This window comes from Phyllobates terribilis, unplaced genomic scaffold, assembly GCF_046119375.1.
Source record: "Phyllobates terribilis strain yellow unplaced genomic scaffold, ASM4611937v1 Scaffold_2781__1_contigs__length_107266, whole genome shotgun sequence".
NCBI lineage: Eukaryota > Metazoa > Chordata > Amphibia > Anura > Dendrobatidae > Phyllobates > Phyllobates terribilis.
In genome coordinates, this window is record NW_027365536.1 from 1 (window position 1) to 57,500 (window position 57,500).

Genomic DNA, 57,500 nt, shown 5'->3' on the forward strand with positions numbered 1-57,500 from the left:
TAAGTGACGGTGGCACCACTGGGGGGCGCTCTGCTGCGGATTGGGTGTGGCGGTGCGCTCTAGTGTGTAGTTGCATATGGCCGACTTTTGTCTCTTCCCTCACAGAGCGCAGGCAGACCATGCTGTTCTCTGCCACCCAGACACGCAAGGTGGAGGACCTGGCCCGGATCTCCCTCAAGAAGGAGCCGCTGTATGTGGGTGTGGATGACAACAAGGACACCGCGACTGTGGAGGGGCTGGAGCAGGTGAGGAGCGGCGGCCATCAGGGTCATGGGGTCGCTGGATGTCGGGTCTGTTTTATTTCTGACGTATTGCAGCGGAAGAAGCTCCAGACAGAGAAGAGTTAATAGTGTAACCTATCGTCATACTCAAAGAGACTGAAAAGAGATGGAAATCCCGGTATCAGGTGATGGCCCCCAACTGGTGATTCCTCCCCCTATCCCCTCTGTTGCCGCCAACTGGTGATTTACCCCCCGACCGGTGATTCCTCCCCCCATCGCCTCTATTGCTGCCAACTGGTGATTTACCCTCCGACCAGTGATTCCCCCCCCCCCCCCCCCCATCGCCTCTGTTGCCCCCAACTGGTGATTTACCCTCCGACCAGTGATTCCTCCCCCCCCATCCCCTCTGTTGCCGCCAACTGGTGATTTACCCTCCGACCAGTGATTCCTCCCCCCATCGCCTCTGTTGCCCCCAACTGGTGATTTACCCTCCGACCAGTGATTCCTCCCCCCCATCCCCTCTGTTGCCGCCAACTGGTGATTTACCCTCCGACCAGTGATTCCTCCCCCCATCGCCTCTGTTCCCCCCAACTGGTGATTTACCCCCCCGATCGGTGGTTCTTCCCCCCCCATCGCCTCTGTTGCCCCCAACTGGTGATTTACCCCCCGATCGGTGGTCCCTCCCACCAACTGGTGATTTACCCCCCGACCGGTGATTCCTCCCCCCATCGCCTCTGTTGCCGCCAACTGGTGATTTACCCTCCGACCAGTGATTCCTCCCCCCATCCCCTCTGTTGCCGCCAACTGGTGATTTACCCTCCGACCAGTGATTCCCCCCCCCCCCCCCCCCCCTCCCATCGCCTCTGTTGCCCCCAACTGGTGATTTACCCTCTGACCAGTGATTCCTCCCCCCATCGCCTCTGTTGCCGCCAACTGGTGATTTACCCCCCGACCGGTGATTCCTCCCCCCAACTGGTGATTTACCCCCCGACCGGTGATTCCTCCCCCCATGTCCTCTGTTGCCCCCAACTGGTGATTTAGCCCCCCCCCCCAATCGCCTCTGTTGCCCCCGCTGGTGATTTCCCCCCCCCCTGTTCGTGACTGCTTGCCGCTGAATAATGATGAAAACAAAATCCAAAAAAACCAACACTGTGCCTGAGTTGCGGTTCCCATCTCCCCTCTCTCGTGTTCTCCACATTATGTGGTAAAATGATTGGTGTCATTTAAAAGTACAATTCATCCCAAAAGAAATACAGAAGTGTCCACAATACCCGCCGTCCAATATGACTGACCGGATCAATCACTGGTTGTGGTATAGAGTCTATCACCACATGTCAGACAATTCACCAGCCGGTGCCGTAGATTGTAAGAAGTCCCCCAGACTCAGCATTCATCATCTGCAGGTTTCTGACTCTGTGTATCTGAGTAATTAATTGTACGGGGAGTGTTCAATATAATCAGTGTGGAGGTCAATCATTCTGTGAGGAAACAGCTGTGAATCAGGGGGCCCTTATATAAGGGTGACCACATGTTGGACATGCATTTCTCCTTGAAAGCCTGAGAAATATGGGGAGTTCCAGACATTGTTCAGAAGAACAGCATACTTTGCTTAGAAAGTTGATTGGCGAGGGTAAAACTTATAAAGAAGTGCAGACAATGAACGGCTGTTTAGCTAAAATGATCTCCAATGGTTTATAATGGAAAACCAGAGAGACGTGGAAGAAAACGGAAGACTACCATCCGAATGGATGAAGAATAGCCAGAATGGCAAAGGCTCAGTCAAAGATCAGCTCCAGGATGATCACAGACAGTCTCCAGTTACCTGTGAGGACTGTGACAGTGAGAAGACGCCTGTGTGAAGCTAATCTCTTACCAAGAAGTCCCCGCAAAGTCCCACTGTTAATAGAAAGACATTTACTGAAGCGGATACAATTTGCCAAAGAACACATCAACTGGGCTGAAGAGGACCGGAGAAACATGTTGTGGACGGATGAAAGTAAAATTGATCATCTTGGGTCCAATTGCCACAGACAGTTTGTCAGACAACCCCCAAACTCTGCATTCAGCCACATTACACCCTGCAGACAGTGAAGCATGGTGGAAGCATCATGATATGGGCATGTTTCTCTTACTATGGTGCCGGACCTATTTACCGCATACCAGGGGTCATGGACCAGTTTGCAGATATTAAAATACTTGAAGAGGTCATGTTGCCTTACGCTGAAGAGGATATGCCCTTGAAATGGGTGTTTCACCAAGACAACGACCCTAAACACAACAGTAAACCAGCAAAATCTTGGCTCCACTCCAACAAAATTGAGGTTATGGAGCGGCCGGCCCAATCCCCGGACCTTAATCCGATAGGATACTTTTGGGGTGACATCGAAAATGCCGTTTCTGAGGCAAAGTCAACAAATGCCAAAAAAATTTGGGATGTAGTGAAAGCCTCCTGGGCTGGAATAACAGCTGATAGGGGCCGGAAGATGGTTGACTCTATGCAACGTAGATGTGACGCAGCTCTAAAAAACTGAGTATACAACTAAATATTAGGTTAGTGATTCACAGGAATGATAAATCCTCAAAAAGAGACATATTGTAAAGACGAATGCAGACACTGCTGTTTATTAGAACAGAACAATGGTCATTTATTGTTATTTTCTGTAAAGTAAACAGAAGGAAAAAATGGTCAATTGTGTGGGGTGAGGGGGTTTTATCTGCGGGGACACCAGGACTGAGCGGACCCCTGACATTACATTTTGTGTCCCTGGCTCAGGGTTACGTAGTTTGCCCCTCAGAGAAGCGTTTCTTGCTGCTTTTCACCTTCCTGAAGAAGAATCGGAAGAAGAAGATGATGGTTTTCTTCTCGTCCTGCATGTCGGTGAAGTTCCACTATGAGCTCCTGAACTACATTGACCTCCCGGTGATGGCCATTCATGTGAGTCGGGGGTGGTTTACATGGCTCATGTTGTGGAAACCCCACCCTATCCGTGTGCCTGGTGTATATACCTCCCCTCCCCCCTTCCTGTGCATGGTGTGTATATACCTCCCCTCCCCCCTTCCCGTGCATGGTGTGTATATACCTCCCCTCCCCCCTTCCCGTGCATGGTGTGTGTATATACCTCCCCTCCCCCCTTCCCGTGCATGGTGTGTGTATATACCTCCCCTCCCCCCTTCCCGTGCATGGTGTGTGTATATACCTCCCCTCCCCTCTTCCCGTGCATAGTGTGTATATACCTCCCCTCCCCCCTTCCTGTGCATGGTGTGTATATACCTCCCCTTCCCGTGCATGGTGTGTGTATATACCACCCCTCCCCCCTTCCCGTGCATGGTGTGTGTATATACCACCCCTCCCCCCTTCCCGTGTATGGTGTGTGTATATACCACCCCTCCCCCCTTCCCGTGCATGGTGTGTGTATATACCTCCCCTCCCCCCTTCCCGTGCATGGTGTGTGTGTATATACCTCCCCTCCCCCCTTCCCGTGCATGGTGTGTGTATATACCTCCCCTCCCCCCTTCCCGTGCATGGTGTGTGTATATACCTCCCCTCCCCCCTTCCCGTGCATGGTGTGTGTATATACCTCCCCTCCCCCCTTCCCGTGCATGGTGTGTGTATATACCTCCCCCCTTCCTGTGCATGGTGCGTGTATATACCTCCCCTCCCCCCTTCCTGTGCATGGTGTGTATATACCTCCCCTTCCTGTGCATGGTGTGTATATACCTCCCCTCCCCCCCTTCCCGTGCATGGTGTGTGTATATACCTCCCCTCCCCCCTTCCTGTGCATGGTGTGTATATACCTCCCCTTCCTGTGCATGGTGTGTATATACCTCCCCTCCCCCCTTCCCGTGCATGGTGTGTGTATATACCTCCCCTCCCCCCTTCCTGTGCATGGTGTGTGTATATACCTCCCCTCCCCCCTTCCCGTGCATGGTGTGTGTATATACCTCCCCTCCCCCCTTCCCGTGCATGGTGTGTGTATATACCTCCCCTCCCCTCTTCCCGTGCATGGTGTGTGTATATACCTCCCCTTCCCTCTTCCCGTGCATGGTGTGTGTATATACCTCCCCTCCCCCCTTCCCGTGCATGGTGTGTGTATATACCTCCCCTCCCCCCTTCCCGTGCATGGTGTGTGTATATACCTCCCCTCCCCCCTTCCCGTGCATGGTGTGTGTATATACCACCCCTCCCCCCTTCCCGTGCATGGTGTGTGTATATACCTCCCCTCCCCCCTTCCCGTGCATGGTGTGTATATACCTCCCCTCCCCTCTTCCCGTGCATGGTGCGTGTATATACCTCCCCTCCCCCCTTCCCGTGCATGGTGTGTGTATATATACCTCCCCTCCCCTCTTCCCGTGCATGGTGTGTGTATATACCTCCCCTCCCCTCTTCCCGTGCATGGTGCGTGTATATACCTCCCCTCCCCTCTTCCCGTGCATGGTGTGTATATACCTCCCCTCCCCTCTTCCCGTGCATGGTGTGTGTATATACCTCCCCTCCCCTCTTCCCGTGCATGGTGCGTGTATATACCTCCCCTCCCCTCTTCCCGTGCATGGTGTGTATATACCTCCCCTCCCCTCTTCCCGTGCATGGTGTGTGTATATACCTCCCCTCCCCTCTTCCCGTGCATGGTGTGTGTATATACCTCCCCTCCCCCCTTCCCGTGCATGGTGTGTGTATATACCTCCCCTCCCCCCTTCCCGTGCATGGTGTGTGTATATACCTCCCCTCCCCTCTTCCCGTGCATGGTGTGTGTATATACCTCCCCTCCCCCCTTCCCGTGCATGGTGTGTGTATATATACCTCCCCTCCCCTCTTCCCGTGCATGGTGTGTGTATATACCTCCCCTCCCCCCTTCCCGTGCATGGTGTGTGTATATACCTCCCCTCCCCTCTTCCCGTGCATGGTGTGTGTGTATATATACCTCCCCTCCCCCCTTCCCGTGCATGGTGTGTGTATATACCTCCCCTCCCCTCTTCCCGTGCATGGTGTGTGTGTATATATACCTCCCCTCCCCCCTTCCCGTGCATGGTGTGTGTATATACCTCCCCTCCCCTCTTCCCGTGCATGGTGTGTGTGTATATATACCTCCCCTCCCCCCTTCCCGTGCATGGTGTGTGTATATATACCTCCCCTCCCCTCTTCCCGTGCATGGTGTGTGTATATACCTCCCCTCCCCCCTTCCCGTGCATGGTGTGTGTATATACCTCCCCTCCCCCCTTCCCGTGCATGGTGTGTGTATATACCTCCCCTCCCCCCTTCCCGTGCATGGTGTGTGTATATACCTCCCCTCCCCTCTTCCCGTGCATGGTGTGTGTATATACCTCCCCTCCCCTCTTCCCGTGCATGGTGTGTGTATATACCTCCCCTCCCCCCTTCCCGTGCATGGTGTGTGTATATACCTCCCCCCCCCCCCCCCTTCCCGTGCATGGTGTGTATATACCTCCCCTCCCCCCTTTCCGTGCATGGTGTGTATATACCTCCCCTCCCCTCTTCCCGTGCATGGTGTGTGTATATACCTCCCCTCCCCCCTTCCCGTGCATGGTGTGTATATACCTCCCCTCCCCCCTTCCCGTGCATGGTGTGTGTATATATACCTCCCCTCCCCTCTTCCCGTGCATGGTGTGTATATACCTCCCCTCCCCTCTTCCCGTGCATGGTGTGTATATACCTCCCCTCCCCTCTTCCCGTGCATGGTGTGTATATACCTCCCCTCCCCCCTTCCCGTGCATGGTGTGTATATACCTCCCCTCCCCCCTTCCCGTGCATGGTGTGTATATACCTCCCCTCCCCTCTTCCCGTGCATGGTGTGTGTATATACCTCCCCTCCCCCCTTCCCGTGCATGGTGTGTGTATATACCTCCCCCCCCCCCCTTCCCGTGCATGGTGTGTATATACCTCCCCTCCCCCTTTCCGTGCATGGTGTGTATATACCTCCCCTCCCCTCTTCCCGTGCATGGTGTGTATATACCTCCCCTCCCCCCTTCCTGTGCATGGTGTGTGTATATACCTCCCCTCCCCTCTTCCCGTGCATGGTGCGTGTATATACCTCCCCTCCCCTCTTCCCGTGCATGGTGTGTATATACCTCCCCTCCCCTCTTCCCGTGCATGGTGCGTGTATATACCTCCCCTCCCCTCTTCCCGTGCATGGTGTGTGTATATACCTCCCCTCCCCTCTTCCCGTGCATGGTGTGTATATATACCTCCCCTCCCCCCTTCCCGTGCATGGTGTGTGTATATACCTCCCCTCCCCCCTTCCCGTGCATGGTGTGTGTATATACCTCCCCTCCCCCCTTCCTGTGCATGGTGTGTGTATATACCTCCCCTCCCCTCTTCCTGTGCATGGTGTGTGTATATACCTCCCCTCCCCCCTTCCCGTGCATGGTGTGTGTATATACCTCCCCTCCCCCCTTCCCGTGCATGGTGTGTGTATATACCTCCCCTCCCCCCTTCCTGTGCATGGTGTGTATATATACCTCCCCTCCCCCCTTCCCGTGCATGGTGTGTGTATATACCTCCCCTCCCCCCTTCCTGTGCATGGTGTGTGTATATACCTCCCCTCCCCTCTTCCCGTGCATGGTGTGTGTATATACCTCCCCTCCCCCCTTCCTGTGCATGGTGTGTATATACCTCCCCTCCCCCCTTCCTGTGCATGGTGTGTGTATATACCTCCCCTCCCCCCTTCCCGTGCATGGTGCGTGTATATACCTCCCCTCCCCTCTTCCCGTGCATGGTGTGTGTATATACCTCCCCTCCCCCCTTCCCGTGCATGGTGTGTATATATACCTCCCCTCCCCCCTTCCCGTGCATGGTGTGTGTATATACCGCCCCTCCCCTCTTCCCGTGCATGGTGCGTGTATATACCTCCCCTCCCCTCTTCCCGTGCATGGTGTGTGTATATACCGCCCCTCCCCTCTTCCCGTGCATGGTGTGTATATACCTCCCCTCCCCCCTTCCCGTGCATGGTGTGTATATACCTCCCCTCCCCTCTTCCCGTGCATGGTGCGTGTATATACCTCCCCTCCCCTCTTCCCGTGCATGGTGCGTGTATATACCTCCCCTCCCCTCTTCCCGTGCATGGTGCGTGTATATACCTCCCCTCCCCTCTTCCCGTGCATGGTGCGTGTATATACCTCCCCTCCCCTCTTCCCGTGCATGGTGTGTGTATATACCACCCCTCCCCCCTTCCCGTGCATGGTGTGTATATACCTCCCCTCCCCCCTTCCTGTGCATGGTGTGTGTATATACCTCCCCTCCCCCCTTCCTGTGCATGGTGTGTGTATATACCTCCCCTCCCCCCTCCCCGTGCATGGTGTGTGTATACACCTCCCCTCCCCCCTTCCTGTGCATGGTGTGTATATACCTCCCCTCCCCCCTTCCCGTGCATGGTGTGTATACACCTCCCCTCCCCCCTTCCCGTGCATGGTGTGTGTATATACCTCCCCTCCCCCCTTCCCGTGCATGGTGTGTGTATATACCTCCCCTCCCCCCTTCCCGTGCATGGTGTGTGTATATACCTCCCCTCCCCTCTTCCCGTGCATGGTGTGTGTATATACCTCCCCTCCCCCCTTCCCGTGCATGGTGTGTATATACCTCCCCTCCCCCCTTCCCGTGCATGGTGTGTGTATATACCTCCCCTCCCCTCTTCCCGTGCATGGTGTGTATATACCTCCCCTCCCCCCTTCCCGTGCATGGTGTGTGTATATACCTCCCATCCCCCCTTCCCGTGCATGGTGTGTGTATATACCTCCCCTCCCCCCTTCCTGTGCATGGTGTGTGTATATACCTCCCCTCCCCCCTTCCTGTGCATGGTGTGTATATACCTCCCCTCCCCCCTTCCCGTGCATGGTGTGTGTATATACCTCCCCTCCCCTCTTCCCATGCATGGTGTGTGTATATACCTCCCCTCCCCTCTTCCCGTGCATGGTGTGTATATATACCTCCCCTCCCCTCTTCCTGTGCATGGTGTGTGTATATACCTCCCCTTCCTGTGCATGGTGTGTGTATATACCTCCCCTCCCCCCTTCCCGTGCATGGTGTGTGTATATACCTCCCCTCCCCCCTTCCCGTGCATGGTGTGTGTATATACCTCCCCTCCCCTCTTCCCGTGCATGGTGTGTATATACCTCCCCTCCCCCCTTCCTGTGCATGGTGTGTGTATATATACCTCCCCTCCCCCCTTCCTGTGCATGGTGTGTATATACCTCCCCTCCCCTCTTCCCGTGCATGGTGTGTGTATATACCTCCCCTCCCCCCTTCCCGTGCATGGTGTGTGTATATACCTCCCCTCCCCCCTTCCCGTGCATGGTGTGTGTATATACCTCCCCTCCCCCCTTCCTGTGCATGGTGTGTATATACCTCCCCTCCCCCCTTCCCGTGCATGGTGTGTGTATATACCTCCCCTCCCCCCTTCCCGTGCATGGTGTGTGTATATACCTCCCCTCCCCCCTTCCTGTGCATGGTGTGTGTATATACCTCCCCTCCCCTCTTCCTGTGCATGGTGTGTGTATATACCTCCCCTCCCCCCTTCCTGTGCATGGTGTGTGTATATACCTCCCCTCCCCCCTTCCTGTGCATGGTGTGTGTATATATACCTCCCCTCCCCCCTTCCTGTGCATGGTGTGTATATACCTCCCCTCCCCCCTTCCCGTGCATGGTGTGTGTATATACCTCCCCTCCCCCCTTCCCGTGCATGGTGTGTGTATATACCTCCCCTCCCCCCTTCCCGTGCATGGTGTGTGTATATACCTCCCCTCCCCCCTTCCTGTGCATGGTGTGTGTATATATACCTCCCCTCCCCCCTTCCTGTGCATGGTGTGTGTATATACCTCCCCTCCCCCCTTCCTGTGCATGGTGTGTGTATATACCTCCCCTCCCCCCTTCCTGTGCATGGTGTGTGTATATATACCTCCCCTCCCCCCTTCCCGTGCATGGTGTGTGTATATACCTCCCCTCCCCCCTTCCCGTGCATGGTGTGTGTATATACCTCCCCTCCCCCCTTCCCGTGCATGGTGTGTGTATATACCTCCCCTCCCCCCTTCCCGTGCATGGTGTGTGTATATACCTCCCCTCCCCCCTTCCCGTGCATGGTGTGTGTATATACCTCCCCTCCCCCCTTCCCGTGCATGGTGTGTGTATATACCTCCCCTCCCCCCTTCCCGTGCATGGTGTGTGTATATACCTCCCCTCCCCCCTTCCTGTGCATGGTGTGTGTATATACCTCCCCTCCCCCCTTCCTGTGCATGGTGTGTGTATATATACCTCCCCTCCCCTCTTCCCGTGCATGGTGTGTGTATATACCTCCCCTCCCCCCTTCCCGTGCATGGTGTGTATATACCTCCCCTCCCCCCTTCCCGTGCATGGTGTGTGTATACCTCCCCTCCCCCCTTCCCGTGCATGGTGTGTATATACCTCCCCTCCCCCCTTCCCGTGCATGGTGTGTATATACCTCCCCTCCCCCCTTCCTGTGCATGGTGTGTATATACCTCCCCTCCCCCCTTCCTGTGCATGGTGTGTGTATATACCTCCCCTCCCCCCTTCCTGTGCATGGTGTGTGTATATACCTCCCCTCCCCCCTTCCTGTGCATGGTGTATAAGTCTTGGTCCTTCCACTTTTCCTCCAGGGAAAGCAGAAGCAGACGAGGCGGACCACCACCTTCTTCCAGTTCTGTAACGCAGACTCGGGGATCCTCCTGTGCACGGACGTTGCCGCTCGAGGACTGGACATCCCAGAGGTGGACTGGATTGTGCAGTACGACCCCCCTGATGACCCCAAGGTGAGTGTCCCACCATTGTGTGTTATTGTGGAGGGGACGCGGAGGATGAGTGGTGACTGGATGTACTCTACAGGAATATATCCACAGGGTGGGCCGCACGGCCCGGGGAATTGATGGCCGGGGTCACGCTTTACTGATACTACGTCCCGAGGAGCTGGGCTTCCTGCGATATCTAAAACAAGCCAAGGTGAGCCCCCACCTCCCTGGCCCCCACCTCCCGGGCCCCACCTCCCTGGCCCCACCTCCCGGGCCCCACCTCCCTGGCCCCCACCTCCCTGCCTCCCCCCAAAAGCTCCCGCCTCCCTGGCCCCCGCCTCCCTGCTCCCACCTCCTTGGCCCCTGCCTCCTGGGCCCCGCCTCCCTGCCCCGCCTCCCCCAGGCTCCCACCTCCTTGGCCCACCTCCCCAAGCCCCCTCCTCCCTGCCCCTCCTCCCCCCCAAGCCCCCGCCTCCACTGCTCACATCCCTCGTATGTTCCAGGTGCCGCTCAGTGAGTTCGAGTTCTCCTGGAGTAAGATCTCAGATATCCAGTCTCAGGTATGGAGCCTCCATAACTCGCCCATGTTCCCACGTGTCAGTCCCGCACCCCCCACTGGTCTGTTGAGAGGAGGAGGAGGAGGAGGAGGAGGAGGAGGATGATGGTGATTTCTTATTGCAGCTGGAGAAACTGATAGAGAAGAATTACTATCTGCACAAGTCAGCGCAGGAGGCGTACAAGGCTTATATCCGGGCGTACGACTCGCACTCCCACAAGCAGATATTCGACGTCAACACCTTGGATTTGCCAAAAGTCTGTCTGTCCTTTGGGTTCCGGATCCCGCCGTTCGTTGACCTCAGTATCCTTTAATCACTAAATGAAGGGGGGTCGTGTCAAGGCGACTCTGGGGGAAGGGGCAGCAGTTTATTAGTGTATGACCGAATCCCACCGCCGTCCTCGTCTCCTGATCCCACAAACTAGCCTCTATGTCCTGACGCCCCTGGATATGTCCAAAACCGTCTGTAAGTGCTCCAGCGAGGTCCGCAAACCTGGACGGTCCGATGAGCGCCATTGCAGCGGCGCCGGTCTCTCCTCCCGCTGCGATTGGTGTGGACGACGCGTCCTGCACATCACCAAACAAAATCTCGCACCGGCGCAGGAATGTCGCGGGCAGGTGCACTGTGCTCTGTCCTACTGCGCGCCTAAAACCTGCCTGTGCCGCCGCGCTCCCCGTGCCGCCGGTTGGTGTCTGCTGGTTTTCCCGCTTCCTTTTCCTTTACTCCATATTCTCAGATGTTAACAGCAGCGGAGGGAAGAAGCTCCAGAAACGCGGCGGAGGTGGCGGATTCGGATACCAAAAGTCTAAAAATCTGCAGAAAGCCAAGATCTACAAGCATGTGAATAAGGGCGGCCGGAGCGATGGGCGGCAGTTCACACGCTGATCACAGCCCCGTCACCTCCTGTGTCCGCTGGGACTTGTACTGCAGCTGTGGTCAGGACTCGTACATCTCTCGGCTGATCTCCTGCGGCCCCCGTCACACAGCCGCGTTTCCAGGGTCCGGCTTTACACCAACAGAGGAATGTCTCACTTGTGCTCGGCCATGGGGGGAGGTGGGAGGGGGTTAATTCACAGGATGAAGTCTCTGCTCATCTGTACGGCAGAGGATCCAGAATCCCGCAGTCATGTGACCGGTCAGTCGGACCTCGCAGTATGGGGGGTGTCGTGTGTAATAGTTGTGTTGTCACCTCAGGTGCAGGGGAGGTCGGGGATTTTTGTGTCGTTTTCAATCCTGACCAGTCGCTGATCTTTCTAAGGCCAGGCTTTCCCAGACCTACACCCAAGAAAGACATTCCTGTCGCACATAAAGGAGTTATCATATGTTTAAATTGCTTTAGTTACAAAAAGCAAGTAAATGGCAACTGTGGTTCTTTTCCTGCAGAGAGCTTTTATCTTGCATAGTCCACAGCTGGTTTCCATGGAACTCTGCCTCTAGTGCCAGCAGTTACATTCCAGGACGGGTTAACTCCTAACCTCCCAGCCCGCTCTCTCCAGTCACCAATTAATTTCTATATAGCCCTTATTTGCTCTCCCCCCTTTAGCTCCTGCCCAGCTGCTGTTATCAGTCCTGTAGAATCACAATGGCATGTGACCCTGCATCACCACCCGATCCTCATGCCCCTGCTCTGACTGTCCGAGCCCTGCGCTTGTTCAAATGCCGTTATTTTTATATTCAGATACAGTGATAGCAGTGTATGTGTAGAACAAACCACAGAGCTGAATGTTACAGCTAAGGAAAAGCAACTATTGAAAGGGAATATTGCAATTTTTATATTAGATAATCAATTATTCTTAATACAAAATTAAAAGTTTGTTGACATTAATTTATTAATATTGTGGGCACTGGGGACGGCCATTTTAATTTGCTGGAGGTTGTCCACTACTTTTACATCAATGTCTGATCGGCCGGGAACCTGTCCCACGCCGATTAGCTTTTATCGGTGGCTGCCGGCCGAAAGAATTTGCTTGCGGAGCTGGCCGTCTACTTGTAGTGGCTGCTGCAGGGTCCTACACATCCGCCTCCTATTGATTACCTGTAGTGGCCGAGGCTCAGCCCTGCGCATCCGCTTCCTATTGATTACCTGTAGTGGCCGAGGCTCAGCGCTGCGCATCCGCTTCCTATTGATTGCCTGTAGTGGCCGAGGCTCAGCCCTGCGCATCCGCCTCCTATTGATCACCTGTAGTGGCCAAGGCTCAGCCCTGCGCATCCGCTTCTTATTGATTACCTGTAGTGGCCGAGGCTCAGCGCTGCGCATCCGCTTCCTATTGATTACCTGTAGTGGCCGAGGCTCAGCCCTGCGCACCCGCTTCCTATTGATTGCCTGTAGTGGCCGAGGCTCAGCCCAGCGCACCCGCTTCCTATTGATTGCCTGTAGTGGCCAAGGCTCAGCCCTGCGCATCCGCTTCCTATTGATTACCTGTAGTGGCCGAGGCTCAGCGCTGCGCATCTGCTTCCTATTGATTACCTGTAGTGGCCAAGGCTCAGCCCTGCGCATCCGCCTCCTATTGATTACCTGTAGTGGCCGAGGCTCAGCCCTGTGCATCCGCTTCCTATTGATTAGCTGTAGTGGCCGAGGCTCAGCCTTGAGCATCCGCTTCCTATTGATTGCCTGTAGTGGCCAAGGCTCAGCCCTGCGCATCCGCTTCCTATTGATTACCTGTAGTGGCCGAGGCTCAGCCCTGCGCATCCGCCTCCTATTGATTACCTGTAGTGGCCGAGGCTCAGCCCTGCGCATCCGCTTCCTATTGATTAGCTGTAGTGGCCGAGGCTCAGCCTTGAGCATCCGCTTCCGATTGATTACCGGTAGTGGCCGAGGCTCAGCCCTGCGCATCCGTCTCCTATTGATTACCTGTAGTGGCCGAGGCTCAGCGCTGTGCATCCGCTTCCTATTGATTAGCTGTAGTGGCCGAGGCTCAGCCTTGAGCATCCGCTTCCTATTGATTGCCTGTAGTGGCCAAGGCTCAGCCCTGCGCATCCGCTTCCTATTGATTACCTGTAGTGGCCGAGGCTCAGCCCTGCGCATCCGCCTCCTATTGATTACCTGTAGTGGCCGAGGCTCAGCCCTGCGCATCCGCTTCCTATTGATTAGCTGTAGTGGCCGAGGCTCAGCCTTGAGCATCCGCTTCCGATTGATTACCGGTAGTGGCCGAGGCTCAGCCCTGCGCATCCGTCTCCTATTGATTACCTGTAGTGGCCGAGGCTCAGCGCTGCGCATCCGTCTCCTATTGATTACCTGTAGTGGCCGAGGCTCAGCCCTGAGCATCCGCTTCCTATTGATTACTGGTAGTGGCCGAGGCTCAGCGCTGCGCATCCGCTTCCTATTGATTACCTGTAGTGGCCGAGGCTCAACGCTGCGCATCCTCCTCCTATTGATTACCTGTAGTGGCCGAGGCTCAGCGCTGCGCATCCTCCTCCTATTGATTGCCTGTACTGGCCGAGGCTCAGCCCTGCGCATCCGCTTCCTATTGATTGCCTGTAGTGGCCGAGGCTCAGCCCTGCGCATCCGCTTCCTATTGATTAGCTGTAGTGGCCGAGGCTCAGCCCTGTGCATCCGCTTCCTATTGATTACCTGTAGTGGCCGAGGCTCAGCCCTGCGCATCCGCTTCCTATTGATTACCTGTAGTGGCCGAGGCTCAGCCCTGCGCATCCGCTTCCTATTGATTACCTGTAGTGGCCGAGGCTCAGCCCTGCGCATCCGCCTCCTATTGATTACCTGTAGTGGCCGAGGCTCAGCCCTGCGCATCCGCTTCCTATTGATTAGCTGTAGTGGCCGAGGCTCAGCCTTGAGCATCCGCTTCCGATTGATTACCGGTAGTGGCCGAGGCTCAGCCCTGCGCATCCGTCTCCTATTGATTACCTGTAGTGGCCGAGGCTCAGCGCTGTGCATCCGCTTCCTATTGATTAGCTGTAGTGGCCGAGGCTCAGCCTTGAGCATCCGCTTCCTATTGATTGCCTGTAGTGGCCAAGGCTCGGCCCTGCGCATCCGCTTCGTATTGATTACCTGTAGTGGCCGAGGCTCAGCCCTGCGCATCCGCCTCCTATTGATTACCTGTAGTGGCCGAGGCTCAGCCCTGCGCATCCGCTTCCTATTGATTAGCTGTAGTGGCCGAGGCTCAGCCTTGAGCATCCGCTTCCGATTGATTACCGGTAGTGGCCGAGGCTCAGCCCTGCGCATCCGTCTCCTATTGATTACCTGTAGTGGCCGAGGCTCAGCGCTGCGCATCCGCCTCCTATTGATTACCTGTAGTGGCCGAGGCTCAGCCCTGAGCATCCGCTTCCTATTGATTACTGGTAGTGGCCGAGGCTCAGCGCTGCGCATCCGCTTCCTATTGATTACCTGTAGTGGCCGAGGCTCAACGCTGCGCATCCTCCTCCTATTGATTACCTGTAGTGGCCGAGGCTCAACGCTGCGCATCCTCCTCCTATTGATTACCTGTAGTGGCCGAGGCTCAGCCCTGCGCATCCGCTTCCTATTGATTGCCTGTAGTGGCCGAGGCTCAGCCCTGCGCATCCGCTTCCTATTGATTACCTGTAGTGGCCGAGGCTCAGCCCTGTGCATCCGCCTCCTATTGATTACCTGTAGTGGCCGAGGCTTAGTGCTGCGCATCCGCTTCCTATTGATTGCCTGTAGTGTCCGGGGCTCAGCCCTGCGCATCTCCTTCCTATTGATTGCCTGTAGTGGCCGAGGCTCAGCGCTGCGCATCCGCCTCCTATTGATTACCTGTAGTGGCCGAGGCTCAGTGCTGCGCATCCGCTTCCTATTGATTACCTGTAGTGGCCGAGGCTCAGTGCTGCGCATCCTCCTCCTATTGATTACCTGTAGTGGCCGAGGCTCAGCGCTGCGCATCCTCCTCCTATTGATTGCCTGTACTGGCCGAGGCTCAGCCCTGCGCATCCGCCTACTATTGATTACCTGTAGTGGCCGAGGCTCAGCCCTGCGCATCCGCCTCCTATTGATTACCTGTAGTGACCGAGGCTCAGCGCTGTGCATCCGTCTCCTATTGATTACCTGTAGTGGCCGAGGCGCTGCACATCCGCTTCCTATTGATTAGAAGGGGCAGTTTAAGCCTCGGCCACTACAGGTAATCAGTAGGAGACGGATGCGCAGGGCTGAGCCTCGGCCACTACAGGTAATCAATAGGAGACTGATGCGCAGCGCTGAGCCTCGGCCACTACAGGTAATCAATAGGAGGCGGATGCGCAGGGCTGAGCCTCGGCCACTACAGGTAATCAATAGGAGACGGATGCACAGCGCTGAGCCTCGGCCACTAGAGGTAATCAATAGGAGACGGATGCGCAGGGCTGAGCCTCGGCCACTACAGGCAATCAGTAGGAAGCGGATGCGCAGGGCTGAGCCTCGGCCACTACAGGTAATCAATAGGAGACGGATGCGCAGGGCTGAGCCTCGGCCACTACAGGCAATCAGTAGGAAGCGGATGCGCAGGGCTGAGCCTCGGCCACTACAGGTAATCAATAGGAGACGGATGTGCAGGGCTGAGCCTCGGCCACTACAGGCAATCAGTAGGAAGCGGATGTGCAGCGCTGAGCCTCGGCCACTACAGGTAATCAATAGGAGACGGATGCGCAGCGCTGAGCCTCGGCCACTACAGGTAATCAATAGGAGGCGGATGCGCAGGGCTGAGCCTCGGCCACTACAGGTTGACGGCCAGTTCTGCAAGTAAGTGTTTCTGGCCGGGACCCGTCCGATCAGACTTGGATGCCCCACACTCAATGTAATAGTAATGTCTTTGTGTCTGAGTCCCACACTTATGGTGGATAGAGGGGACTGTGGTCGGTGTCTCCTGCATCTCCTACATTGCGGCTGCTTCCCGCAGTGACCAGATGTGCTCTCTGGGCTGTCCGGTCAGCGGTGGGAGAGCCAAGCACCATTTTGTTGTAGTCTAGAGCTGAGCTCCGACTTTCCATTTCCCCATCACCCACATTCAGTGTTTGGCAGGGGCGGCCGGTCCAGGGCAGGGGCCTGGTATTGTATTACTACTGTCACCACAGGGGTCAGAGCATTCACCACGCTGCTGTGCTCTGCACACTGACTCCGCTCTGCTACGGCATCTTGTGAAAGTATTCACCCCCTGGGCTTTTTCCCTATTTTGTTACATTACGACCTGTGTGTAAATATTCCTGTAATCTGATGTGTGTGATCCATCAGCTCTAAGTAATCTAAGCCGGTGCAGTGAGGAAATATCTGCAGAAATTACATTCATGGGATCAAAGAACTAAAAATTAGTATGTGCAGATGTATTCACCCCTTTTGTGATGAAGGGAATTGCTTGCACCAGAAATTTTTAGGTGCTTCATAAGTCCCATGCTTAGGGACAGGAAGTCCACCAGTGTACAATCTAATGTCACACGTCTGTCAGTATATACATTTTCTGAAAGGCCTCAGAGGCTGCAACACGGTTAACAAGAGGCACCACAAACCAAACACCATGAAGACCAAGGAGATCTCCACCCACCACCATGAAGACCAAGGAGATCTCCACCCACCACCATGAAGACCAAGGAGATCTCCACCCACCACCATGAAGACCAAGGAGATCTCCACCCACCACCATGAAGACCAAGGAGATCTCCACCCACCACCATGAAGACCAAGGAGATCTTCACCCACCACCATGAAGACCAAGGAGATCTCCAAACAAGTCAGGGCCAGTTGTTGAGAAGTACAAGTCAGGGTTGGGTTATATAAAAAAAAAATCTCCCACTCTCTGATGATTCCCCGGGAGCACCATCGAATCCATTATCATCAAATGGAAAGAACACGGTACCACAACAAACCTGCCAAGAGAGGGCGCCCACCAAAACTCTCAGCCCGGGCAAGGAGGGTATTAATCAGAGAGGCTGCACAGAAGACCAAAGGTAACCCTGAAGGAGCTGCAGAGTTCTCAAGCAGAGACTGGAGTATCTTTCCGTACGACCACAATTAGCCGTACACGCTATAGAGGTGGCCTTTATGGAAGAGTGGCCAGAAAAAAGCCTTTACTTACAAAAATGATAAGGCTCATTTTGAGTTTGCCAATAAACGTGGGAGATTCCACAAATGTCAGAGAACAAAATTTAACTTTCTGACCATCTCGGTCAGTGTTTCTCAACTCCAGTCCTCAGGATCCCACAACAGATCATGTTTTCAGGATCTCCTTAGTATTGCACAGGTGAGAGAACTTCCATCACCTGTGCAATACTAAGGAAATCCTGAAAACGGGGTCCTGAGGACTGGAGTTGAGAAACACTGATCTAGGTAAACGCTATGTCGGGTGCAAAACCAACACAGCTCATTATCCCAAAAACACCATCCCCACAGTGAAACGTGGTGGCAGCATCATGCTGTGGGGATGTTTTTCAGCAGCAGGGACAAAGGTCTTAAGTCGAGGGGAGTTTGGATAGTACGAAATACAGGACTGTCCATACACTAAGCAGGAATAGAGGTACAGAGAAATATACATAGTGTGCATGTACACTAATGCCAGAAGCCTCATGTGAAGAGACTGAGTCTTCTGTGGGCATAATACTACACAGACAACACAGGCTGAGGGTTAAACAGTGTGGCAATAATTTATTGAACCACCAGTCCCAGCAAATACCCAAGATGATGCAAAATTACAGTCTCACCCTTTCGCTGGTCCGCCGGGAATAGAGCAACAGTGACTTTGGGACTTCCAGGGCCACATACCTCAACCAGTGGCCCCCCCGCTGTTGGCAGGCACCCACAGAGAGGAGGTAGCGGCAAGCTTAGGAGGTTGACAGTCCGTTGAGGTATGTGGCCAGGAGCCACGAAGATTGCACCCTGGTTTTCTCTGAACATATCCATGGATCCAGGTGACCGGATGGTCCCAATCTTGCTAACCCAAACATATCCATGGGACCAGATGACCGGAGGATCACAATCCTGGCTTTCCCCAAATGTCTCCATGGAACCAGGCAACTGGATGGTCCCAACCTGGCATCTCAGATAATATCCATGGAACCAGGTGAACGGAGGGTCTCAATCCTGGTTTCCCCAAATGTCTCCATAGGGTCAGTGATTGTTAATGGAGCAGATCTGTATCCTTCCAGCCAAGGCAGTGTGCCCTTAGGCTGGCATCCTGTAGAATCCAAATCTGTGTCCCTCAAGTTGGAGCCATGCTACCAAGCTGCTTTCCTGAAGAGGCTCTCTGATACTCTTAGCAGCACAAAAGAAATCCCTGTTTATTAGTGTTGAGCGAGCATGCTCGACACTGCTCGGTACTCGCCTGAGCATCTCACTACGCGGGATGTTCGGCGAGCACCGAGCATTTCTGGGTTACTCGGGCGGGAGCTCGGGTCTCCGCCCTGCACGTTTGGCGCTCTTTACAGAGCCAATGAACATGCAGGGATTGCCAGCCAGTCACTGTAATGCTGCAGCCATGTTGGTTGTGGGCATTACAGTGATTGGCTGGCCGCACAGCGTCACCTCGAGTATTTAAAACCGGGCGCCGCCATCTTGGACACAGTCGCTCCGGATCAGACAGTGTAGAGACAGCGCTGCTGAGTTAGGGAGAGATATATCCTGCAAAATAGGTAGTGTAGGGTCTGTAAAGGCTGCCAGATCAAACAGTCCTTCTCAGGACTAATATCCATCCCAGATACCAGGCAGGCAGGCTGTATCGGAGACACAGTGGTTATACCAGCAAACGCTGCATTACAGTCCTGTGTGCTCCTGTTGGTCAAATTGCTGGACTTATCCCCCGGTCTCAGGGGCCAGGAAAAATCCTTTTTTTTCATCTAAATCCTCTTTTTTTCTCCTCAGTCAGACTGTACAAATACCCGTCTTATTAACCTTTTGGTATTCTCTCACCCCCCCCAAAAAAAAAAAAAAAAAATTGAGTGTGTCTGTGACTGTTCAGACACAAATATATCTGTTTAAAAGAGTCTGGTGTAGGCCAGAGAACTAGAACTGTGGTTTTCCTCTTCCACGGTTCTAATCTACTTCTTATTACCCTTTTGCCATTGATAGTGCGAGTGTAAGCTATTTTACTTCATTTACAATGGGCAAGGCGCGTGGCAAGGGACGTGGAACTAGACGTTCTGGTGATGGTGCGTGTAGAGGACGGGGCCGTGGCCGTGGCCAAGGTGAAAATGTGTCACAACCAACAGCCACATCTTCTCGCTCCCACTTCTTGACCGAATTACTAGGGAAGCACACTACAACACCAGTATTGAGAACTGATCAGTGTGAACAGGTTATTAATTGGATATAAGATAATACTTCCAGTCACCTGGGCACCACCATCTCCGGTCTGTCTTCCACACGGTCAAGTGTTAGTAGCCATGAGTCTCGACCGCATACTCCTCCTCACCCTGATGCTCCTTCCTCCCACCAGGCCAAGTGTCGTCAGACAGCAACTGATCCCACACCTGGACACTCTGAAGAGCTGTTCACTGGTCCATTTCCATATTTGTGCCCCTCGCCTGATACGCTTGAAGTGGTGGAAGAGGAGATCCCATGTAGCGATGGCCAAATATTTGAACAGCCACGGCCACAGGAAGTCGACGCTGGCAATTTGTCACAAGAGGTGGACGATGACGAGACACAATTGCCAGAAAGTGAGGAGGATCGTGGTGCGCAAGTGGAAGAGGAGGAGGTGGTGGATGATTTAGTATCTGACCCAACGTGGCAGGAAGACACGCAGAGCGAGGCCAGCAGCACACAGGGGGAGGGAGGCAGAGTACCCCAACAGGCAGGAAGAAGCAGTGTGGTGGCCACACACAGAAGGAGGGCAACCGTTCCCCGTAACACCAACACGAGGGACGTTGCCAGTACAAGCGGTAGGTCTTCCAGAGTCTGGAATTTTTTTAAAGACTCTGCTGATAACCCCAAAAAGGCCATATGTCCACCTGCCATGCCAGCATCAGCAGGGGTGGCAAAAGGACCAGTCTGACCACCATCAGCATGATCAGGCACATGGCAGCAAAGCACACGACTTTGTGGGCCGAACCCCAGAGTCCACGACCAGTGTCAGCGGGTGTCACCACTGCTTCTTCCACTGTTGTGCATGCAATAGAACCCCCTGTTGTGTGTGCAAGGCAATCCTCTGTCCATACTGCATGTTACGATGCCCCCTCCTCTCAGTCTTCACTTGTTATGGCAGTTTCTCAAGAAACAGGATCAACGTCCACGTCCCACTGCAGCGTTCAATTGTCCATATCCCAGACCTTTGAACGAAAGCGCAAATTCGCAGCCAACGCCCCACAGGCCACAGTCCTAAATTCGCACATTTCACGACTGCTTGCGTTGGAAATGCTGCCTTTTAGGCTGGTGGAGACGGAATCCTTCCGCAACCTTATGGCGGTGGCCGTCCCTCGGTACTCGGTCCCCAGCCGACACTATTTTGCCTGGTGTGCCATCCCCGCACTACACAAGCACGTGTCCCAAAACATCTGCCATGCCCTCAACAATGCAGTTACTGGGAGAGTCCACCTGACAACGGACACGTGGACAAGTGCTTGTGGCCAGGGACGGTACATCTCCCTGACGGCACACTGGGTAAACATAGTGGAAGCCGGGACCCAGTCGGACCTTGGGACGGAACACATCCTCCCCACACCGAGGATTGCGGGCCCTATGTCAGTCAGAGTTGCCCCCACAGTGTACAGCTCCTGCGCATCATCCTCCTCCTCCTCCTCATGTTCAGCCTCCATCTCAGATATCACCACATCAGTTACAAGCTGGAAGCATTGCAGTACTGCCTCAGCCAAGCGGCAACAGGCTGTGCTGAAACTCGTAAGCTTAGGTGATAAACCTCACACTGCTTGTGACTTGTGGACAGCTGTGAAAGAGCAGGCAGATCTGTGGCTGAGACCGCTGAACCAACATCCAGGCATGGTCGTGTGTGACAATGGCCGTAACCTGGTGGCGGCTCTGAGGCGAGATCTCACACGTACCATGCCTGGCTCATGTGCTTAACCTCGTGGTTCAGCGATTTCTTAAATCGTACCCCGAGTTGCCAGATCTGCTCGTCAAAGTACGCCGCCTGTCAGCTCATTTTCGCAAGTAGGCTATAGCTTCCTCCGCCCTTGCTGTGTTGCAGCAGCGTTTGCAGCTTCCGGCACACCGACTGGTGTGTGATGTCCCCACACGTTGGAACTCTACCCTCCACATGTTGCAAAGGATTTGTGAGCAGAAGAGAGCAGTTGTGTAGTACCAGCTGCAACAAGGCCGTCGATATGCAGGTCAGACTCCACACATAAGACCTCAGGAGTGGACCTGGATGTCTGACATATGTACCATCTTGACAAACTTTGAGTAGTCCATCAAGATGGTGAGTGGCAATGATGCCATCATTAGCGTCAGCATCCCACTTGTCTGTCTTTTGCAACGCTCTCTGCAGAGAATTAAAGAGGAGGCATTGCAGCCAGAGTATGAAGAGATGGATCAAGAAGCCGTAGCGGGCAATTACACACAGCCCAGCCTCATCTCATCCCAATGTGCATTGGGGGACAATGAGGAGGAGGAGGAAGAACAGGAGCTGGTATCATGCGCTGTAGACTGTAGTACCTGCACAAATGTCATACCGTCGGTTCAGCGTGGGTGGCCTGAGGACAGGGGGGAGGAGGAGGAGGAGAGCATGGTCAGTCGTCATCTTGGTGAGGGCACAGAAGTCTTGCCCGTTACCAGTCTGGCACGCATGGCTGACGTTATGTTACACTGCCTTAATGGTGACCCTCGCGTTGGGTGACAGTCATTACTGGTTGGTGACACTTTTAGACCCACGCTACAAGGAGAACTTTCACTCTCTTATTCCTGAGGTGGAGAGGTCTACAAAAATGGGCCAGTACCAGAAAGCCCTTGCTGCAGAACTGTTAAAAAAATTCCCATCTGAACACGCTAGCGGCAGAGGTCACAGTTCGTTGCCCAACCAAGGAGTACATGCGAGAGAGACACAACTCCAATCCAGCAGAGGCAGGGGAACACTGTCAACGTTCTGGGACAGTTTTCTGAGACCCGCCCAGCTTACAGGCCCTGAGGCGCGGGGTGCTCTCACAAGGAGTGGAAAGTTTCAAAAGATAGTGAGGAAGTACCTTGCCTACCGTACCAGCGTCCTCCGTGATTCCTCTGTGCCTTTTAATTATTGGGTATCCAAGCTTTAACGGGAGTCATAGAACTGGGATAGTAGCAGGAAAACATCCAGCAATCCTCTGAGGAGGTAGGATATGCGCCAAAGCGCTGACCACCTCAGGCCTAGCCGCTACTACATACATGCGCTTGCATTCCAAGGAACAGAAAGCTAAGGAGATGGATGGCCTCATGATCATGAATAATTTACTCGTTGTGTAGGAGGCCGACCACTGCTGCTGTCTACCTTCTGAACTTTGTGTTGAAGCCTGATTGACCCAGGACCCGCAGTCCTCTATGTCTGGAGGACGTGTTGCATCCCAGTGTCCAACTGTGTCCCGGCTTCCACAATATTAACCCAGTGTGAAGGCGTCAGTGACATGGACCATCCTTGGCCACATTCACTGGTCCACGTGTTTGTGGTTAGGCTGTCCTTCCCACTAAATGCACTGGGGAGGGCACGGGTAATGTTTTGGTATGCGCGCTTGTGTATAAGGCGCACCGGGACAAATAGGGGCGGCTGGGGACGAGTATGGACACCCGGCCGCCCCCTGTTGGCTGAGGACCGAGTGTGGACACGGGGTGGCTGGGGTCTGAGTATGGATACCAGGCCCCCGACACAGCCATGACATGGTGGCCAGATTCCGCCTCCACAAGCCTAAAAGGCCTCATTTCAAGTGCAAGCAAGCTAGCAGTATGGTATTGCAGTCTGGGGGTGGGTGGGTGGCAGGCTGCACACTTACACTTGCATTCCAAGAAAACAAAGCAGATGCTAACTTCTATCATCATCATCATGCTCCTCACCTTGGCACTCTCAACTCCCCTGATGGAGAAGTCAGGGTCCACCGGAGGAGTCTGGTTCTCTGGTGGGCTCATCCAATGCTGCCCTAAAGCAGGCCGGGCTAAGAAAAGTATGGGGGAAGTTGACAGGAGAAATAGGGGCAGCTGGGGACTGAGTATAGAGAGACCTCGCCGCCGACGCAACCATGAGGTAGTGGCCAGCTTCGGCCTCCTCCAAACTAAAAGGCCCCATTTCAAATGCAAGCTAGCAGTATGGCATTGCAGCCTGCGGGTGGGTGGGTGGTTGGCTGCATACTTGCGCTTGCATTGCAAGGAATGGGAGAGGTACAATTGAACACTGCCCTGGGACAAGGACTTGCACGGGGATAGTTGCAAGTCTGCATCTTCTGATGCGGCAAGGATCACTTCTGATGGGCATACTTTTAGGCAGTAACCTGGGTGTCAGAGATGCTTCCAGGGGTCTTCCCCATGCTGTTCCCATGTCTTTTCAGCACTGTATGCATGTGTCTGATGATGAGTCACACACCACATGGCCAGATAAGATTATAAAATGTTAAAATGACATTTCCCGGTGAATGCATTTGTCACCGTTGAAAGCAATGCAAAAGTGCAAAAACGCATAAAAAATGCTACTTGTGAACATAGCTCAAGGTGTGGAGGAATATTTTTGTTTTTGGTTATTTATTTTACCTTATACACAAGTCTTTACCCTGGAAAGGAAGTTCCTTAACATATTTCACAAAATGCCGCCGCAAAAATGCTCGGGTCTCCCATCGACTAACATTGGGCTCGTTGCTCGGGTCGAGCACCGGAGTATCACGGTAAGCTCGGCCCGAGCTTCCAGCACCCGAGCATTTTAGTGCTCGCTCAACACTACTGTTTATATGTACATCTGTGGCTCAGGTCATCATTCACAGGTCAGGGGGGAAGGTGCAGGGCTCCTGTCTCATTGAGTATTTAATCAATTTGCATAGTTTGTATCCCCCTGCTCTGTAAATGAATAAACTAGCTGGCCTAGTACAATATATAATTAGCACATTAACAATCATCATTGTTCCCCAACCCTGATTCTCTGTCCTCCATTCAATATGTTTCACTAAATATCAACTCAAATGTCAACATTCAGGGTTTTACAAATATTAGTCTGTCGTGACCCACCAAAGAAAAACACATTCAAAAGTCAACACAAAGATAATAGTGTATTTCTCATGTCCTAACACTTCTAGACGTCTGGCTAATTAAGATTAGAAGTTGTGTCGTCACACCTCACCGACAAGATGGAGGAATTACAATTAATAGTGTTGGTAGAAAATTATGAAATGGTGGGGATATCGGAGATGCGGCCAGATGGCAGACCCCCCACCCAGAGTGCGTCAGAGCGGACAGCAGACCCTCACCACCCCCCAGAGTACTGCAGGGCGGATGGCAGACACCACCCATACGATTACCGCAGGGCGGATGGCAGACACCACCTATACGATTACCGCAGGACGGATGGCAGACACCACCCTTACGATTACCGCAGGACGGATGGCAGACACCACCCATACGATTACCGCAGGACGGATGGCAGACACCACCCATACGATTACCGCAGGACGGATGGCAGACACCACCCATACGATTACCGCAGGACGGATGGCAGACACCACCCATACGATTACCGCAGGACGGATGGCAGACACCACCCATACGATTACCGCAGGACGGATGGCAGACACCACCCATACGATTACCGCAGGACGGATGGCAGACACCACCCATACGATTACCGCAGGGCGGATGGCAGACACCACCCATACGATTACCGCAGGGCGGATGGCAGACACCACCCATACGATTACCGCAGGGCGGATGGCAGACACCACCCATACGATTACCGCAGGGCGGATGGCAGACACCACCCATACGATTACCGCAGGACGGATGGCAGACACCACCCATACGATTACCGCAGGACGGATGGCAGACTCCACCCATACGATTACCGCAGGGCGGATGGCAGACACCACCCATACGATTACCGCAGGACGGATGGCAGACACCACCCATACGATTACCGCAGGACGGATGGCAGACACCACCCATACGATTACCGCAGGGCGGATGGCAGACACCACCCATACATTTACCGCAGGGCGGATGGCAGACACCACCCATACGATTACCGCAGGACGGATGGCAGACACCACCCATACGATTACCGCAGGGCGGATGGCAGACACCACCCATACGATTACCGCAGGGCGGATGGCAGACACCACCCATACGATTACCGCAGGACGGATGGCAGACACCACCCATACGATTACCGCAGGACGGATGGCAGACACCACCCATACGATTACCGCAGGGCGGATGGCAGACACCACCCATACGATTACCGCAGGACGGATGGCAGACACCACCCATACGATTACCGCAGGACGGATGGCAGACACCACCCATACGATTACCGCAGGACGGATGGCAGACACCACCCATACGATTACCGCAGGACGGATGGCAGACTCCACCCATACGATTACCGCAGGACGGATGGCAGACACCACCCATACGATTACCGCAGGACGGATGGCAGACACCACCTATACGATTACCGCAGGACGGATGGCAGACACCACCTATACAATTACCGCAGGGCGGATGGCAGACACCACCTATACAATTACCGCAGGGCGGATGGCAGACACCACCTATACGATTACCGCAGGACGGATGGCAGACACCACCCATACGATTACCGCAGGACGGATGGCAGACACCACCCATACGATTACCGCAGGACGGATGGCAGACACCACCCATACGATTACCGCAGGGCGGATGGCAGACACCACCTATACGATTACCGCAGGACGGATGGCAGACACCACCCATACGATTACCGCAGGACGGATGGCAGACTCCACCCATACGATTACCGCAGGGCGGATGGCAGACACCACCCATACGATTACCGCAGGACGGATGGCAGACACCACCCATACGATTACCGCAGGGCGGATGGCAGACACCACCTATACATTTACCGCAGGGCGGATGGCAGACACCACCCATACGATTACCGCAGGACGGATGGCAGACACCACCCATACGATTACCGCAGGACGGATGGCAGACACCACCCATACAATTACCGCAGGACGGATGGCAGACACCACCCATACGATTACCGCAGGACGGATGGCAGACTCCACCCATACGATTACCGCAGGGCGGATGGCAGACACCACCCATACGATTACCGCAGGACGGATGGCAGACACCACCCATACGATTACCGCAGGACGGATGGCAGACACCACCTATATATTTACCGCAGGGCGGATGGCAGACACCACCCATACGATTACCACAGGACGGATGGCAGACACCACCTATACAATTACCGCAGGACGGATGGCAGACACCACCTATACAATTACCGCAGGGCGGATGGCAGACACCACCCATACGATTACCGCAGGGCGGATGGCAGACACCACCCATACGATTACCACAGGACGGATGGCAGACACCACCCATACGATTACCGCAGGGCGGATGGCAGACACCACCTATACATTTACCGCAGGGCGGATGGCAGACACCACCCATATGATTACCGCAGGGCGGATGGCAGACACCACCCATACGATTACCGCAGGACCGATGGCAGACACCACCCATACGATTACCACAGGACGGATGGCAGACACCACCCATACGATTACTGCAGGGCAGATGGCAGACACCACCCATACGATTACCGCAGGGCGGATGGCAGACACCACCTATACATTTACCGCAGGGCGGATGGCAGACAACACCCATACGATTACCGCAGGGCGGATGGCAGACACCACCCATACGATTACCGCAGGACCGATGGCAGACACCACCCATACGATTACCACAGGACGGATGGCAGACACCACCCATACGATTACTGCAGGGCAGATGGCAGACACCACCCATACGATTACCGCAGGACCGATGGCAGACACCACCCATACGATTACCACAGGACGGATGGCAGACACCACCCATACGATTACTGCAGGGCAGATGGCAGACATGAGGGATCAGTCCTGTCAGACTCAACAGATCTGCTTCTATGAGGAGATAAGTTCCAGACTGGACCAGGGTAACGCCGCAGATGTCATCTATATGGACTTTTCAAAAATGTTTGCTATGGGGCCACAGAAAAGATTGGTGCATAAAATGAGAGAAGTGGGATGAGGGGAAAATATGTTTAACTGAGCTAACAACTGGCTCAGTGATAAGAACCAGGCTGGTTATTAATTGAACACACTGGAATTGGTCCACAGGTAATAGTGGTGACCACAGGGGTCAGTATTGGGCCATCTTAACATATTTATTAATGACCTTTAGGGGGCGCACAGAGTAGAATTACAATATCTACAGATGATACTAAACTCTACAGGGTAATCAGCACAAAGGAGGATAACTTATTACAGAAGGATTTATGGAGGCTGAGAAAGAGCAAGTGAAGTGTAATGTAGACAAATTTAAGGTCATGTATGGAGTAGAGGAAGTAAGATGTATAATGATGTACTAAATGGTAAAACAATGGGTAAATCTGTCACTGTAAAAGACATGGGTGGACGTTGGATGGCAAACTCCACTGCGGTGATCAGTGTCAGGCAGCTGCTGCCAAGGCTAATAAAATAATGGGATGCATTAAAAGAGGCATAAATGCTCATGATGAGAACATAGTTTTCCTCTATATAAATCACTAGTGCGGCCGCACTTATACTCTGGAGTCCAAAACTGTACCCAGTATTCTAATAATCCAGTAGCAGAGAAGAGCAGTTATTCCATTTTGGAATAATGAAGACATATTGGGGATCTTATTACAACGTACAATAGAGGGACAATATCGTTCTAAAGATCTTTTTACAACTAGGCCTGTAATGATGACAAGGGGGCATCCGCTGTCTAGAAGAGTGTTCCCAAACTCCAGCCCTCATAGCCCTCAACAGGTCCAGGTCATGTTTTCAGGTTATCCTTAGTATTGCACGGATGACGGAAGTATCATCAAGGCACCATCAGTTCTCACCCTCTGCAATACATAGGAAATCCTGACCTGACTTGTTGGAGGCCATGAGGACCGGAGTTTGGTAGACACTGCTGTAGAAGAAAGGTTTTAATCATCATCACAGACAACTATTCTTTACTGGACGAGCGGCGAGATTACGGATTCTTGACTGGACGTGCGGCGAGATTGCGGATTCTTTACTGGACGAGCGGCGAGATTACGGATTCTTGACTGGACGTGCGGCGAGATTACGGATTCTTGACTGGACGAGCGGCGAGATTACGGATTCTTGACTGGACGAGCGGCGAGATTACGGATTCTTGACTGGACGAGCGGCGAGATTACGGATTCTTGACTGGACGAGCGGCGAGATTACGGATTCTTGTCTGGACGAGCGGCGAGATTACGGATTCTTGACTGGACGAGCGGCGAGATAATGGAACTCTCTGCCACATGATGATGTAATAATGGTTGATTCAGTACCAGGAGGCCGGACGCCTTTCTTGATAATATTACAGGTTGAGGGCGCGGATTCTGTGATGGACGTTGTGACGACACAGTTTATAATCTTAATCAGCCAGACGACTAGATTTGTTAAATCAAGAGAAATACACTATTATCTTTGTGTTGACTTGTAAATGTATGTGTAATTCTGTGGTCAAGAAGGACAGACCAGTATTTGTATAACCCTGACTGTTGCCTTCTATTGGTCTGTGAACAATGATGTTTGTTACTTTGCTAATTGCATATTATACTAAGCTAGCTAGTTTATTTAAAAGAGCCCCTGCTATACCAACTATGTACATTGATTAAATGAATAATGAGACTTGAACCCTGTGGAATGATATCATCCCTAATCCTTGACCCGTGGATGTGTACTTCAAAGGACATGTGACTCTAGCAGGCAGACTTTACAAGGAGAATCAAAGATGAGAGTCTCTCTCCCACCATCAGCGTGGTAGGATGGCTTTATCCAAAGAGACACAGATTTGTATTCTACATGATTCCGGCCTAAGGGTATCGGCCCTAACTGGAAAGATACGGATCTGCTCCATTAACCATCAGAGAGCCCATGGATACATTGGGGGAGACCAGGTTGGGACAATGAAGTCACCTGGCCCCGTAGATGTAGTTTGGGGTTGCCAGGTGGGACCCTCCAGTCACCTGGAACTCATGGAGACATTTGGAGAAGTCAGATTGGGACCAGCCAGTCATCTGGCCCCATGGAAACTCTCAGGGAGGCCAGGGTGGGACCCTCGGGTCTCCTGGCCTTGTACCTTGATGGACTGCTAGCTTCCTAAGCTTGCTGCTACCTTCTATCTGTGGAGGCCCTCCAGAAGCGGGGGGCCACTGGTTGAGGTAGTCAGCCCTAGAAGTCTCCAAAGTCGCAGCTGTTCTATCCCAGGCGGGCGGAGGAGGAAGGGTGAGACTGTGTAATGTTGCACCATCTTGGGTATTTGCTGGGACTGTTCTGTTTATTGTCCGCTTTGTGGGTCAGTAAAGTATTTCCACGCTGTGTTACCCTCACCCTGTGGTGTCTGAGTAGCGTTACGCCCACGGAAGACCCCGTGTCTGCACAGACGTTGATCCTGGAACTTGTCTGTTCGCCGTGTGTGGAGTCAGGAAGTGTTTTTTCTCCTAATATGGGGCAATCAGCATTGGCCTCATGGGGTTTTCTTTCCTCTGGATCAACATCTTCAGCTACAGGTTAAAATCAATTGATTTATATCTACCTTCAACTTTATAAAGTATAATACTTGTGCTGAGCGTCCTGCTCCTCACGAGAACCGTCAGTCATGGAGCCGGGCCGCCCGCCGGGAACCAGGAGAGGAGACCGTGGAGCCGAGTTACTCACACACCCTGAGACTACACGTAATTCTGCCATTAGAGGGAATCTGGCACTAGGGTATTGCTCTCCAACCCGAGAGTAACACGATGCCGGGGTAGGTGGGGGAGTCCATCACTTACTGGGCTGCCTGCTGCAGTTTTGATAAGATTTCCCTGCATGCTGAGCTGTGTATAACCCCGCCCACACCACTGATTGGCAGCCAATCAGAGGTGGGCTATAAACAGCTCATGACTATGGAGGAAACATGGCAGCAGGTTTACTAGTCCTCTAGTGATAATCTCCTGCTGATAAAACTGCAGTAAGCAGCGCAGCAAGTGACACATCGCTGGGATCAGGGTCTCTGACTCTACATCATGCTGCTGCTCTCAGATAAGGGGGTAAAAACCTGCTGCCAGATTACTCCATACATCGCCCTCATAGAAGGAAAAGGTAAAGATCAAGCTCACGATGAGAGGAAAGCTGCAGGATTGAACAACCAGAACGCTGCCACCCTCCTGGGAATAAAGAGGAGGATGGCGAGATTAGGAGCACCCCCAGCAGGAACAGAGCCCCCTTTAGCTGTGGGACCCTCTTCCTCCAGAAGTGCTAACGACCTGCTGCGGGCAAACACTCAGCATGGCAGTGCATGACCAACCATAGAAGCCTTCAGAGGTCGTTACTGGGGCAAACGCAGGATACGTCGTCAGAGCCGACCCCTATGTAGTGGAGGGGGCCCGTGCCCGCAGGAGACGTCAGAGCCGGCCCCGATGTAGTGGAGGGGGCTCGTGCCCGCAGGAGACGTCAGAGCCGGCCCTGATGTAGTGGAGGGGGCCCGTGCCCGCAGGAGACGTCAGAGCCGGCCCCTATGTAGTGGAGGGGGCCCGTGCCCGCAGGATAAGTCAGAGCCGGCCCCTATGTAGTGGAGGGGGCCCGTGCCCGCAGGATAAGTCAGAGCCGGCCCCTATGTAGTGGAGGGGGCCCGCGGCCGCAGGAGACGTCAGAGCCGGCCCCTATGTAGTGGAGGGGGCCCGTGCCCGCAGGAGACGTCAGAGCCGGCCCCTATGTAATGGAGGGGGCCCGTGCCCGCAGGATAAGTCAGAGCCGGCCCTGATGTAGTGGAGGGGGCCCGTGCCCGCAGGATAAGTCAAAGCCGGCCCCTATGTAGTGGAGGGGGCCCGTGCCCGCAGGAGACGTCAGAGCCGACCGCTATGTAGTGGAGGGGGCCCGTGCCCGCAGGAGACGTCAGAGCCGGCCCCTATGTAATGGAGGGGGCCCGTGCCCGCAGGATAAGTCAGAGCCGGCCCTGATGTAGTGGAGGGGGCCCGTGCCCGCAGGATAAGTCAAAGCCGGCCCCTATGTAGTGGAGGGGGCCCGTGCCCGCAGGAGACGTCAGAGCCGACCGCTATGTAGTGGAGGGGGCCCGTGCCCGCAGGAGACGTCAGAGCCGGCCCCTATGTAATGGAGGGGGCCCGTGCCCGCAGGATAAGTCAGAGCCGGCCCCTATGTAGTGGAGGGGGCCCGTGCCCGCAGGATAAGTCAGAGCCGGCCCTGATGTAGTGGAGGGGGCCCGTGCCCGCAGGATAAGTCAGAGCCGGCCCTGATGTAGTGGAGGGGGCCCGTGCCCGCAGGATAAGTCAGAGCCGGCCCCTATGTAGTGGAGGGGGCCAGTGCCCGCAGGAGACGTCAGAGCCGGCCCCTATGTAGTGGAGGGGGCCCGTGCCCGCAGGATAAGTCAGAGTCGACCCCTATGTAGTGGAGGGGGCCAGTGCCCGCAGGAGACGTCAGAGCCGGCCCCTATGTAGTGGAGGGGGCCAGTGCCCGCAGGAGACAGCAGAGCCGACCCCTATGTAATGGAGGGGGCCCGTGCCCGCTGGAGACGGCAGAGCCGACCGCTATGTAGTGGAGGGGGCCCGTGCCCGCAGGAGACGGCAGAGCCGGCCCCTATGTAGTGGAGGGGGCCAGTGCCCGCAGGAGACGTCAGAGCCGACCGCTATGTAGTGGAGGGGGCACGTGCCCGCAGGAGACGTCAGAGCCGACCCCTATGTAGTGGAGGGGGCCCGTGCCCGCAGGAGACGTCAGAGCCGACCGCTATGTAGTGGAGGGGGCCCGTGCCCGCAGGATAAGTCAGAGCCGGCCCCTATGTAGTGGAGGGGGCCCGTGCCCGCAGGATAAGTCAAAGCCGGCCCCTATGTAGTGGAGGGGGCCCGTGCCCGCAGGAGACGTCAGAGCCGGCCCCTATGTAGTGGAGGGGGCCCGTGCCCGCAGGAGACGTCAGAGCCGGCCCCTATGTAATGGAGGGGGCCCGTGCCCGCAGGATAAGTCAGAGCCGGCCCCTATGTAGTGGAGGGGGCCCGTGCCCGCAGGATAAGTCAGAGCCGGCCCCTATGTAGTGGAGGGGGCCCGTGCCCGCAGGATAAGTCAGAACCGGCCCTGATGTAGTGGAGGGGGCCCGTGCCCGCAGGATAAGTCAGAGCCGGCCCCTATGTAGTGGAGGGGGCCCGTGCCCGCAGGATAAGTCAGAGTCGACCCCTATGTAGTGGAGGGGGCCAGTGCCCGCAGGAGACGTCAGAGCCGGCCCTGATGTAGTGGAGGGGGCCCGTGCCCGCAGGAGACGTCAGAGCCGGCCCTGATGTAGTGGAGGGGGCCCGTGCCCGCAGGAGACGGCAGAGCCGGCCCCTATGTAGTGGAGAGGGCCCGTGCCCGCAGGAGACGGCCCCTATGTAGTGGAGAGGGCCCGTGCCCGCAGGAGACGGCAGAGCCGACCGCTATGTAGTGGAGGGGGCCCGTGCCCGCAGGATAAGTCAGAGCCGGCCCCTATGTAGTGGAGGGGGCCCGTGCCCGCAGGATAAGTCAAAGCCGGCCCCTATGTAGTGGAGGGGGCCCGTGCCCGCAGGAGACGTCAGAGCCGACCGCTATGTAGTGGAGGGGGCCCGTGCCCGCAGGAGACGTCAGAGCCGACCGCTATGTAATGGAGGGGGCCCGTGCCCGCAGGATAAGTCAGAGCCGGCCCTGATGTAGTGGAGGGGGCCCGTGCCCGCAGGATAAGTCAGAGCCGGCCCCTATGTAGTGGAGGGGGCCCGTGCCCGCAGGATAAGTCAGAGTCGACCCCTATGTAGTGGAGGGGGCCAGTGCCCGCAGGAGACGTCAGAGCCGGCCCCTATGTAGTGGAGGGGGCCAGTGCCCGCAGGAGACAGCAGAGCCGACCCCTATGTAATGGAGGGGGCCCGTGGCCGCTGGAGACGGCAGAGCCGACCCCTATGTAGTGGAGGGGGCCCGTGCCCGCAGGAGACGTCAGAGCCGGCCCTGATGTAGTGGAGGGGGCCCGTGCCCGCAGGAGACGTCAGAGCCGGCCCTGATGTAGTGGAGGGGGCCCGTGCCCGCAGGAGACGGCAGAGCCGGCCCCTATGTAGTGGAGAGGGCCCGTGCCCGCAGGAGACGGCAGAGCCGGCCCCTATGTAGTGGAGAGGGCCCGTGCCCGCAGGAGACGGCAGAGCCGGCCCCTATGTAGTGGAGAGGGCCCGTGCCCGCAGGAGACGGCAGAGCCGACCGCTATGTAGTGGAGGGGGCCCGTGCCCACAGGAGACGGCAGAGCCAACCCCTATGTAGTGGAGGGGGCCCGTGCCCGCAGGAGACGTCAGAGCCGGCCCCTATGTAGTGGAGGGGGCCAGTGCCCGCAGGAGACGTCAGAGCCGGCCCCTATGTAATGGAGGGGGCCAGTGCCCGGAGGAGACATCAGAGCCGGCCCTGATGTAGTGGAGGGGGCCCGTGCCCGCAGGAGAAGTCAGAGCCGGCCCCTATGTAATGGAGGGGGCCAGTGCCCGCAGGAGAAGTCAGAGCCGGCCCCTATGTAATGGAGGGGGCCAGTGCCCGCAGGAGACGTCAGAGCCGGCCCTGATGTAGTGGAGGGGGCCTGTGCCCGCAGGAGACGTCAGAGCCGGCCCCGATGTAGTGGAGGGGGCCTGTGCCCGCAGGAGACGTCAGAGCCGGCCCCGATGTAGTGAAGGGGGCCCATAGCCACAGCGTGCCCACAGCCGCTGCCGGCCCAAGTCTCAGTGTCTATACATTGGTCCCGATTTCCACGTAGACCCTTCCCCATGTAGCCAATATCCTGCTCCTTGCTCCAGGTCACAGACCGTTCGGGTGCCACATCTTGGTGCTTTGCCCTCAGATCTTTTCCGACAGAGCATGCGCTGGGACAGGAGGACATGGAAAAGCTTTATTAGCGGGTGACGGGAGCTGGTCATTAAATTTCATGTACAGTCATCTCACTGTAGATGTGTGATGGGCGAGCCCTGTACGGAGGGCGATCAGGGGGTGCGATCACGCAGCAGCACCTCATTCCTGCGACATTCCTAGAAACAGAAGAAATAAAGTTGTGGCCAGAGAAGACATCACTGGCCCAGGTGGCGTCCTACAGCCGCTGCTCTCGGGCCCCTCACCTCTTTGAACTCCTTCACAGTCTTGAAGTACAAGCGCTGCTTCTCCAGCATCTCCAGATACTCGTCGTTCAGCTGATCTCGCCTCATTTTATTTTCCTGCTTCTTCTTCTCCATCTGGAAAACACCAGATTGATGAGACCTCCGCGCTGGGGGTCTGACCCTTCACACCACTCCCCCAAATGTGCTCCTGCCTTATTCCTGTTATGTCTGATCCCGTCCACAATCTGCTCCATCTGCCGGAGGAACTGCTCCCGGGTGCCAGAGGAGGCCATCGCCCTAAGAAGACAATGGAGATTCTTGGGACTCACAGTAACATTGCTTTCTGGTAGTTTTGTTTGGGGACACAGGAACCAAGGGCTAGTCTGCAGCCCCCGGGAGGATGACACAAACAAGACGTCTTAAAGAGAAAGTGGTCTCCTCCCCGGCAGACGATTCCTCGTATATTACTTACCGGTAAGGTGTTTTTTCTCGCACAACGAGAGAGGTGATCGGCCCAGCAAGGACAGGAAACCTTCAGGATAAAAAGGACGGCGCGTCTCTCCGCCTCAGTGGATTACAGAGAGGACTCTCCGGTTAGAAGACATAATCTTATTAACCATAAACGAATCTCACCCATGTGAATACTTCAATACCCAGCAACCGGAAGGTGATCACCACAGAGATCGGGAGGGAATATAAAGGTGCCGTCGTGGGTTCCGAAAAAACACATTAGTGGTAAGTAATATATGTGTTTTTCTGTCACCCATGACGGCACAACGAGAGAATTACAGAGAACTAGGTATGTAAGTGAGGGCCCACGGCCTGCAGAACCCTTCTCCCAAATGTGAGATCAGAGGAGGCAGAAAGGTCAAGTCTATAGCGATTATAGAAAGTGGACGGAGATTACCATGTGGCCGCCTTACGTATTTGCTCAAATGGGCACGTCCGCCCTTTCTGCCCAGGAAGCAGCCATCCCCCGCGTAGAGTGGGCCTTCAGATTGTGAGGAGGATCTCTGCCTGATCCCATATAGGCCATCGTGATGGCTTCCCGGATCCACCTTGATCGAGTGCCTTTTGAGACATTCAATGCCTTTCGGGAGCCCTGAAAGGAGACAAATAGAGCCCTATCCTTCCTCCATGAGCTTGTGGATGCTAAATAATGTACAAGGCATCTCCTGACATCCAAGGTATGAAATCTTTCCTCCTTACTATTTTTTGGTTCAGGACAAAAGGGTGGTAGGGCCATCTCCTGAGACATGTGAAACTTAGACACAATCTTAGGTAGGAAAGCAGGGTCTGGTCTCAAAACCACCCTATCGTCTAGCACTAAGGTAAAAGGTGGATCTGCCGACAAAGCCTGTAACCCACTGCTGGGCCGTATAAGCTTTGTGAATATGCGGGGCTCCACTGCTAGGCCGTATAAGCTTTGTGAATATGCGGGGCTCCACTGCTAGGCCCCGTATAAGCTTTGTGAATATGCGGGGCTCCACTGCTGGGACGTATAAGCTTTGTGAATATGCGGGGCTCCACTGCTGGGCCGTATAAGCTTTGTGAATATGCGGGGCTCCACTGCTAGGCCCCGTATAAGCTTTGTGAATATGCGGGGCTCCACTGCTAGGCCGTATAAGCTTTGTGAATATGCGGGGCTCCACTGCTGGGCCGTATAAGCTTTGTGAATATGCGGGGCTCCACTGCTGGGCCGTATAAACTTTGTGAATATGCGGGGCTCCACTGCTGGGCCGTATAAGCTTTGTGAATATGCGGGGCTCCACTGCTAGGCCGTGTAAGTTTTGTGAATATGCGGGGCTCCACTGCTAGGCCGTATAAGCTGTGTGAATATGCGGGGCTCCTCTGTTAGGCTGTATAAGCTTTGTGATATGCGGGGCTCCACTGCTAGGCCGTATAAGTTTTGTGAATATGCGGGGCTCCACTGTTAGGCTGTATAAGCTTTGTGATATGCGGGGCTCCACTGCTAGGCTGTATAAGCTTTGTGAATATGCGGGGCTCCACTGCTAGGCCGTATAAGCTTTGTGACTATGCGGGGCTCCACTGCTAGGCCGTATAAGCTTTGTGAATATGCGGGGCTCCACTGCTGGGCCGTATAAGCTTTGTGAATATGCGGGGCTCCTCTGCTAGGCCGTATAAGCTTTGTGAATATGCGGGGCTCCTCTGCTAGGCCGTATAAGCTTTGTGAATATGCGGGGCTCCTCTGCTAGGCCGTATAAGCTTTGTGAATATGCGGGGCTCCACTGCTGGGCCGTATAAGCTGTGTGAATATGCGGGGCTCCACTGCTAGGCCGTATAAGCTTTGTGATATGCGGGGCTCCACTGCTAGGCTGTATAAGCTTTGTGATATGCGGGGCTCCACTGCTAGGCTGTATAAGCTTTGTGAATATGCGGGGCTCCACTGCTAGGCCGTATAAGCTTTGTGACTATGCGGGGCTCCACTGCTAGGCCGTATAAGCTTTGTGAATATGCGGGGCTCCACTGCTGGGCCGTATAAGCTTTGTGAATATGCGGGGCTCCTCTGCTAGGCCGTATAAGCTTTGTGAATATGCGGGGCTCCTCTGCTAGGCCGTATAAGCTTTGTGAATATGCGGGGCTCCTCTGCTAGGCCGTATAAGCTTTGTGAATATGCGGGGCTCCACTGCTGGGCCGTATAAGCTGTGTGAATATGCGGGGCTCCACTGCTAGGCCGGAGGGAAGAGCTCTGTACCGGAAGTGCTTGACGACTCCCTGTACAGTTACGGCCACTCTGAGGTATCTCTGAAAGTCGTGATGGATCGGCACATGGTAATACGCATCCTTTAGGTCCACCACTGCCGTGTAGCAGCCGGGGAATAGAAGGCTTATCGCTGATTTTATGGTTTCCATCTTGAATGATGCAATGTTCAGGAATTTGTTCAGGCCTTTCAGGTTGATGATTACTATGAATGAGTTGTCCGGTTTCTTTACAAGGAATAAGGGGGAATAGAAGCCTCTTCTTTCTTCTTGTGGTGATACCTCCCGTAAGACGTTCTTTTGAAGGAGACCTGAAATCTCTTCCTCCAGTGCCCACTGTTCCGGTAGAGAGGATCGTAAGGCAGTCCGGATAAATCTCTCTGGCGGGTTCCTCAGAAATTCCAGCTTTAATCCTGATTTTATCAATTTGAGGATCCACCTGTTGGAACAGATCCTTTCCCAGGCTGGAAGGAAGAGAGAGCCTCCCTCCCACCTGGGATAGAGTGTCATTTTGGGGGTTTGCGACTATCCTGGGAGGGCCCGCCGAATAAAAACCCTTTTCCTTTTCTGGAACGATCCTCCCATCTAGGTTGTTTTGTCGATGTTCTTCTGCGAGCAAATTTCTACCTCCAAAAGGACTATTTAGGAAATCCCTTCTGGTTGTCACCTGCCTCCTCAAGAATTGTGTCGAGAGGTACCGAAAATAAAATCTTCTTCACACGGAAGAGAACGTAGCTTTCCTTTTGCCTGTGTATCCCCCAGGCAACATTTCAGGCAGACTGCTCTACGGCCGGCATTAGACAGGGCCGCAGATCTAGCCGTCAATCTGGCGGAATCCGCAGAGACGTCCGATAAGAAGGCTGCCGCTCCTTTCAATACTGGTAGAGAGGCCAAAATGGAGTCCTGTGACTCGTTGTTCTTAACCTGGTCTTCTAACCTGTCTAACCAAACCATGAGGGATCTTGCGGTACAGGTTGCCGCTATGGCTGGTTTCAATGCCCCCACTGATGATTCCCAAGTACCCTTAAGGAAGGAATCTACCTTTCGGTCCAGTGGGTCCTTCAGGATCCCTGTATATTCAAAAGGGAGAGAAGATTTTTTAGAAGCTTTGGACACCGCAACATCCAGCTTCGGGGCTTTATTCCAGGAAGCGGTATCTTCCTCACTAAAGGGACATTTTTCCTTTTGAAGGAGGATGGAAGGGGACCTTTTTTTCTCCGGCCTATCTCACTCCTTATTGATAAGTCCCTGCACCTTATCGTTAATCGGAAATATGTTTCTTCCGATCCAAGGTACCGAACATAATATCTTGTACCGATTTTTTGGCCTTCTGGTCAACTAACCCCATTGTGGACCTGACGGCTTTAACTAAGCTATCAACACTCTCTAGGGGAAAACAATGACCTGTGCCTGCCTCGCTATCCGAAGAGGAAGAGTCAGTGGAGTCATCCAGCATTCCCTCCTCGGATTCTGAGTCTGAAAGGGTGGGTGGGGTTTTTGCTCTAGGGGTCTGGGACGCTTCTTTTGCCTGGGAAAACGATTTTAGCGATCTTTCCACCTCAGACCGAATAAGGGTTTTTAAATTTGCAGCAAAGTCCAGAGTTCCCTCCGAAATGGTTTCCTCAATACATGGCTGGCATAATCTTTTGGGCCAGTCTTTAGTCAGACCTCGTTCACACAGGGCACATACTGTGTACTTGGATTTCTCCGTACATTTCTTAGGGACATCCTGACCATATAAAAGGAGGAAGGAGAGCGAGAGAGACAAAACAGAAAAAAGTCTACATTAATACGTAGACTTTCACGTAGCTCACTCACCACCCACTAGATAAAAACAGGGTACCGGAACGGGAGGCAGGACGGTATCCGATACTTCTCCTCGGGAGACCGCGGAATCATCGATCCTGCAGGAGCTATGCCGGCTGGACCATGAATCCCTCTTGCTGCGTGTCCCAGAACGCCCACTGCTCCTGCTCTGCGGTGGACGCTGCTCCTGGGAGCGCTTCTGGCACCGAGGCGGCTGCTCCATCTCCTTGTGCTGCTGCAGCATGGTCTGCAGCTCTTGCGGTGGGGAGGGCTGCTGTGAGGCCATTATGGTGCACTGCGCCCCTGCCTAGCCAGTGATCTACCCTTAAGTACTCATTGTGCTAGGGAGATCACCGGCCGGCGTTCCCGCACCTTCCGGTACCTCCCCCTGAAAATTACATCTGGGGGTCAGAGGTTCCGGTGTGCATCATCGGGGCGCAACTTCCAGTTCGTCACTTCCATGCTGTGTAGGTGCCGCAAACCCCCGCCCGCACGCGAGGAGACCAAATGTCGGCGCCTTCCGCGGCGCTTCCAGGATACACGGGACTGGCCGCAGCAGAGACTGTGCCCTGCCACAACCGACCGGCCCCGGCAAGATAATCCTGCTGCTGTCGCCTCCGACGAGAAAGAAGGTCCACCCTCAAGGACAGGAAACCACTAAGGCGGAAAGAGGCGCCGCCCTTTTTATCTTGAAGGTTTTCTGTCATTGAAGGGCGGATCCCCTCTCTCGTTGTTTTTTCTGTCACCCATGACGGCACAACTTAAATACTTGACCGGGCAAGTGAGGGTGGGTGCGGTGTCCACCGAGGAGAAAGACATTTTACAATCAGGACCAAAAATCTTCATTTCTTGTTATCCCACCTGCTCCTGGAGTGGGGTAACAAGTACAATACTGTTACCACAGAAGTCTACGCACTTTCTGAAGCTGCTGCCTGGGCAACAACTGCCCACAGCACCCTTCTACCAAAACGAGCGTCTGGAAAGCAAAGTACGGACCCCGGGAAAGTTAGAAAAAGGTATGAACCGATGACCAAGTAGCTGCCTTACAGAGTTGCAGAACAGACGCCTGGTGACAGACGGCCTAGAAGACCCCAGAGCCCGCATAGAGTGCGCTCTAACCTTGAATAGGGGAGGTCTTGCCGCCACTCTAAATTCTTCAATAATGGCCGATCAAATCCTGAGAGGAATGGTCGCCTTATAGACAACCAGGCCCTTGCAGGGGCCTTATAGGATGACAAACAAGCGATGGCTGACAAGCAGAGCCACGCAGCTCTAAACACCCGAAGGATGAGAGGGAGGAGGGCAGAAGGATGGTCAGAGAAAGTCCTTGTTAAGGTGGAAAACAGAGACCACCTTAGGAATAAAAGGATGGAACTTGCCAGGATGAGCACAACAGGAGAGGGCAGCAATTTCTGAAGCCCACCTGATGGCGGCATCAGCTAGAAGGACAGCCCCCTTACAGGAGAGATGGGAAGGCAAAATGTGTCTAAGTGGCTCAAAGGGGAGGACGGCAGAGCCTCCAATGCAAGAGAGACCAGAAGGATCAAGGGATGGCAGATACGGCGGCCACTGTAGCAGTCGCTGAAATAGAGCAGCCGGGGGGCTCTGTGCTGTATATACTGTATATAGGGGTGCGGGGTGGCGTGGCTGGCTGTAGAGCTGAGCAGACACGTGCAGCGCTAGCTCCGCGCCTCCATTACCTGCATCGTGGCTCACAGGAACGCCGGAGACACAACTAAGTGACGTGGCAGCGTGTGGAGAGAGCGGCCTGGATAGATAGGTCGCACCAAGGGAAGAGAAACCGTGTCGGGTAAGACCCTGGTCTTCACGCCGGCAGGCAGCCAAATCCAAGATGGCGGTCGCGACTCACAGCACACAGCCACCGTTAACATGTGCTGCCTGCGCTCCAATCCAGTGCAACCAGGGCACACAATGTCTGTCAGCAAGCTGCAAAGCTCCACAATGATGCAGGAACACACTGAACCGCCTGCGGCTGTGCGCCCTCCCTCTGATGATGCAGGAACACACTGAACCGCCTGCGGCTGTGCGCCCTCCCTCTGATGATGTAGGAACACACTGAACCGCCTGCGGCTGTGCGCCCTCCCTCTGATGATGCAGGAACACACTGAACCGCCTGCGGCTGTGCGCCCTCCCTCTGATGATGCAGGAACACACTGAACCACCTGCGGCTGTGCGCCCTCCCTCTGATGATGCAGGAACACACTGAACCGCCTGCGGCTGTGCGCCCTCCCTCTGATGATGCAGGAACACACTGAACCGCCTGCGGCTGTGCGCCCTCCCTCTGATGATGCAGGAACACACTGAACCGCCTGCGGCTGTGCGCCCTCCCTCTGATGATGCAGGAACACACTGAACCACCTGCGGCTGTGCGCCCTCCCTCTGATGATGCAGGAACACACTGAACCGCCTGCGGCTGTGCGCCCTCCCTCTGATGATGCAGGAACACACTGAACCGCCTGCGGCTGTGCGCCCTCCCTCTGATGATGCAGGAACACACTGAACCGCCTGCGGCTGTGCGCCCTCCCTTTGCCAAGGCGACCAGTCACAGATACAGTAATGTTCAAAATACCCGCCGTCCAATATGACTGACCAGATCAATCACTGTTTGTGGTATAAATTCTATCACCACATGTCAGACAATTCACCAGCCGGTGCCGTAGATTGTAAGAAGTCCCCAGACTCCGCAGTCATCATCTGCAGGTTTCTGACTCTGTGTATGTGAATAATTAATTGTACGGGGGGGGTTCAATATAATAGCAGTGTGGAGGTCAATCAGTGCGGTCAATCATTCTGTGAGGAAACCGCTGTGAATCAGGTGGCCCTTATATAAGGGTGAAGCAGCACATGTTGGACATGCATTTCTCCTTGAAAGCCTGAGAAATATGGGTCGTTCAAGACATTGGTCAGAAGAACAGAGTACTTTGATTAGAGAGGGTAAAACTTATAAAGAAGTGCAGACAATGAACGGCTGTTCAGCTAAAATGATCTCCAATGGTTTATAATGGAAAGAAAAACCAGAGAGACGCGGAAGAAAACGGAAGACCACCATCCGAATGGATGGAAGAAAAGGCAGAATGGCAAAGGCTCAGTCAATGATCAGCTCCAGGATGATCACAGTCTCCAGTTACCTGTGAGGACTGTGACAGTTAGAAGACGCCTGTGTGAAGATGATCTCTTACCAAGAAGTCCCCGCAAAGTCCCACTGTTAATAGAAAGACATTTACTGAAGCGGATACAATTTGCCAAACAACAGATCAACTGGCCTAAAGAGAAATGGAGAAACATTTTGTGGGCGGATGAAAGTAAAATTGTTCTTTTTGGGTCCAAGGGCTGCAGACAGATCATCAGACGACCCCCAAACTCTGCATTCAGCCAAAGTACACCCTGCAGACAGTGAAGCATGGTGGTGAAGCATCATGATATGGGCATGTTTCTCTTACTATGGTGCCGGACCTATTTACCGCATACCAGGGATCATGGACCGGTTTCCATATATTAAAATACTTGAAGAGGTCATGTTGCCTTACGCTGAAGAGGATATGCCCTTGAAACGGGGGGTTTCAACAAGACAACGGCCCTAAACACACCAGTAAAGCAGCAAAATCTTGGTTCTAGTCCAGTAAAATTGAGGTTCTGGAGTGGCCAGTCCAATCCCCGGACCTTAATCCGATAGAACACTTGTGGGGGGACATCAAAAATGCCATTTGAGGCAAAGTCAACAACTGTGGGATGTAGTGAAAGCCTCCTGGGCTGGAATAACAGTGACAGGAGCCAGAAGATGGTTGACTCTATGCAACATAGATGTGAAGCAGCTCTAAAAAACTGTGGGTAACAACTAAATATTAGGATAGTGATTCACAGGAATGATAAATCCTCAAAAAGAGACATATTGTGAGTTTGTAAAGGCAAATGCAGACACTGCTGTTTATTAGAACAGAACAATGGTCATTTATTGTTATTTTCTGTTAAATAGTTAATAATTATCAACATTTCTCTTCACAGTGTGCAACGTTCCCAATGCTGGAAATAAAAACTAGTAGAAAGATTCTGTGATAACTTTGCTTTTGAACACTACTGTACCTGCAGTATCTACACCTAACCAAAGTGTGAACACGGCCCCAGTCACAGAAGAGAGCACCAATACCTACTGTAGAGAGACCTGCTCATCGATAGAGCGCACAGGATTCCTAAACCTAAGAGCGCTCCTAACACCGCACCGAGGGACGTGATCGCCAGATTGCACTTCTATCACTTTAAAGAGGCAGTAACCAAAGCAGCGACAGCCAATCAGGAGCTCCCAGAAAGATTCAGAAATGTGCTGGCGTTCACAAATCTACAATCACACTAACCAGGAGACGAGTACTCTCATCAGCAACCAAGATCCTGCGGGACAACCACGTCCTGTACAAGGTGGGACATCCAGTAAAGCTCATCGTATGAACGGAATCACACACACGTCCTCACATCTCCCAGGGAAGCCATGACCCTGCTCCAGAAATGGTCGCCAGCAGTGGTGGATGAGGACACGAGCTCACCTCTAAAGAAGAAGCCTCCGATGGTGAACAAAGAATGGACCTGACTCATCTGCAACCACGTCCTGTACAAGGTGGGACATCCAGTAAAGCTCATCGTATGAACGGAATCACACACACGTCCTCACATCTCCCAGGGAAGCCATGACCCTGCTCCAGAAATGGTCGCCAGCAGTGGTGGATGAGGACACGAGCTCACCTCTAAAGAAGAAGCCTCCGATGGTGAGCGAAGAATGGACCTGACTCATCTGCAACCACGATCCTGCGGGACAACCACGTCCTGTACAAGGTGGGACATCCAGTAAAGCTCATCGTATGAACGGAATCACACACACGTCCTCACATCTCCCAGGGAAGCCATGACCCTGCTCCAGAAATGGTCGCTAGCAGTGGTGGATGAGGACACGAGCTCACCTCTAAAGAAGAAGCCTCCGATGGTGAGCGAAGAATGGACCTGACTCATCTGCAACCACGATCCTGCGGGACAACCACGTCCTGTACAAGGTGGGACATCCAGTAAAGCTCATCGTATGAACGGAATCACACACACGTCCTCACATCTCCCAGGGAAGCCATGACCCTGCTCCAGAAATGGTCGCTAGCAGTGGTGGATGAGGACACGAGCTCACCTCTAAAGAAGAAGCCTCTGATGGTGAACGAAGAATGGACCTGACTCATCTGCAACCACGATCCTGCGGGACAACCACGTCCTGTACAAGGTGGGACATCCAGTAAAGCTCATCGTATGAACGGAATCACACACACGTCCTCACATCTCCCAGGGAAGCCATGACCCTGCTCCAGAAATGGTCGCCAGCAGTGGTGGATGAGGACACGAGCTCACCTCTAAAGAAGAAGCCTCCGATGGTGAACAAAGAATGGACCTGACTCATCTGCAACCACGTCCTGTACAAGGTGGGACATCCAGTAAAGCTCATCGTATGAACGGAATCACACACACGTCCTCACATCTCCCAGGGAAGCCATGACCCTGCTCCAGAAATGGTCGCCAGCAGTGGTGGATGAGGACACGAGCTCACCTCTAAAGAAGAAGCCTCCGATGGTGAGCGAAGAATGGACCTGACTCATCTGCAACCACGATCCTGCGGGACAACCACGTCCTGTACAAGGTGGGACATCCAGTAAAGCTCATCGTATGAACGGAATCACACACACGTCCTCACATCTCCCAGGGAAGCCATGACCCTGCTCCAGAAATGGTCGCTAGCAGTGGTGGATGAGGACACGAGCTCACCTCTAAAGAAGAAGCCTCCGATGGTGAGCGAAGAATGGACCTGACTCATCTGCAACCACGATCCTGCGGGACAACCACGTCCTGTACAAGGTGGGACATCCAGTAAAGCTCATCGTATGAACGTAATCACACACACGTCCTCACATCTCCCAGGGAAGCCATGACCCTGCTCCAGAAATGGTCGCTAGCAGTGGTGGATGAGGACACGAGCTCACCTCTAAAGAAGAAGCCTCCGATGGTGAGCGAAGAATGGACCTGACTCATCTGCAACCACGATCCTGCGGGACAACCACGTCCTGTACAAGGTGGGACATCCAGTAAAGCTCATCGTATGAACGGAATCACACACACGTCCTCACATCTCCCAGGGAAGCCATGACCCTGCTCCAGAAATGGTCGCTAGCAGTGGTGGATGAGGACACGAGCTCACCTCTAAAGAAGAAGCCTCCGATGGTGAGCGAAGAATGGACCCGACTCATCTGCAACCACGATCCTGCGGGACAACCACGTCCTGTACAAGGTGGGACATCCAGGCGTATCCACAACAGGAGAAGAGGAAAAAGATGCCGCCAGTTCTGCCGCAAAGGAGTACAACAACTACACGGGAGTAAGTCCCAGAAAACGGCTGCCTGCAGGCTCCCAGGCCTTTTGTAGTATCCCCACAAACTCCTCTTGGTTGGAAAAAGATCCAGCCACATGTCTACCACTTCTAAAGAGACCAGATTCACTGAAGGGGAAAGAACAGTCTCTACAGCTGAAACAAGACTACCCATCACGGGGGGGGAATTCTGACCTCTGTGGGGAAGGGAGGGGGGAAGGGGGGGGGGGAGTCTGACCTCTGTAGAGAAGGGAGGGGGGGGGGTCTGACCTCTGTAGAGAAGGGAGGGGGGGGGGGGTCTGACCTCTGTAGAGAAGGGAGGGGGGGGGTCTGACCTCTGTAGAGAAGGGAGGGGGGGGGGGTCTGACCTCTGAAGAGAAGGGAGGGGGGGGGTCTGACCTCTGAAGAGAAGGGAGGGGGGGGGTCTGACCTCTGAAGAGAAGGGAGGGGGGGGGGTCTGACCTCTGAAGAGAAGGGAGGGGGGGGGGGTCTGACCTCTGAAAAGAAGGGAGGGGGGGGGGGGTCTGACCTCTGTGGGGAAGGGAGGGGGGGGGTCTGACCTCTGTGGGGAAGGGAGGGGGGGGTCTGACCTCTGTGGGGAAGGGAGGGGGGGGGTCTGACCTCTGTGGGGAAGGGAGGGGGGGGGTCTGACCTCTGAAGAGAAGGGAGGGGGGGGTCTGACCTCTGAAGAGAAGGGAGGGGGGGGGTCTGACCTCTGAAGAGAAGGGAGGGGGGGGGTCTGACCTCTGAAGAGAAGGGAGGGGGGGGGTCTGACCTCTGTGGGGAAGGGAGGGGGGGGGTCTGACCTCTGTGGGGAAGGGAGGGGGGGGTCTGACCTCTGTGGGGAAGGGAGGGGGGGGGTCTGACCTCTGTGGGGAAGGGAGGGGGGGGTCTGACCTCTGAAGAGAAGGGAGGGGGGGGGTCTGACCTCTGAAGAGAAGGGAGGGGGGGGTCTGACCTCTGAAGAGAAGGGAGGGGGGGGGTCTGACCTCTGAAGAGAAGGGAGGGGGGGGGTCTGACCTCTGAAGAGAAGGGAGGGGTCTGACCTCTGAAGAGAAGGGAGGGGGGGGGTCTGACCTCTGAAGAGAAGGGAGGGGGGGTCTGACCTCTGAAGAGAAGGGAGGGGGGGTCTGACCTCTGAAGAGAAGGGAGGGGGGGTCTGACCTCTGAAGAGAAGGGAGGGGGGGTCTGACCTCTGAAGAGAAGGGAGGGGGGGTCTGACCTCTGAAGAGAAGGGAGGGGGGGTCTGACCTCTGAAGAGAAGGGAGGGGGGGTCTGACCTCTGAAGAGAAGGGAGGGGGGGTCTGACCTCTGAAGAGAAGGGAGGGGGGGTCTGACCTCTGAAGAGAAGGGAGGGGGGGTCTGACCTCTGAAGAGAAGGGAGGGGGGGTCTGACCTCTGAAGAGAAGGGAGGGGGGGTCTGACCTCTGAAGAGAAGGGAGGGGGGGTCTGACCTCTGAAGAGAAGGGAGGGGGGGTCTGACCTCTGAAGAGAAGGGAGGGGGGGTCTGACCTCTGAAGAGAAGGGAGGGGGGGTCTGACCTCTGAAGAGAAGGGAGGGGGGGTCTGACCTCTGAAGAGAAGGGAGGGGGGGTCTGACCTCTGAAGAGAAGGGAGGGGGGGTCTGACCTCTGAAGAGAAGGGAGGGGGGGTCTGACCTCTGAAGAGAAGGGAGGGGGGGTCTGACCTCTGAAGAGAAGGGAGGGGGGGTCTGACCTCTGAAGAGAAGGGAGGGGGGGTCTGACCTCTGAAGAGAAGGGAGGGGGGGGTCTGACCTCTGAAGAGAAGGGAGGGGGGGGTCTGACCTCTGAAGAGAAGGGAGGGGGGGTCTGACCTCTGAAGAGAAGGGAGGGGGGGTCTGACCTCTAAAGAGAAGGGAGGGGGGGTCTGACCTCTGAAGAGAAGGGAGGGGGGGTCTGACCTCTGTGGGGAAGGGAGGGGGGGGGTCTAACCTCTGTGGGGAAGGGAGGGGGGGGGTCTGACCTCTGTGGGGAAGGGAGGGGGGGGTCTGACCTCTGTGGGGAAGGGAGGGGTCTGACCTCTGTGGGGAAGGGAGGGGCGGGGTCTGACCTCTGTGGGGAAGGGAGGGGCGGGGTCTGACCTCTGTGGGGAAGGGAGGGGCGGGGTCTGACCTCTGAAGAGAAGGGAGGGGGGGTCTGACCTCTGTGGGGAAGGGAGGGGGGGGTCTAACCTCTGTGGGGAAGGGAGGGGGGGGGTCTAACCTCTGTGGGGAAGGGAGGGGGGGGGTCTAACCTCTGTGGGGAAGGGAGGGGGGGGTCTGACCTCTGTGGGGAAGGGAGGGGGGGGGTCTGACCTCTGTGGGGAAGGGAGGGGGGGGGTCTGACCTCTGAAGAGAAGGGAGGGGGGGTCTGACCTCTGTGGGGAAGGGAGGGGGGGGGTCTAACCTCTGTGGGGAAGGGAGGGGGGGGTCTGACCTCTGTGGGGAAGGGAGGGGGGGGGTCTGACCTCTGTGGGGAAGGGAGGGGGGGGGGTCTGACCTCTGTGGGGAAGGGAGGGGGGGGTCTGACCTCTGTGGGGAAGGGAGGGGGGGGGGTCTGACCTCTGTGGGGAAGGGAGGGGGGGGGTCTGACCTCTGTGGGGAAGGGAGGGGGGGGGTCTGACCTCTGTGGGGAAGGGAGGGGGGGGTCTGACCTCTGTGGGGAAGGGAGGGGGGGTCTGACCTCTGTGGGGAAGGGAGGGGGGGGGTCTGACCTCTGTGGGGAAGGGAGGGGGGGGTCTGACCTCTGTGGGGAAGGGAGGGGGGGTCTGACCTCTGTGGGGAAGGGAGGGGGGGGTCTGACCTCTGTGGGGAAGGGAGGGGGGGGTCTGACCTCTGTGGGGAAGGGAGGGGGGGGTCTGACCTCTGTGGGGAAGGGAGGGAGGGGTCTGACCTCTGTGGGGAAGGGAGGGGGGGGATCTGACCTCTGTGGGGAAGGGAGGGGGGGGTCTGACCTCTGTGGGGAAGGGAGGGGGGGGGGCTGACCTCTGTGGGGTGGGCATCTCTTGGGAAGGGGAACGAGTCCGTGATTGCCTCCCTGGAAAGACTGAAGGCGACCTGGACGATGAGCTGAACAGAGGCCGCGTGAATCGCCTCCGCGATCAGCTGTGCTGGTGTGGAGTAGCTGGAGGGTTCGACTCTCTCATGCAGCGGTCAGAGTCACAAGGGAGGTAGAGACCACAGGTAATCGTTTCACAACCGTAGCAAGGGTCTGGGAGACCCTTGGTGAAGTCCGATACGGACTGAGCTAAAGCCAGTAGCGAGGGAGAGCTACTGGGTCACCAAAGCTTATTAACTCCCTCCGATATGCCGGTGGTCATGGCCCATCAACCATACTGATGGACCATGCGGCAGAGCCCACCAGCCCGCACTAGAGATAATACGGAGCGTGCCAACACCGGCCCTCAGATTGGCTGGTAGACAGAGAGGAAAATACATCATTCCCCCACCCTCCCGAGGGAGCGCCGACTGCAGACCGGCCAGAGGGCCTAAAAATAAAAACAAATGTGCATATACACACACCAGCCCCAAGTACCCCCAAAACTGCCTCAAACCCTCCCGGACAGAGGAAAAGATGTCCCACAACCCACTTCGAAAAGGATCAACACCCAGAGGAGGAAAGGGGGAGAGGTAAACCATAAAACCAAATCCACAAGGAGGTGAAAGGAGCAAAGTGTGGAGGGGTGGACTGAATCCTTAGCCATGACCCCAAACACCGGAAGAAAAGAGAAAAAAAAAAGAACAACCGAAAAAACAATCAAGGGACTCAAGCGCAACACAGGGCCGCAGCCAGGGGCACAGTTAACTGTCCTGAAGAAGGAAGATCCAGTGTTTATGTGTTGGGAAGTCTGGACTCGAACTTCTGCTCCATGCAAACAGGCCAAGCTATGGTGGGTGGGCAGAAGTCAACAAGGCAAAAGGACCAAAATGCCCCAGGTACCTGATGGTCTACTGCGTCAAGGTACACGGTTCTGCCACACCAACGAGAGAGCATCCAGGCTGAACAGTACAGGCGGTACGCTCTGTGAACGAGGACACGGATACCAACCCGACTGATCATCTGAGATCTACAACAGAAACAGAGGTGAGCACCAAACCCAACCATCTGCCTCCAACTGGCCGGGGGCCCAACCCACGAGGCCGGGGGCCCAACCCACGAGGCCGGGGGCCCAACCCACGAGGCCGGGGGCGAGGAGTAGTCTGCTGGGGGAACCATCGAACTTTACATAACATGAACCATAGGTGGCAGCGGACTAACCAAAGGCTCCTGTGTCCCTCAATGACGCAACCAAGAAAACCATGTCCGTCCAGGATCTCGGACGTAATCGGAGGTACGGGGTCTGCGTTCATACTCACTGTTGGAAGTTGTCATGGATGGAATTCAGCAAATTCACCTGAAAGAGACAAGAGACGTCACAAGCCGCGGGATCCAGCAGGAAACGGAGGACTGCAGCAAACATAGGCCGTGGATGGCAAAAAAGCCAGGAAAGCCCACCACAACCACCCTCATCTTTACCACTAGCACTGACACAAGATGGACACGTTGCAATGGGATCATCCACACAAGGTGGTAGGAGCCAGCTGAGTGCTGTATGTACAGGATAGCCCCCATAACAGCGCAGTCACCAGCCGCGGGGTCTCCGTGAACTCTACCCCAGCCTCCACATCCCTCACCTCCTTCTCCAGATAAAGCTTCTTATCATCCAGGGTGTTGTACAAAGTGAAGAACTGCTTGGTCTCCTTGTGAGTGGCCGAGACTAAAAGACAAAAAGATCAAGTCAAAAGACAGCATATCCCCCGGCTCGTAATTGACGGACAGGACCTAACCCTTCCTCAGGATCCTTACCGCACACAAGCAGCTCACCAATGAACTCAGGAGAGGGGAGGAGGGAGATGATGCTGCACGGGACTCGTACACAGAACCTGTACTGTTAGGGGAGGAGGGAGATGATGCTGCACGGGACTCGTATACAGAACCTGTACTGTTAGGGGAGGAGGGAGATGATGCTGCACAGGACTCGTATACAGAACCTGTACTGTTAGGGGAGGAGGGAGATGATGCTGCACGGGACTCGTATACAGAACCTGTACTGTTAGGGGAGGAGGGAGATGATGCTGCACAGGACTCGTATACAGAACCTGTACTGTTAGGGGAGGAGGGAGATGATGCTGCACGGGACTCGTATACAGAACCTGTACTGTTAGGGGAGGAGGGAGATGATGCTGCACAGGACTCGTACACAGAACCTGTACTGTTAGGGGAGGAGGGAGATGATGCTGCACGGGACTCGTATACAGAACCTGTACTGTTAGGGGAGGAGGGAGATGATGCTGCACAGGACTCGTATACAGAACCTGTACTGTTAGGGGAGGAGGGAGATGATGCTGCACGGGACTCGTACACAGAACCTGTACTGTTAGGGGAGGAGGGAGATGATGCTGCACGGGACTCGTACACAGAACCTCCACTGTTAGGGGAGGAGGGAGATGATGCTGCACGGGACTCGTATACAGAACCTGTACTGTTAGGGGAGGAGGGAGATGATGCTGCACGGGACTCGTACACAGAACCTGTACTGTTAGGGGAGGAGGGAGATGATGCTGCACAGGACTCGTATACAGAACCTGTACTGTTAGGGGAGGAGGGAGATGATGCTGCACAGGACTCGTATACAGAACCTGTACTGTTAGGGGAGGAGGGAGATGATGCTGCACAGGACTCGTACACAGAACCTGTACTGTTAGGGGAGGAGGGAGATGATGCTGCACAGGACTCGTACACAGAACCTGTACTGTTAGGGGAGGAGGGAGATGATGCTGCACGGGACTCGTACACAGAACCTGTACTGTTAGGGGAGGAGGGAGATGATGCTGCACGGGACTCGTATACAGAACCTGTACTGTTAGGGGAGGAGGGAGATGATGCTGCACGGGACTCGTATACAGAACCTGTACTGTTAGGGGAGGAGGGAGATGATGCTGCACAGGACTCGTATACAGAACCTGTACTGTTAGGGGAGGAGGGAGATGATGCTGCACGGGACTCGTATACAGAACCTGTACTGTTAGGGGAGGAGGGAGATGATGCTGCACGGGACTCGTACACAGAACCTGTACTGTTAGGGGAGGAGGGAGATGATGCTGCACGGGACTCGTACACAGAACCTGTACTGTTAGGGGAGGAGGGAGATGATGCTGCACAGGACTCGTACACAGAACCTGTACTGTTAGGGGAGGAGGGAGATGATGCTGCACAGGACTCGTATACAGAACCTGTACTGTTAGGGGAGGAGGGAGATGATGCTGCACAGGACTCGTATACAGAACCTGTACTGTTAGGGGAGGAGGGAGATGATGCTGCACAGGACTCGTATACAGAACCTGTACTGTTAGGGGAGGAGGGAGATGATGCTGCACAGGACTCGTACACAGAACCTGTACTGTTAGGGGAGGAGGGAGATGATGCTGCACAGGACTCGTACACAGAACCTGTACTGTTAGGGGAGGAGGGAGATGATGCTGCACGGGACTCGTACACAGAACCTGTACTGTTAGGGGAGGAGGGAGATGATGCTGCACAGGACTCGTATACAGAACCTGTACTGTGAGGGGAGGAGGGAGATGATGCTGCACAGGACTCGTATACAGGACCTGTACTGTTAGGGGAGGAGGGAGATGATGCTGCACAGGACTCGTATACAGAACCTGTACTGTTAGGGGAGGAGGGAGATGATGCTGCACAGGACTCGTATACAGAACCTGTACTGTTAGGGGAGGAGGGAGAGAATGGTGCACAGGACTCGTATACAGAACCTGTACTGTTAGGGGAGGAGGGAGATGATGCTGCACGGGACTCGTACACAGAACCTGTACTGTTAGGGGAGGAGGGAGATGATGCTGCACAGGACTCGTATACAGAACCTGTACTGTTAGGGGAGGAGGGAGATGATGCTGCACAGGACTCGTATACAGAACCTGTACTGTTAGGGGAGGAGGGAGATGATGCTGCACGGGACTCGTATACAGAACCTGTACTGTTAGGGGAGGAGGGAGATGATGCTGCACAGGACTCGTATACAGAACCTGTACTGTTAGGGGAGGAGGGAGATGATGCTGCACGGGACTCGTATACAGAACCTGTACTGTTAGGGGAGGAGGGAGATGATGCTGCACAGGACTCGTATACAGAACCTGTACTGTTAGGGGAGGAGGGAGATGATGCTGCACAGGACTCGTACACAGAACCTCCACTGTTAGGGGAGGAGGGAGATGATGCTGCACAGGACTCGTATACAGAACCTGTACTGTTAGGGGAGGAGGGAGATGATGCTGCACAGGACTCGTATACAGAACCTGTACTGTTAGGGGAGGAGGGAGATGATGCTGCACGGGACTCGTATACAGAACCTGTACTGTTAGGGGAGGAGGGAGATGATGCTGCACGGGACTCGTACACAGGACCTGTACTGTTAGGGGAGGAGGGAGATGATGCTGCACAGGACTCGTATACAGAACCTGTACTGTTAGGGGAGGAGGGAGATGATGCTGCACAGGACTCGTATACAGAACCTGTACTGTTAGGGGAGGAGGGAGATGATGCTGCACGGGACTCGTATACAGAACCTGTACTGTTAGGGGAGGAGGGAGATGATGCTGCACGGGACTCGTATACAGAACCTGTACTGTTAGGGGAGGAGGGAGATGATGCTGCACGGGACTCGTACACAGGACCTGTACTGTTAGGGGAGGAGGGAGATGATGCTGCACAGGACTCGTATACAGAACCTGTACTGTTAGGGGAGGAGGGAGATGATGCTGCACGGGACTCGTATACAGAACCTGTACTGTTAGGGGAGGAGGGAGATGATGCTGCACGGGACTCGTATACAGAACCTGTACTGTTAGGGGAGGAGGGAGAGAATGGTGCACAGGACTCGTATACAGAACCTGTACTGTTAGGGGAGGAGGGAGATGATGCTGCACAGGACTCGTATACAGAACCTGTACTGTTAGGGGAGGAGGGAGATGATGCTGCACGGGACTCGTATACAGAACCTGTACTGTTAGGGGAGGAGGGAGATGATGCTGCACGGGACTCGTATACAGAACCTGTACTGTTAGGGGAGGAGGGAGATGATGCTGCACAGGACTCGTATACAGAACCTGTACTGTTAGGGGAGGAGGGAGATGATGCTGCACGGGACTCGTATACAGAACCTGTACTGTTAGGGGAGGAGGGAGATGATGCTGCACGGGACTCGTATACAGAACCTGTACTGTTAGGGGAGGAGGGAGAGAATGGTGCCGGCTTCAGACTGTGTAAGAGGGGAGCAGCGGATGCAGCAATCTGACATCATGGCAGGAGGCTCCTACCACGTGGAGATTTACGTCACCTCCACCACCAGTGGTACGGCCACCATAACTGCGGCCATGTACCATAAAACTACCTTGTCCATAGAGCTCGATAAATCTCTTCTGATATTGCGTCAGCTCCGCTCGACTTGGGACCTCGTCGATTTTGCGCTGTAGAATAGCGATTTCACGATTCCTTCGAGCCTTAGGACAACGAAGAGGATAAATAGTTTTTATATAAATATAGGACATAGGTACAGAGCAGAGATCAGAGGCATCTGGAGCGTGAGCGGCACGAGGCCATCACCACACTGCTGCGCCTGGAGAAGAGCAAGCGGTCCCAGGTCACACGAACGGGTGGTCCCAGCTGGTGGTCCCGTCACTGATCCCAACTACAGACTCATCAGAAGCAGAGGCGCCCAGGAAGCCTTCCCTTGCTGTTCTCTACAGCAGATTCTGAGAAACACCTTGCATTCCCCAGAATTAGGGAGGACCACCAAGACGTAGAGAAGAAAAAGACCACAGGGTGGACACCATGCAAGCGGCACAACAAGCCGTGCACTGCCCAGTCCACACCGCGTCATGAACCGCCCAGCCCGCGTCATGCACCGCCCACACCGCGTCATGCACCGCCCACACCGCGTCATGAACCGCCCACACCGCGTCATGAACCGCCCACACCGCGTCATGAACCGCCCAGCCCGCGTCATGAACCGCCCAGCCCGCGTCATAAACCGCCCACACCGCGTCATGCACCGCCCAGCCCGCGTCATGAACCGCCCAGCCCGCGTCATGAACCGCCCAGCCCGCGTCATGAACCGCCCAGCCCGCGTCATGCACCGCCCAGCCCGCGTCATGCACCGCCCAGCCCGCGTCATGCACCGCCCAGGCCGCATCATGCACCGCCCAGGCCGTATCATGCACCGCCCAGGCCGTATCATGCACCGCCCAGGCCAGGTCATACCAAACCTGTACAGAGAGGGGGACAAGGGAGATTATGTTGCAGGCAGCGCTGGAAATAAAGATTATTCCCTACAGAACTTCACTGACCAATGATGGGAAGGTGGAGAGGTGAAAGGTCATAATATAAGTGTATCCACACGCATATAGCATTTTATACATATCTACACGCGCATAGTAGATTATACAGTAGTGTCCAAAATAGTTAAGCACAGAATCTTTCTCCTAGTTGTTATTTCCGGCATTGGGGACGTCGCTCAGTGATTTCTAACTCACAACATGAAGAGAAATGTCGATAATTTTAACTACTTTACAGAAAATAACAGAAAATGACCATTGTTCTGTTCTAATAAACAGCAGTGTCTGCATTTGTCTTTATAAACTCACAATATGTCTCTTTTTGAGGATTTATCATTCCTGTGAATCACTATCCTAATATTTAGTTATTACCCACAGTTTTTTAGAGCTGCGTCACATCTATGTTGCATAGAGTCAACCATCTTCTGGCTCCTGTCACTGTTATTCCAGCCCAGGAGGCTTTCACTACATCCCACAGATGTTGACTTTGCCTCAAATGGCATTTTTGATGTCACCCCACAAGTGATCTATCGGATTAAGGTCCGGGTTTTGGGCTGGCCACTCCAGAACCTCAATTTTGTTGGACTAGAACCAAGATTTTGCTGGTTTACTGGTGTATTTAGGGTCGTTGTCTTGTTGAAACACCCATTGCAAGGGCATATCCTCTTCAGCATAAGACATGACCTCTTCAAGTATGTTAATCTATGCAAACTGGTCCATGATCCCTGGTATGCGGTAAATAGGTCCGGCACCAAAGTAAGAGAAACAAGCCTATGACGACACAGCTTCTAATCTTAATTAGCCAGATATGTAGATTTGTTAAGCCAAGAGAAATACACTATTGCTTTTGTGTTGACTTTAGAACTTGTGTGTTTTTTTGGTGCGTCAAGAAGGACAGACCAGTATTTGTATAACCCTGAATATTGACTTCTATTGGTCTGTGAACAATTATGTTTGTTACTTTGCTAATTACATATTGTACTAAACCAGCTAGTTGATGATTTACAAGAGCAACAACTATGTAAATTGATTAAATGCTCAAACAATAAGACCTGATCCCTGCACCTTTCCCCCTGACCTGAGACTGATGACCTTAGTCACATATGTAAATATAAAGAGGGTTTTTCTATCCTGTTACAAAGAGAATCAAAGATCAGTCCGTCTCTTCAGGACAGCAGATTGGTAGCATGGCTCCATCCAGAGAGAGACAGATTTGGATTCCAGAGGATTCCAGCCTAAGGGTATATGGCCCTGACTGGAAGGATATAGATCTGCTCCATTGACCATCAGAGAACTCATGGATACATTTGGGGAAACCAGGTTGGGACAATGAGGTCCCCTGGCCCCATAGATATGTTGTTTGAGTTGCTAGGTGGGACCCTCCAGTCACCTGGAATCCATGGAAACTCTCAAGAGGCCAGGGTGGGACCCTCGAGTCTCCTGGCCTTGTACCTAAATGGATTGTCAGTTTCTTAAGCTTGCAGCTACCTCCTCTCTGTGGGGGTCCGCCAAAGGCAGGGGGCCACTGGTAGAGGTAGTTGGCCCTGGAAGTCCCAAAGTCGCAGCTGCTTTATTTCCGGTGGGTCAGCGGAAGGGTGAGACTGTGTAATGTTGCACCATCTTGGGTATTTGTTGGGACTGTTTTATCTGTTTATTGTCTGTTTGGTCGTTCAGTAAAGTATTGCCTCACGGTTTATCCTAACCCTGTGTTGTGTGAGTAGTATTACACCCACGGAAGACCCCAGGTCTTCACAATGCCCATATCATGATGCTTCACCACCATGCTTCACTGTCTGCAGGGTGTACTGTGGCTGAATGCAGAGTTTGGGGGTCGTCCGATCTGTCTGCGGCCCTTGAACCCAAAAAGATCAATTTTACTTTCATCCGTCCACAACATGTTTCTCCGGTCCTCTTCAGCCCAGTTGATGTGTTCTTTGGAAAATTGTATCCGCTTCAGTACATGTCTTTCTATTAACAGTGGGACTTTGCGGGGACTTCTTAGTAAGAGATCATCTTCACACAGGCGTCTTCTAACTGTCACAGTCCTCACAGGTAACTGGAGACTGTGATCATCCTGGAGCTGATCATCGGCTGAACCTTTGCCATTCTGCCTTTTCTTCCATCCATTCGGATGGTGGTCTTCCGTTTTCTTCCGCGTCTCTCTGGTTTTTCTTTCCATTATAAACCATTGGAGATCATTTTAGCTGAACAGCCGATCATTGTCTGCACTTCTTTATACGTTTTACCCTCTCTAATCACAGTCCGCTGTTCTTCTGAACAATGTCTGGAACGCCCCATATTTCTCAGGCTTTCAAGGAGAAATGCATGTACAACATGTGCCAGCTTCACCCTTATATAAGGGCCCCCTGATTCACAGCTGTTTCCTCACAGAATGATTGACCTCCACACTGATTATATTGAACACTCCCCGTACAATTAATTACTCAGATACACAGAGTCAGAAACCTGCAGA

The 57,500-nt window shown here is 54.3% G+C and overlaps 2 protein-coding genes across 2 annotated transcripts in view; one reads left to right on the forward strand and one right to left on the reverse strand.

Moving 5' to 3' along the window:
• Nucleotides 1-105: 105 nt before the first annotated feature.
• On the forward strand, nucleotides 106-12,338 carry LOC141247107 (ATP-dependent RNA helicase DDX18-like; the record flags this gene model as incomplete). The annotated part of the gene is made up of 7 exons (XM_073669187.1): nucleotides 106-245; nucleotides 2,995-3,156; nucleotides 9,840-9,992; nucleotides 10,066-10,179; nucleotides 10,472-10,528; nucleotides 10,650-10,827; nucleotides 11,262-12,338. Coding segments are annotated over 7 exons (953 nt in total), but the record flags the coding sequence as incomplete, so codon positions are not given.
• Nucleotides 12,339-34,491: 22,153 nt separating this feature from the next.
• Nucleotides 34,492-57,500, reverse strand: part of LOC141247108 (coiled-coil domain-containing protein 93-like) — a 33,796-nt gene continuing 10,787 nt past the window's right edge. The window contains exons 10-15 of the mRNA XM_073669188.1: nucleotides 54,085-54,193; nucleotides 50,312-50,394; nucleotides 49,994-50,031; nucleotides 34,920-35,004; nucleotides 34,729-34,842; nucleotides 34,492-34,641 (exon numbers count right to left, since the gene is read on the reverse strand). Coding sequence (XP_073525289.1) covers nucleotides 34,597-34,641; nucleotides 34,729-34,842; nucleotides 34,920-35,004; nucleotides 49,994-50,031; nucleotides 50,312-50,394; nucleotides 54,085-54,193 — 474 coding nt within the window. The 3' untranslated portion in view covers nucleotides 34,492-34,596. The remainder of the gene's footprint in view (nucleotides 34,642-34,728; nucleotides 34,843-34,919; nucleotides 35,005-49,993; nucleotides 50,032-50,311; nucleotides 50,395-54,084; nucleotides 54,194-57,500) is intronic.